The 72,089-nt window shown below is 41.3% G+C and overlaps 2 protein-coding genes and 1 pseudogene across 2 annotated transcripts; 1 reads left to right on the top strand and 2 right to left on the bottom strand.

The window, feature by feature from the left end:
- The first annotated feature begins 49,472 nt into the window (after positions 1 to 49,472).
- LOC121799934 (auxin-responsive protein SAUR50-like) lies at positions 49,473 to 50,075 on the top strand. The gene has a single exon (XM_042199454.1). It carries the CDS (start codon positions 49,576 to 49,578, stop codon positions 49,885 to 49,887), a length of 312 nt encoding a protein of 103 aa, XP_042055388.1. The 5' UTR covers positions 49,473 to 49,575; the 3' UTR covers positions 49,888 to 50,075.
- A 570-nt stretch (positions 50,076 to 50,645) lies between these two features.
- LOC121800785 lies at positions 50,646 to 58,094 on the bottom strand (annotated as a pseudogene).
- Positions 58,095 to 63,507: 5,413 nt separating this feature from the next.
- LOC121800426 (UDP-glycosyltransferase 86A1-like) lies at positions 63,508 to 66,243 on the bottom strand. The gene is made up of 2 exons (XM_042200000.1): positions 65,733 to 66,243; positions 63,508 to 64,448 (listed from the first exon to the last, which is right to left on the bottom strand). Exons 1-2 carry the CDS (start codon positions 66,241 to 66,243, stop codon positions 63,529 to 63,531), a joined length of 1,431 nt encoding a protein of 476 aa, XP_042055934.1. The 3' UTR covers positions 63,508 to 63,528.
- Between the last annotated feature and the right edge of the window lie 5,846 nt (positions 66,244 to 72,089).

Here is a 72,089-nt window from a genome sequence, read left to right as displayed (position 1 = left end):
CAAGGAAAAATACTTAAATCCTCAAATCAAATAGGAATAGGATTTAAATTAGGTAATTTCTTGTAGGAAAAGACTCCCACAAAATAGGTAACAAATAAATTAATCCCACAAGTAATTGAAAGGCATATGGGCAAAAATTATGAGGTTTTAGGGAAAGAAAGAATCAAATCCTAATTAGCATAGGATATGGAGAGATTTAGCAAGATATGATAAGATTTAATTGAACTTTAATTCAAGGAAAGAGATAAACAAGATACCAATTAAATCTAAAAAAATAATTCTCTCTCCTAATTAATAGGAGATTTTGAAAATCTCAAGGGATGGCCAAGGGGTCAAAAATCATGTAGCACATGGATAATTTGGTTTGGATTTAATTTGGATAAATATCCCAAAGCAATTAATTAAATCCAAGAAAGAAAGTATTATTTCCAATAAACCAAAACCAGAACCTCCTATATTATCGAAGTACGAAGGATATGTTCCAATTGCATAGTCATTTGGTTGTTCTTGTCGCTGAGCTCTTTTTTGTAAAATGCGTCTTCTCTCGGCTTGAAAATAAGCACGACTATCAGTTGCTAGACCTGAGTTCTCCAATCGAAGTTGCTAGACACGCACCACAACCAGAAGTTGAGATGACGACAAATAAAGATGTTCGATTTCAAGAGTATTTGACTCGGTATGCTGCAATAAGAAATAAAAATGTGTATCTAGAACTTCGAAATGCATTAGTTGATCACTAGTGGGAAAATTTCTCAAATACGCAATCTTGAATTTTATCTTCTTTTTATGTGTTGTCCTTATGTTTTATATAATTATGATGTCTTTGAATGTATTTTAAGTTATGTATAATCATGATGTCTTTGAATGTATTTTAGTTTATGCTTGAATGTTATTATAGTACGTTTGATGTATTATAATTTGAAGTTAGTGTATATTTTATTGAATGCATAATATATTTAATATATATATTAAAAATAATTATATCAAATTATTTAATTATATTTGGAAAATTATTGACAAAATGTTGTGGGGTGAATGTGTAATTTAAATAAATATGTAGTTAAAATTGAAAAAGTAAAAAAAGTAGGTGAATATGGAATATTCATTTGGATTTTGAGTTTGGTGTAAATGGTTGAAGTAGAATTACTGTTTGATGTGACAGAACTGGAAAAATGAGTTTGAGTTTGATGTAAATGGTTGGAGATGACCTAAGTCATTAAACATGACTAATATAATATTATTTTATACTCTTTCATAAAATGACGTGTTATTTTCCTTAAAAAGGCGTGCCGCTTTAAAATGAGCCTTGTTTGCACTTTGCAGTATTAAACTATTATTAGTAATACACATGCTCAATTTTCTTCGGTTTTCATTTTACTTCTAATTCAATAAAGTAAAATTTACTATTTTTAACAATTCATTATATTATAAAATTGAAAATATGCAAAAATATGCTATGCGCTCTGCATTGTTAAATTTTTGTTAAGATTTTGTGATACAAAGTAGTATTAACTAAATCGGTTCAGTTTACCTATATAATTTGAGTTTAAGATGAGTTTGAGTTGCTAGAATTGTATAAAATTTGATTTAAGTGCTATTCCGCTTCTAAAGTTAAATGTGAATTTTTTGCATTTGAGTACTATTATTTATATTTTTATCCTCTAAAAATAGGCTAATTTGAAATGGTATGCGTTTTAAATTTTAATGTGTAATTGGTAAAAATAAGAGATTCATAAAGAAAAAGTGATTAAAGCATTGTTATAGAGAATGAGACACATCCCATTAAAAAGAAAAAAAGTTTCGTTATTTAAAGATGATCTAATTTTAAAAACGACCAAAACAAGTTATTTTAAAGGACTGATGAAGTGAAATTTACATATAGCGTAGCACTTACTGAAAAATTTCTGCGTCCGCCCCTGGTGTGTGTTGCTGCTGTGTTGCTGCGTGTGTGTGTTTATGCTGCTCTGTGTGTTGCCGTGTGTGTGTTTTGTTGTGTGTTTGTGTGTGTGTGTTGCTATGTGTTTGTGTGTGTTGCTGTGTGTGTGGGGTAGGGGTGGGGGGTTGTGTGTGTGAAATAGAATGGAATGGAATGAGGAATGGAGGTAGGAATGTTATTCCATTCCACCCTACCAAGTAGTCCATAAAGTGAAGGGGCTGGCAGCGGAAGCGTGCGTTCAAAACGGATCACATGAATTTGATCTATTTAGCAGATTATTTAGACAAAATCTATTCGCGTAATTATCACATGTATCATGCTCATAACTTGAATTAAAACATGCTTTAGCACATAAAATCCCTAAAACATGCTTACTACGAAATTAGACAATTTACCTTGTTGATTCAATCAAGAATCGATGATGGCTTGCTCCGTCTCCACGTGAAGATCTTCAATATAAGACCTCGGATCTTCTGACTGGTGTCCCGGACTATACGCTGATATTTGTGTGGGAAAATCTCACCAACGTACTAGGACTCGAATAATGGAAGACAGAACTCAGCTCACGGAAGAGGCACAAATTTCGAGCTCTCTCTTTAGAGGGGGACAAAAATTTTGATAATAAATTGTTATGTTTTCTGTCTCTGAAACGATGGATTTCTCAGGGTGCTTAGGTGTCGTTCAAGCAAGGATATATCCTACTGGTCAGGATAGAGATCCTAACTAAGCCTAGACCCTGGTTTCAAAAATTCCTCAACCCACTTCTACTGATCAGTATAGTGGTGGTAAGGGTCGAATCCCACAGAGATGGTGCGTTAAAACTATTGTGGTGATATTCTGGATGGTTTGGTTAGCTACCACGCTTGGGTTGAGTCTCTACCTAGGCAAGAACTTAAAGGTAATTTCCTACTGACTAGAATGGGGAAAGGAGTGTAGGGGTGCAGCTGTGTACGTGGAAATAGGGAGACATTTTTGTAACAGGAAATATTTGGAAGGTACGGGATTCTATTTTGGGCTAGACAGAATATTCAGAGGGTAGTGGTAGTCAAGGTGACTGGGCTGACAGATCTGCAGGTTATAACGAAAAGCAAAGGACAAAAAGTAAAAAAAGCAAAAAGCATCTAAAAAGCAAGTGGTCCCCAACATTTGACAGGGACATCATCTTCTTCAGCAACACAAACTGAAATCAGAAAACAATTCCAGATTCAACACGGAAACACAGTTTATCAATTCGCCAACACAGATCCACAAATACGAACACCAAATCTTAAATCAAGCACAGAAAATGCAACTCCGCATACTGATCAGCAGGAAAATGAAAACGAACTCAAACAAGACTTCACATGCAGCGATTCACTCACGATCAACAGTTCCACACTTAACTAAATGAATTTTGATGGAAACAAAGAAAGGAAAGTTTCAGCACTTAAAAAACACAAAGGAATCTTAGATCTGAGCTAACTAGGCGGAATAGAAAGGAAAAGAAAATGACACAATATACGAAACGGAAATCAACTTCATAGCATAAACACGTTCGGATCTTCCACAAGTACTTCAAAACAGAAAATATCCAAAAGCAACAAAAGATCCAACGTAAAGAAAGCAAGCGAATTAAACTACGAAAGCGAGTAAAAGTGTTTTGCCACTCCGGGCGATGATATCTCTAACTACGGTTCTGCTGGCTGGAACGAACGATCTGGAATTCCGGGAACATCTAAATCTTCAAGTGACCATGGCAGTGGCGAGAAACGAGATTCTGGACTGGGCTGAAGGACTGAACTCCCAGAGAATTCTACCTAAGAGTGATGATGATGATTCGATTCCTCTTTCTCTCTCCAAGTGGTTTCCTTTTATAGGGAGGCTTACCCTTGATTTTTAGGGTAAGACCTTGCGGTGAGATGACTTCTTTGCCCTTAATTGTGATTGAGCAGTCCCAGCTATCCTCCTTCTCCATCTCGAGCCATATTTGCATGTATACTGGTCAGTACGTAATCGTCCTGACGCCCTTTTCACTTGAAGTGTCTGAAAGTCTGCCTACTGGCTAGAATGCTTACCCTGCACGCTTAAGCAACTAGTTTTTGCAGATATAATTCAATTACGTACATCATACTGACCAGTAACCTAGGCCTAGAATACGACTTATCAAACTGCTCACACTTACCACATGCTTGTCCTCAAGCGTGAAGAACAAACAAAAACGAATAAGTCGAATTCTAGCCTGGTTACTCCCCTGACCGAAGAAAAACACTTGGTCAAACACAGAAAAAAAAAACACACAAACACACAAACACAAATAAAACCAAAACACAAAGATTTGGGCTATATTTTCAACCATCCCTTACCTCGGGATCTGGTGCAATCCGGCCTTAGACAGCCTTGAACTCCTGCCACCCCCCATTCCTTCCTGGTCAGTACATCCGTTTGTCAAGATCGCCCAAACTCTCGGCCAAACACTAGATTCACTCGGTCTCTCATACCTCACCAGGAATGTTAGGACCGCATTCTCTCAATATGCTCAACCACACTTGCTTCGGACTTAGATCTCACGTGCAGCTACTGAAGGACTTAAAGGCTTGTAATGGGGCTATTGGGTTGCAGCGTTTTGGGGTAGATGTTCCTAAGGCTCTAAGTTTTCAAAATTTCTATTTTATTAATGCGGGAGAACTGTGTATTGTAGGCTTTTGATCAGTTGCTTTTTAGCTGGCGCTTCTGGCTTGGGTCTCCAACTGTTCAGTATCATCTTGTGGCTTTGCCACCCTTATTCCTTCTCTTTTTTTGTGGTCAAGTTTCTGACCATTTTTCTCCACATTCTTCTCTCTCTCTCTTTTTTTTTTTTTTTTTTTGTGGCTTCGCCACCCTTATTCCTTCTTCTTCTCCCTTTTATTTTTCTTTTTGTGGACCCGGTCGATTTTCTTCCGAACCTTCTTGCCCAGCTGGAGTCTGCTTCCTTGTACATCTTTCTGGCCAGTAGGCTTCATTCGCCTCACGCTTTGCACACACACAGTCCCAGTGGCTAGGGGTATTTATCTGGGTAAAAGAGTTAGGAAAAAAGGTTCTAAGGGTGGTTTTTTTTTTCAGTTGGGGGGTTTCCTACTGCCTTCAGTCTTTGCTACCCGTGGTCACTTCATCCTAGGCAATTTGTGGCAGCCTCTCTTTCTTTTCCATATATGTGGAAAGTGGTTCCACTTAAAGCTTATAACTCACATTTTAAGAGGGCTTTCGCGCTTGGCTCTAAGTATGGGCTTTTCTCTCATACTCACATCATCTATCCTGACTAGGAGGTACTATGGAGGGTGGTTTCGGTTTTCCAGCACGTCTTATCTCCCTCAGTTCCCTTCACCGTCAGCTCAAGACGGTTGAGTTTTAAGCCCAATCAACACACAAAATAAAAAAACTAAACCTAACAGGACACTAACACAAGCACGAACACAAAAACTACACATATACACATACTCATCATACTGGTCATTGCGTCCCCCCTCCCACTTCACAAGTGTCTGCCCTCAGATAGGGCTGTGAAGTGGAAAAGGTAATGGCCAGTATGATGGACACATAGACAAACAGACAAAAACAACAAATTAAAACTAAAACTTCTCACACTTAGACTATGGAATAGGCTAAGTGTGAGATTTTGAAAACCTAAACAGCAACCAACAAAACACATATATATACAAAACTCCTCACACTTAGGCCGTGCAACGGACTAAGTGTGCGTCAATCATGCTTACGAAAAACAGAAAACACAACACATGCGTCAAAAGACAAACCCTTAACTTCTCACACTTAGACTATAGAATAGGCTAAGTGTTATGAACGGGGTTTGCGCACAAACAGAAATTATACTACCTAGACACACAAAACACAATTAAAACAAACGAAGAGCTAAAAACGAGAAAATAAAAAGAAAAAAAAAAGAAAACTAACTGGTCAGATGGGGGTGGTCTTAGCGAAGTCTCCTGCTCCTCCGTGGGGCAGGTGGTGTAGGCTGCTTTTCCAGGGGTTCCTCTTCCGTTCCAGTGTGATCCTCACTCTCCTTCGCCGGTTCCTCGGCTGCTGCCGGCACCTCGGCGTTCTCTTCCTCGGGCTCGTCTATCATTGTCTCTGGTGGGTGGGTCTCATCGTCCTGGCCTCCATGGCCGCTTGTTCCTGTAGCTTGTTCTTTCTTCCGGCTGGTCACTTCTTCCAACAACACATCTATCACGGATGCCATCCGGCCCATCTCCGTGATCAATCGATGGTTTTCCTCTCCCAAAGTAGTCACTAACGTCTCCATAGCGTCTTGCTTTTGAGCCAATGTCTTCTGCTCTGCAGATCTCTCCAACATCCTTTCCATCACTGCCGCTAGCTTGACCATCTCTGCTTTCAATTGCTTATTCTCCTCTCTAACTTCATCCATTTCCTTCTCCATTCTGGCTTGACGCTGTTCCTGGTCCGATGCCAATCCGATCATTTCTGCCCTTATCTGTCTGCTTCCCTCCGCTATCTTCTCCACAGCTTTTTCCATCCCCTCTTGTCTCTGGTCGTGTGCCGGTGCTTCATGAGCTGCTGCCAACCGAGCAGTGGGTGTAGCTTCCTCTCCCATCGCGTAGAAGTGTGGCACGCCTTGCCTCATGTATACCGCATTCGTCCGGACGAATAGGGGGGTATCAAACAATCCTGGGGCGTCCACCATCGTCAAGGGGGTTAAGTCTTTGTCCTCTGAAACGGTGACGTTGTTTCTCACAAAGATTCCCAATATATGGCAGAGGGAAATATTCCGTGCTGGGTGGGGTAGCGATGAGGTGACATGTGTATGTAGTCCAGAACCCTAAGTGCAACTTCTTGCCTCTCTTGGCACACCACATAAGATACAATTCCGTCATCGATGTCCGGACTGCCGAATTCGACTGTCCTAAAAGGTTGTAACCCAAGAAGAGTTGAACCAGGCGTAGATTAGGATCGTTGAGATGGATAGATCGGGAGATAGTGGACTGAAACTGTCCTGCCCCGGGGTGAGTAAGCTCTTCCCAAGCTACCTGGGGCTCAAAGTCCACATGCCTGCGGGGAATCCCCCGCTCCCTATCTCTCCACTCGGGCCCTATGGCCTCCTCCAAACTGCATATCCCTAGCCGAACAGTCCATTCAATCAAATTCATCCTAATCTCTCCTCCAAATACTCTGAAACTGATGCACTCTACATCCAAATCCGTTGTGACCTTGAATCGAAAGGTCGTGAAAAATTCTTTGGCCAAATCGACCGGAACATTCAAATTCTCATTCCTTAACAGCCATTCAAAACCCAATTCGTGGAAAAGGGCGAGAAACGATTCTCGAACCTTCAATTCATCTAACGAGGGGAGATGAATTACCTTTCCACACTTAACCTTCTTGCCTTTTGCGTTCTTGGTGCGATAGATGGATTGGAGCTCCTTGGAGTCAAAAAATTGCATCCCCTCCACCACATCATCTGTGAGCTCCACCGTCCAACGCTTATATCGGAGTGGTTCTGCAGGTGGATGCAATAGTTCCCGATGATCGTTAGGGAGTTGCTGCTCCTTGTACTCCTCATCTTCCATGGTCGTATCGCTATCGGATTCAGATTCTTCACTGATCTCATATTCACTGTCACTCTGTGTTTGCCGGTTTGATGGGGTCCTCTGGTCAGCCTCAGTGATCACGATGCCTGTGTTCACGGTACGCGGTTTTTTGGTACTCGGCTTGTTCTTCACAACGGCTTTTCCTTTCCTTTTTCTTTCTATCTGGTACCTGGCTTCCTCCTCAGCTTTGTCGTTCTCTACTTCGGGTTCTTTCTCAGCTTGTGTTGAAAATGGGTACTGGGTAGTAGGACCGGTCTCCCTGTGGCCTACTGACCTGGATGCGAGGTCCAGACCCTCAGCCATCCCGTCAGCCTCTTCACCTTGGCCACTCAGTGTTGGAGAGACCGCTTCGGTTTCCATTGCAGTATCCTCTAGGTCAGTAACAGGTAAAGACTCCTCCCCAGGTTTTGTGGGAGTGGTCCTCTCCTCTTCACTCAAGATTTCCACGGGATCTGTCTCTGTGTTCGGCTTCGCCCTACTAGCTGCCCACTTTCCCAAGCATCTCTGCGAAATTCTCCGCGGTTTGGGTGAGTCTGCCTTGGGGTCTGCTTTCACCACCAGTTTCCGCTTTTTGGGCTTGGGCTTCACTACCGGAGGTGCCACCGGTTCTGGCTCATTGGTTTCTGCAGCTGTTTCCTCCTCTCCTACCTGCATTCTACCATCCCCTACTTCTACTCGGGGATCTACTTGCTCTTTTTCTTTACACGGTGCTTCTCCTTCCCCTCCTACCAATTGGAAAGGTCGGCCTTCCGGTATGTTTCCTGATGTGGCTTTCTCCCTGTTTCCTGCTGCCCCCAATGCGAGGTCTAGACCCTCAGCCATTGGTGCAGTGTCCTCTTCTCTCTGGTTGACCCTGTTCAGAATCGAGTCAAATTCTTCGTCTGTCATTAGGCCTTGTTTTCTGGCCGATTCATTCAAATCTATTTCCGGCCTTCTCACTTCTTGAACTACCGGCTCCGCTTCGGGCGTTTTTCTCTGTTCCTTCGCTCCCCTCCGGAGTTGTCTTGCCTTGACTCGACTTTTTCGTACGCTCCTCAGAGCCGGAGTCGTAATGTGCGGTGATAGCGTCGAGCTCTGCCGAATTCGGCACTGAATCTGCTGCATGACTGTCCGGCGCAGGCGGGAGTTCACTGGGTGTGGTTCCTACGCCCCCCATTTGATCAAAACCAGTCAATGCCGCCGTCCAGTCCCGAGTAGGGTCCTGTTGACGAAGAAATGCCATCATGGCATCCATGGAAATCATAGGTGGTGGCTGAGCGGTCGGTGCTGGTGGCGGTGGATTTTGCTGTGGTTGTGCCTCCTGGGTTTCTTGGCGGCGCGGTTTGATTTTCTGGGCGAAAGCTTTCTTCCCCATGAGTGGAAATCTGCGATTTAGTGGTGAAAAGGTAGGGTTGAGGGTTGAGAATGATGTTTCCCGCGAGAGAGATGGACAAGGATTTCTTGAAAGCGAATTGAAAATGAGGGTTTGTGAGGGAAAAGTGTTGGGACGGTAAGTTTAATTCGGGTGAGAGAGAGCAGTTGCAGGTGGTTGTAACCGGTTATCAGGGGTAGCCGGTCGCGACGTTTCAGACGGGAAGGGCGGTTGAAGTTGCTGGCCTCTGATTGGTCCGCGCGTCTTTTCCCTCTGCTCACGCGCCATTTCTCTTGCTGTCACCCTGCAAAAGCTGCACAAGCTTTAATTCAAATTTTCGTCCTTTCCATAATTCCTCCTCTACTTGCCTAAAAAAGGAGACTAATTTAAATGGGCACTTAAATAACATTTTGAAATAGCACCAGATAAGCAATCCTTTGGTCAATGCGCACTTCAAATTAAAATTAAGGCCCGAAAATATTTTTTGGATTTTTAGGAATTATCTAGCGTGCAAATATTAATTACGTATTTACAATATTTACAACTTTCTTAGGTAATTTGGAATTCAACTTGGCCAGTATATGCATACTATTCTCAAAGGGAAACTGGCCGCGCGGAATTCCAAATTCCTATCTTACTGATCAGTATGAAACCGATGTAAGTGGCTGTAGTGGAATTTCATCCACTACACCCACCTCGCTGTTATCCCTGAATATTTTCAACCTGTGCCCATTTACTATGAAAGGTTCAGAGTTAGAAAAACTCCCTGAAATTTCTACTGCCCCGTTGGACCGGAGTGCAGTTATGATGTAAGGTCCTGTCCATTTGGACTTGAGTTTCCCTGGCATAAGCTTCAATCTTGACTGGAAGAGTAGTACTTTCTGGCCAACATGGAGCACCTTAGTCCTCAGATTTAGTCCTCAGATTTCGATCATGCCATAATTTAGTTCGTTCTTTGTACCACATGGCGGAATCGAATGACTCCAATCTAAGTTCCTCAAGCTCCTGCAGTTGCAGCTTCCTTTCCTCTTCACAGGCTGTAGCATCCATATTCACTTTCTGTACTGCCCAGTATGCTCGATGCTCGATTCCAACTGGTAAATGGCACATCTTTCCAAAGACAATCCGGTAAGGGGACATGCCTATGGGAGTCTTGTAGGCTGTTCGATACGCCCAGAGAGCATCCTCTAACCTTACACTCCAATCCTTCCTAGAAGTGTTCACCGTTTTCTCCAAAATTTTCTTTATTTCGCGGTTAGAGATTTCTGCTTGACCATTTGCTTGCGGATGGTAAGGGCTGGATAGTCTATGGTGCACACCGTATTTCTTCATTAAAGCTTCAATTGTGCGATTACAGAAGTGTGTACCTTGATCGGATATGATCGCCCTGGGCACACCGAATCGGCTGAAGATATGACTCTTTAAGAATTTGGCCACTTCCTTGGCTTCACACGTGCCTGTGGCCTTGGCTTCCACCCATTTGGAGACGTAGTCTACAGCAACTAAGATATACAGATTCCCATATGATGAAGGGAAAGGCCCCATGAAATCCATTCCCCATATGTCGAATAACTCGCAAACTATTACGGGTACCTGTGGCATTTCATCCCGGGCAGATATTCCACCGGTCAGTTGGCAACGCTCACAACTTCTGCAAAACTCGTACGCATCTTTGTTGAGGGTTGGCCAATAAAAGCCGCTATCCAAAATCTTCCTAGCCGTCTTCTTGGACCCGAAATGTCCTCCGCATGCTAACGAATGGCAGTGGGTCAAAACATCCCGCTGATCCCAGTCAGGAATGCACCTCCTTATCACTTGATCGGACCCTATCCTCCACAAATAGGGGTCGTCCCAAAAGTAGTATTTCGCTTCACTCTTGATCTTCATTCTTTGGGCTTTGGTAACACTTGGCACTTCTGGAAGCTCTCCAGTTACCAGGTAGTTGGCCAGGTCCGCGTACCAAGGCTCTTGCCCTACCTTCTCTTTTCCTTTTGCTGTATCATTCTGACCAGTAAGCTTGAACACTTCTTCCCAATCAATTTTTCTGGGCACAAAAATCACCTCACACAAATGTTCCTCTGGAAATTTATCATGCACTTCGTCACCGTTTCCATCTTGCACTATTCTGCTCAAATGGTCCGCCACTTTATTCTCGACTCCTCGCTTATCTTCTACCTCCCAGTCAAATTCTTGTAGCAAGAGTACCCATCGGATCAAGCGTGGTTTGGATTCCTTCTTGGCAATCAGATACTTAATCGCCGCATGGTCAGTATACACTATGACCTTAGATCCCAACAAATATGGCCTGAACTTCTCGAAAGAATACACCACTGCCAGCATCTCCTTTTCAGTGGTATCGTAATTCCGCTGGGCTTGATTTAAAGTCTTGGACGCATAAAAAATTACGTACCTCTTCCCGTCGATCTTCTGACCCAGCACGGCTCCTACCGCAAAATCGCTGGCGTCGCACATTACTTCGAACGGATGGTTCCAGTCAGGAGCCCTTATGATAGGTGCGGATATCAACTTTTCCTTGAGAAGGTTGAAAGCAGCCTTGCATTGCTCATCAAAGATGAATTCCACGTCATTCTGAAGTAATCTAGTAAGGGGCTGGGCGATCTTGGAGAGATCCTTGATAAATCTTCGATAAAATCCGGCGTGCCCCAGAAAACCCCTTATTCCCTTCTGATCAGTAGGGAATGGTAATTTGGATATAACATCTACCTTGGCTCGATCCACTGGATACCTCTCTCTGAGACCACGTGTCCTAAAACTATCCCTTCGGCGACCATAAAATGGCACTTTTCGAAGTTCAAAACCAAACTCTTTGCTTGACATCTCTCCAAAACTATATCTAAATGGTGAAGGCAAGAGTCGAACGAGTCTCCGTAAACCGTAAAATCGTCCATGAATATCTTTATGCAATCCTCAATCAAATTAGAAAATATGCTCATCATACATCGTTGAAACGTACCTGGAGCGTTGCACAGGCCGAAGGGCATGCGACGGTATGCATAGGTTCCAAACGGGCAAGTGAAAGTGGTCTTGTCCTGGTCCTCAGGATCTACGTAAATTTGGAAATACCCCGCTGTACCCATCTAGAAAGCAGAAAAACTTCTTCCCAGCTAATCTCTCCAACATTTGGTCGATGAACGGCAGGGGAAAATGGTCCTTCCTGGTCGCATTGTTCAGCTTACGGTAATCGATGCACATTCGCCAACCCGTGACTAGCCTCGTTGGGATCAGTTCATTCCTCTCATTCTGAACTACTTGGATGCCCGACTTCTTTGGGACCATGTGGATCGGGCTGACCCACTCACTATCCGGTACTGAATAGATAATCCCTAGCGACAACAACTTCAAGATCTCCTTCAATATCTCTTCTCGCATGTTAAGGTTTACCTTCCTTTGAGCATCTCGATGTGCCTTCGCTCCTTCCTCCAACCTAATGTGGTGCATGCAGACGTCGGGGCTAATCCCCACTAAATCTGTAAGACTCCATCCAATTGCCTTCTTGTTCTTGCTCAGCACGGTCAGTAGCCTAGCCTCTTGTTCTTTCGTGAGGCTGCTACTGATGATCACTGGATAAGAGTTCTCCTCTCCAAGGAAGGCATACTTCAAATTTGGTGGCAACTTCTTCAGCTCAACTTGAGGTGGAAGTGTGTCTTCGGGTAGAGGGTTTTTCTCAATCTCTCTTTCTTTTTCTAAACCTCCCTTCGATGGTTCTTCTATACTGGCTGGTAGCTGAACCCCTGCGGCTCCAGTGAACTCCGATTTCTGACAGAATTCCTTGATTGCTACTTCTATTTCTTCATCAGTCAACCCTTGGCTACTGATCATTTCACACCATGCAGCGGCTTCGACGTCAGCCTGCTCATAAACATCTAATGCTTGGAGTTTCTCCTGCAATAGTTCGGTCTCAAGAAAATCTTGGACAAGGGGGTCAATCACGTCAACATAACACAAATTTTCAGAATCAAATCGGTTTCTTCATGGCTTCATTGATATCAAAAGTAAATTTCTCTCCATGGAAATCAATGCAAATTGTCCCCTCGGCCATGTCTACTATTGTCTTAGCCGTTCTAAAAAATGGCCTTCCTAACAGCACTCAACTAGATTCCCTAGCTTCATGCTCACTCATTTTGATCACATAAAAATCAGCAGGATAGGTAAAATCATGCACTCTTAGACAATCTATCAGGACTTATGCACGACCTATCAGCCAGTTGGATCAACACCCTAGTATTAGACAATCTAACTCCCTTCAATCGGTTATAGATAGACAATGGCATAACATTTATGGACGCCCCCAAATCACACATTGCATGTTTGACCTTCACATCTCCTATAGCTATAGGCAAAGTGAACATACCTGGATCGGCTCTCTTGGGTGGTAACTTCTCTTGCACTATTGCTGACGCTATTCCTTCCACCATAATCTTGCCATCCTTCTGGGCTCTCCCGGCTATGAAGTCCTTAATGAATTTCCCGAGAGGGGGTAGCTTCACGGCTTGGAGGAATGGTATGGTGACATCCAACTTCCCAAAAATCGACAAGTAGTCAACCGGGTTCTCTTTCTTCCTCTTTGTAACAAATCGGAATGGGAACGGTTTCTTCTTCTCCCCTTTTTTTTCCTCTACTGGTTCTTCAGCAACCTTCTTGGAGTTTTTCTTGGGTAGTTCCTGGGTCTGGGCCTTCATTCTGGGTTCTACCTCTTGAGGGGGTTTCTTCCTGGTCATTAGGGTGTCGGGTTCACCTCGTAAACTTGGTGTATCATCCAAGAAGAATGGATCCTTCATCCGAGGCATAGTTCTCCCTAATTCATCCACTGAAATGGTATCACCTCCTATCTTCGTTCCATTAGATCCTCCACCAGGTTGTTTCGGTTGAGGCGCGTCATAAGTGATTCCCGACCTCAACGTAACCTTACTCACATTTGCCTTGTCGGGCATTTGGACTGTAGATAGGAGTTTCCCTGCATTTCCCTTCAAATCACCCACCGAACTGGCCAGTTGAGCTAACTGCCTATTCATCATATCCATGTTCGCCTTATGTTCCTTCTGGGCGTTTTGCATCCCCTGCACGACCTCATTATGGGATTGCAATTCTCCTTTGATGCTCTGTTGTGATGCTAGCATTTCACCCATCATGTCTTCAACGGATCTCCTTGACCTGCTCGAGTTTTGGAAGTGACTTGGCCCTTGGTGTTGATAGTTCTGGGAGGTTTGCTGGCCTTGATTAGGCGGGTATTGGTTATACTGGGCAGGAGGGGTGTACTGATCTTGAGGATATTGATTCTGGTGCTGGCCTTGGAATTGATTTTGGTTCTGATGGTTTTGGGGTCCTGGGTTTGGCTGATTTTGGAAGTTTTGGAAGTTTCTCTGGTGGGGTGGCACATAGACAGGGTTCGGGTTCTGTGCGTTTTGGTTTTGGGAATGTTGGTTTCTTTCTGACCAGTTGGGCTGGTAGTCTGGGTTCGCTGGTCCACGGTTAGGGTTTTGGTTCGGATGGGGGTTATACTGGCTCTGACCTTGGTTCTGATTTTGGCTCCCGTCACCCCATCTGAAGTTTGGATGATCCCTCCATGGGTGCATCCCGTTGCCTACCTTGAATCCAATGCCCACTAGAGTTGAAGTACCCCGCAGCATTAACTTGCTCCATATTCCCGAAGTCATTAGGCTGATCCTAGTTCGGTCATTGATTTCCCTGCTCTGCACCCTTGTAATTCCCAGCTGGGGGAGGTGGTGGAGTGCTCTTCTCGATCGCACTCAGAAGTGACTTCTTCAGCTCATCCATTTTCAAATCCATTTTCTGCTCCAGTGTATTTTCCTGATCAGTAACCGAGGCAACAACAGCCCGCTCTCGGTTATATCCTTCCCTTGAATGGTCATAATCTTTCTTTGCATTCAGTAGCTTCCTTAGGACTCTCTTTGCTTCGCTAACCCGCAATTGCGTGAAGCTTCCTCCCGACGATGAATTTGCCAAGTCCTTGGTTACCCGCGTTCATAGCCTTCGTAGAAAGTATGATGTACTTCAATGTCCGCCATGCGATGGTTGGGACACGATTCCAAAAGACCCATGTATCTTGCCCAATAAATCACTCAAGGGCTCATCATACCCTTGCTTCACATTAGTTATTTCCCTCTTCAGCGCGCTTGTCTTGGGATGACGGAAAAAAGTCGCCCAGAATGCTGACTTGAAATCGGCCCAAGTCTCGATGGAGTTGGGGGGCAAGGCGCATGAACCAGGTGTTAGCTTCCCCTTTCAGCACAAATGGCAAAGCCTTCAGCCTATAATCATCCTCCGTCGCTCCTGCCGGTCTCCTCTGCGCCCTACAAATTTTGCAAAACTCATGAAGAAACTCATACGGCCCTTCATAGCTCTTCCCATAGTATGTAGGCAGGATTGCGATCACATGAGGCTTCACATCGCAGGCGGTTTGGCCTGGAGTAACGACTATGGCTTGCGGGGGCTCTCCTTCAGTATGCGCGTTCAGCGTCCCGATCTCCGGGTCCTCATCTCCCTGGTTGGCCATTTCCCTTGGGTTGCCTTCCAACAGTGGTATCTCTTCTGGTATCGGTCCCTCTATGGTGCCCTTCTCCTCGTCACTACTCGTCCCTAGGTCAGACAAGGTGGTCGACAAGCCAGAACGAGTGGTTACGAGTATAGACCCTCGCTGAAGTATCTTCGGTCTCCCCCTGGTCAGGAGCCGAACTGCTTCTCATAAACTGAAATGGAAAGAAAAGGAAAAGAAGATTATGCACAATATATACGCCAAAGTATCACACACAAAAGTAACTAGTAACGCCATCCATCCCCGGCAACAGCGCCATTTGAAACGATGGATTTCTCAGGGTGCTTAGGTGTCGTTCAAGCAAGGATATATCCTACTGGTCAGGATAGAGATCCTAACTAAGCCTAGACCCTGGTTTCAAAAATTCCTCAACCCACTTCTACTGATCAGTATAGTGGTGGTAAGGGTCGAATCCCACAGAGATGGTGCGTTAAAACTATTGTGGTGATATTCTGGATGGTTTGGTTAGCTACCACGCTCGGGTTGAGTCTCTACCTAGGCAAGAACTTAAAGGTAATTTCCTACTGACTAGAATGGGGAAAGGAGTGTAGGGGTGCAGCTGTGTACGTGGGAAATAGGGAGACATTTTTGTAACAGGAAATATTTGGAAGGTACGGGATTTCTATTTTTGGGCTAGACAGAATATTCAGAGGGTAGTGGTAGTCAAGGTGACTGGGCTGACAGATCTGCAGGTTATAACGAAAAGCAAAGGACAAAAGTAAAAAAAGCAAAAAAGCATCTAAAAAGCAAGTGGTCCCCAACATTTGACAGGGACATCATCTTCTTCAGCAACACAAACTGAAATCAGAAAACAATTCCAGATTCAACACGGAAACACAGTTTATCAATTCGCGAACACAGATCCACAAATACGAACACCAAATCTTAAATCAAGCACAGAAAATGCAACTCCGCCATACTGATAAGCAGGGAAAATGAAAACGAACTCAAACAAGACTTCACATGCAGCGATTCACTCACGATCAACAGTTCCACACTTAACTAAAGGAATTTTGATGGAAACAAAGAAAGGAAAGTTTCAGCACTTAAAAAACACAAAGGAATCTTAGATCTGAGCTAACTAGGCGGAATAGAAAGGAAAAGAAAATGACACAATATACGAAACGGAAATCAACTTCATAGCATAAACACGTTCGGATCTTCTACAAGTACTTCAAACAGAAATATCCAAAAGCAACAAAAGATCCAACGTAAAGAAAGCAAGCGAATTAAACTACGAAAGCGAGGTAAAAGTGTTTTTGGCCACTCCGGGCGATGATATCTCTAACTACGGTTCTGCTGGCTGGAACGAACGATCTGGAATTCCGGGAACATCTAAATCTTCAAGTGACCATGGCAGTGGCGAGAAACGAGATTCTGGACTGGGCTGAAGGACTGAACTCCCAGAGAATTCTACCTAAGAGTGATGATGATGATTCGATTCCTCTTTCTCTCTCCAAGTGGCTTCCTTTTATAGGGAGGCTTACCCTTGATTTTTAGGGTAAGACCTTGCGGTGAGATGACTTCTTTGCCCTTAATTGTGATTGAGCAGTCCCAGCTAGCCTCCCTTCTCCATCTCGAGCCATATTTGCATGTATACTGGTCAGTACGTAATCGTCCCGACGCCCTTTTCACTTGAAGTGTCTGAAACTCTGCCTACTGGCTAGAATGCTTACCCTGCACGCTTAAGCAACTAGTTTTTGCAGATATAATTCAATTACGCACATGATACTGACCAGTAACCTAGGCCATAGAATACGACTTATCAGTCTCCTTTATTCTCCTATTTATATAAGTCACATATTGGGCCCAGTCAGGGATCTAAGGAAGAATTTGGAACATGCCTCACCCAATTAGCTTTTTACTAATTAAATTGAACCCACAATTTAATATAAGCTTATATTGGAATATTACGAGCAGCCACTACAGAAGTAATATTGCACTGCCTTCCAAATTTGAAATTACAAGTATTCCGGGTTTCCTTTAATTGCATTTGATTCAATTTCCCGCGCCTAAGATGGAAACATCCATTAATCAATTAATGTCTGCTATAGACTTAATTAATTAACATATTTCGAATTCCAAGAGTGGACTTAGCAAGAACTCTTATTTATTATTCATAGAGTAATCAAACTCCAACTAGCTAGGTTCTGAATAATAAAACCTCGTTTCGAGCTCCTCTTGTGGATGTTATCAAACGAGACTCTCCTTGCGCACGTTTCAACATAATAGCAATCCTAGCACCTTTAGATAATGATCACCACTACCCAATATACATGGATCGTTGGGTTACAAAAAACCCGCACCTTTGGTAAGTCAAAGTAGTGGATCCTCAATATCGTATGCTCAATGCTAACGTACATTGATTAAGAAATTAATTTTCAAGACCTCGTCTTTCAGTAGATAGCATAAAGACTCATCTGCTGTTAGATCCATTCAGTGCTATACCACACGTCGTCTTATTTCAATAAGGTTTAGAAATAATCGGACTGACATTGCAACCTTTCGCGATAGGTATTCTAGGCCTATCTAGGTTGTGAAATTCTTATTTTCTTTGTTTAGAACTGACCGTGTTACCTTAAATTGGACGACGCCCACAACCGGTCTACTAAAACAAGACTTAGACTTTGTTACGTTTGCTCATACATTTAAATATGTAATAAACAACCATTAAATGTAAAACATAACAACATTACGACAAAAATAATCTGTTGCATTTATTGGAAAATAACAATTAGAGTTTTACAGTATCCAATCACTCGAAAGGTGATTTCTAGTATACAAAACCCTAACAATCTCCCACTTATACTCAAAAAGCTTTCGAGTATACAAAATAGTAGTGCACACGTCTAAATTTCTCCCACTTATACTGAAAGAGAGTTGAGTTCTTGAATGAGTCGAACTCCCATCCCTTCAACGTAGCACGCAACTTGACCACTTTATGTCTCCTCTCTGCACTATATCTCTAATGATATGATACTTCCGCTCTATGTGTTTGCTCGCTTTGTGAGCTCTTGGTTCTTTCGAGTTTGCCATAGCACCAGAATTGTCACAATAAATGGTGATGCTCTTGGGCAGATTCGAAACCAAACCTAAATCCATAAGGAAGTTCTTGAACCATATAACCTCTTTTTTGCAGCCTCCGAAGCGGCCACATACTCGGCTTCCATGGTCGAGTCCGTGATGCATTTCTGCTTCACACTCTTCTAAATTACGGCTCCACCTCCTAAGGTGAACACATATCCTGAAGTAGATTTTCTCGAGTCCTGATCAGCTTGAAAGTCTGAGTCAGTATATCCCAAAGGATATAGCTCTGCTGCATTGTAAATTAGAGCATAGTTCTTAGTCCGTTTAAGGTACTTAAGTATGTTCTTTACGGCAGTCCAATGTCCTTGGCCCGGATTCGACTGATATCTTGCCACCATGCCAACAGCAAAGCAAATATCTGGTCTAGTACAAGCATAGCATACATGAGACTTCCAACTGCCGAAGCATATGGAATCCTTCTCATTGCTTGTATCTCAGACGGCGTTTTAGGGCACTTCTCTTGAGATAAATGGATGCCATGTCTGAAAGGTAAGAAACCTTTCTTGGCGTCCTGCATGCTAAAACGACTAAGTACTGTTTCGATGTAAGATTCTTGAGATAAGCACAACATCTTCTTCTCTCGATTCCGAAGAACCTTGATCCCGAGGATGTGTCCCGCGTCTCCCATATCCTTAATCTCGAACTGGTTTGATAAGCATGTTCGAACTGATGACAACATCTTTTTATTGTTTCCAATTAGAAGAATGTCATCTACATATAAACTAAGAACACCACATTCCCCTTATCAACTTTCTTATACACGCAGCTTTCACTTGGGCACTTTTCGAATCCAAATTTGCAAACAGTTTGATCGAAACATGGTTTCCACGATCTTGATGCTTGGCTTGAGGCCATAACTTGCCTTCTTAAGCTTCCAAACCATGTGTTCTTTGCCCTTCTGGCATATACTTCGGGTTGTTCCATGTAGATGGTCTCCTCAAGACTGCCGTTTAAGAAAACGTCAGTCTTATAAACGTCCTCTGCCATACATCCCAGTCATATAAGCTGCAATCAAACAAACATATCCGGATCGATTGAGCATGGCCACGGAGAAGGTCTTCATCATAATCGATCCTTCCTTTGGGTATACCCTTGGCACTAGTCTTGCTTTGCAGACTTTTAACTCGTCATCGGGTCCACGTTCGTTTATAATATCCACCTTTCTCCAATGGCAGTAAACTTCGAGTAGGGCGGGACAATCGTAGATGTCTTGTCATCATATATTGTAGTTCCGAATCCATTGCTTTTATCCATTCGCAATACGTTTTTCTCAGGGTGCTTAGGTGTCGTTCAAGCAAGGATATATCCTACTGGTCAGGATAGAGATCCTAACTAAGCCTAGACCCTGGTTTCAAAAATTCCTCAACCCACTTCTACTGATCAGTATAGTGGTGGTAAGGGTCGAATCCCACAGAGATGGTGCGTTAAAACTATTGTGGTGATATTCTGGATGGTTTGGTTAGCTACCACGCTCGGGTTGAGTCTCTACCTAGGCAAGAACTTAAAGGTAATTTCCTACTGACTAGAATGGGGAAAGGAGTGTAGGGGTGCAGCTGTGTACGTGGAAATAGGGAGACATTTTTGTAACAGGAAATATTTGGAAGGTACGGGATTCTATTTTGGGCTAGACAGAATATTCAGAGGGTAGTGGTAGTCAAGGTGACTGGGCTGACAGATCTGCAGGTTATAACGAAAAGCAAAGGACAAAAAGTAAAAAAAAAGCAAAGCATCTAAAAAGCAAGTGGTCCCCAACATTTGACAGGGACATCATCTTCTTCAGCAACACAAACAACTGAAATCAGAAAACAATTCCAGATTCAACACGGAAACACAGTTTATCAATTCGCGAACACAGATCCACAAATACGAACACCAAATCTTAAATCAAGCACAGAAAATGCAACTCCGCATACTGATCAGCAGGAAAACGAAAACGAACTCAAACAAGACTTCACATGCAGCGATTCACTCACGATCAACAGTTCCACACTTAACTAAAGGAATTTTGATGGAAACAAAGAAAGGAAAGTTTCAGCACTTAAAAACACCAAGGAATCTTAGATCTGAGCTAACTAGGCGGAATAGAAAGGAAAATAAAATGACACAATATACGAAACGGAAATCAACTTCATAGCATAAACACGTTCGGATCTTCCACAAGTACTTCAAAACAGAAAATATCCAAAAGCAACAAAAGATCCAACGTAAAGAAAGCAAGCGAATTAAACTACGAAAGCGAGTAAAAGTGTTTTGCCACTCCGGGCGATGATATCTCTAACTACGGTTCTGCTGGCTGGAACGAACGATCTGGAATTCCGGGAACATCTAAATCTTCAAGTGACCATGGCAGTGGCGAGAAACGAGATTCTGGACTGGGCTGAAGGACTGAACTCCGAGAGAATTCTACCTAAGAGTGATGATGATGATTCGATTCCTCTTTCTCTCTCCAAGTGGCTTCCTTTTATAGGGAGGCTTACCCTTGATTTTTAGGGTAAGACCTTGCGGTGAGATGACTTCTTTGCCCTTAATTGTGATTGAGCAGTCCCAGCTATCCTCCTTCTCCATCTCGAGCCATATTTGCATGTATACTGGTCAGTACGTAATCGTCCTGACGCCCTTTTCACTTGAAGTGTCTGAAACTCTGCCTACTGGCTAGAATGCTTACCCTGCACGCTTAAGCAACTAGTTTTTGCAGATATAATTCAATTACGCACATCATACTGACCAGTAACCTAGGCCTAGAATACGACTTATCAAACTGCTCACACTTACCACATGCTTGTCCTCAAGCGTGAAGAACAAACAAAAACGAATAAGTCGAATTCTAGCCTGGTTACTCCCCTGACCGACTCTACTACTACCTAGACGACCAAAGAAAAACACTTGGTCAAACACAGAAAAAAAAACACAAACACACACAAACACAAATAAAACCAAACACAAAGATTTGGGCTATATTTTCAACCATCCCTTACCTCGGGATCTGGTGCAATCCGGCCTTAGACAGCCTTGAACTCCTGCCACCCCCCCATTCCTTCCTGGTCAGTACATCCGTTTGTCAAGATCGCCCAAACTCTCGGCCAAACACTAGATTCACTCGGTCTCTCATACCTCACCAGGAATGTTAGGACCGCATTCTCTCAATATGCTCAACCACACTTGCTTCGGACTTAGATCTCACGTGCAGCTACTGAAGGACTTAAAGGCTTGTAATGGGGCTATTGGGTTGCAGCGTTTTGGGGTAGATGTTCCTAAGGCTCTAAGTTTTCAAAATTTCTATTTTATTAATGCGGGAGAACTGTGTGCTGTAGGCTTTTGATCAGTTGCTTTTTAGCTGCTGGCGCTTCTGGCTTGGGTCTCCAACTGTTCAGTATCATCTTGTGGCTTTGCCACCCTTATTCCTTCTCTTTTTTTTGTGGTCAAGTTTCTGACCATTTTTCTCCACAATTCTTCTCTCTCTTTTTTTTTTTTTTTTTTTTTTGTGGCTTCGCCACCCTTATTCCTTCTTCTTCTCCCTTTTTTTTTTCTTTTTGTGGACCCGGTCGATTTTTTCTTCCGAACCTTCTTGCCCAGCTGGAGTCTGCTTCCTTGTACATCTTTCTGGCCAGTAGGCTTCATTCGCCTCACGCTTTGCACACACACAGTCCCAGTGGCTAGGGGTATTTATCTGGGTAAAAGAGTTAGGAAAAAAGGTTCTAAGGGTGGTTTTTTTTTTTTTCAGATGGGGGGTTTCCTACTGCCTTCAGTCTTTGCTACCCGTGGTCACTTCATCCTAGGCAATTTGTGGCAGCCTCTCTTTCTTTTCCATATATGTGGAAAGTGGTTCCACTTAAAGCTTATAACTCACATTTTAAGAGGGCTTTCGCGCTTGGCTCTAAGTATGGGCTTTTCTCTCATACTCACATCATCTCTATCCTGACTAGGAGGTACTAGGGAGGGTGGTTTCGGTTTTCCAGCACGTCTTATCTCCCTCAGTTCCCTTCACCGTCAGCTCAAGACGGTTGAGTTTTAAGCCCAATCAACACACAAATAAAAAAAACTAAACCTAACAGGACACTAACACAAGCACGAACACAAAACTACACATATACACATACTCATCATACTGGTCATTGCGTCCCCCCTCCCACTTCACAAGTGTCTGCCCTCAGATAGGGCTGTGAAGTGGAAAAGGTAATGGCCAGTATGATGGACACATAGACAAACAGACAAAACAAAAACAACAAATTAAAACTAAAACTTCTCACACTTAGACTATGGAATAGGCTAAGTGTGAGATTTTGAAAACCTAAACAGCAACCAACAAAACCATATATATACAAAACTCCTCACACTTAGGCCGTGCAACGGACTAAGTGTGCGTCAATCATGCTTACGAAAAACAGAAAACACAACACATGCGTCAAAAGACAAACCCTTAACTTCTCACACTTAGACTATAGAATAGGCTAAGTGTTATGAACGGGGTTTGCGCACAAACAGAAATTATACTACCTAGACACACAAACACAATTAAAACAAACGAAGAGCTAAAAAAAAGAAAAGAAAAAAAAAAGAAAAAACTAACTGGTCAGATGGGGGTGGTCTTAGCGAAGTCTCCTGCTCCTCCGTGGGGCAGGTGGTGTAGGCTGCTTTTCCAGGGGTTCCTCTTCCGTTCCAGTGTGATCCTCACTCTCCTTCGCCGGTTCCTCGGCTGCTGCCGGCACCTCGGCGTTCTCTTCCTCGGGCTCGTCTATCATTGTCTCTGGTGGGTGGGTCTCATCGTCCTGGCCTCCATGGCCGCTTGTTCCTGTAGCTTGTTCTTTCTTCCGGCTGGTCACTTCTTCCAACAACACATCTATCACGGATGCCATCCGGCCCATCTCCGTGATCAATCGATGGTTTTCCTCTCCCAAAGTAGTCACTAACGTCTCCATAGCGCGTCTTGCTTTTGAGCCAATGTCTTCTGCTCTGCAGATCTCTCCAACATCCTTTCCATCACTTGCCGCTAGCTTGACCATCTCTGCCTTTCAATTGCTTATTCTCCTCTCTAACTTCATCCATTTCCTTCTCCATTCGGCTTGACGCTGGTTCCTGGTCCGATGCCAATCCGATCATTCTCCATTGCCCTTATCTGTCTGCTTCCCTCCCGCTATCTCCTCCATCAGCGTTTTCCATCCCCTCTTGTCTCTGGTCGTGTGCCGGTTGCTTCATGAGCTGCTTGCCAACCGAGCAGTGGGTGTAGCTTCCTCTCCCATCGCGTAGAAGTGTGGCACGCCTTGCCTCATGTATACCGCATTCGTCCGGACGAATAGGGGGGGTATCAAACAATCCTGGGCGTCCACATCGTCAAGGGGGTTAAGTCTTTGTCCTCTGAAACGGTGACGTGTTTCTCACAAGATTCCAATATATGGCAGAGGGAAATATTCCGTGCTGGTGGTGGTAGCGATGAGGTGACATGTGTATGTAGTCCAGAACCCTAAGTGCAACTTCTTGCCTCTCTTGGCACACCACATAAGATACAATTCCGTCATCGATGTCCGGACTGCCGAATTCGACTGTCCTAAAAGGTTGTAACCCAAGAAGAGTTGGAACCAGGCGTAGATTAGGATCGTTGAGATGGATAGATCGGGAGATAGTGGACTGAAACTGTCCTGCCCCGGGGTGAGTAAGCTCTTCCCAAGCTACCTGGGGCTCAAAGTCCACATGCCTGCGGGGAATCCCCCGCTCCCTATCTCTCCACTCGGGCCCTATGGCCTCCTCCAAACTGCATATCCCTAGCCGAACAGTCCATTCAATCAAATTCATCCTAATCTCTCCTCCAAATACTCTGAAACTGATGCACTCTACATCCAAATCCGTTGTGACCTTGAATCGAAAGGTCGTGAAAAATTCTTTGGCCAAATCGACCGGAACATTCAAATTCTCATTCCTTAACAGCCATTCAAAACCCAATTCGTGGAAAAGGGGCGAGAAACGATTCTCGAACCTTCAATTCATCTAACGAGGGGAGATGAATTACCTTTCCACACTTAACCTTCTTGCCTTTTGCGTTCTTGGTGCGATAGATGGATTGGAGCTCCTTGGAGTCAAAAAATTGCATCCCCTCCACCACATCATCTGTGAGCTCCACCGTCCAACGCTTATATCGGAGTGGTTCTGCAGGTGGATGCAATAGTTCCCGATGATCGTTAGGGAGTTGGCTGCTCCTTGTACTCCTCATCTTCCATGGTCGTATCGCTATCGGATTCAGATTCTTCACTGATCTCATATTCACTGTCACTCTGTGTTTGCCGGTTTGATGGGGTCCTCTGGTCAGCCTCAGTGATCACGATGCCTGTGTTCACGGTACGCGGTTTTTTGGTACTCGGCTTGTTCTTCACAACGGCTTTTCCTTTCCTTTTTCTTTCTATCTGGTACCTGGCTTCCTCCTCAGCTTTGTCGTTCTCTACTTCGGGTTCTTTCTCAGCTTGTGTTGAAAATGGGTACTGGGTAGTAGGACCGGTCTCCCTGTGGCCTACTGACCTGGATGCGAGGGTCCAGACCCTCAGCCATTCCCGTCAGCCTCTTCACCTTGGCCACTCAGTGTTGGAGAGACCGCTTCGGTTTCCATTGCAGTATCCTCTAGGTCAGTAACAGGTAAAGACTCCTCCCCAGGTTTTGTGGGAGTGGTCCTCTCCTCTTCACTCAAGATTTCCACGGGATCTGTCTCTGTGTTCGGCTTCGCCCTACTAGCTGCCCACTTTCCCAAGCATCTCTGCGAAATTCTCCGCGGTTTGGGTGAGTCTGCCTTGGGGTCTGCTTTCCACCACCAGTTTCCGCTTTTTGGGCTTGGGCTTCACTACCGGAGGTGCCACCGGTTCTGGCTCATTGGTTTCTGCAGCTGTTTCCTCCTCTCCTACCTGCATTCTACCATCCCTACTTCTACTCGGGGATCTACTTGCTCTTTTTCCTTTACACGGTGCTTCTCCTTCCCCTCCTACCAATTGGAAAAGGTCGGCCTTCCGGTATGTTTCCTGATGTGGCTTTCTCCCTGTTTCCTGCTGCCCCCAATGCGAGGTCTAGACCCTCAGCCATTGGTGCAGTGTCCTCTTCTCTCTGGTTGACCCTGTTCAGAATCGAGTCAAATTCTTCGTCTGTCATTAGGCCTTGTTTTCTGGCCGATTCATTCAAATCTATTTCCGGCCTTCTCACTTCTTGACTACCGGCTCCGCTTCGGGCGTTTTCTCTGTTCCTTCGCTCCCCTCCGGAGTTGTCTTGCCTTGACTCGACTTTTTCGTACGCTCCTCAGAGCCGGAGTCGTAATGTGCGGTGATAGCGTCGAGCTCTGCCGAATTCGGCACTGAATCTATCTGCTGCATGACTGTCCGGCGCAGGCGGGAGTTCACTGGGTGTGGTTCCTACGCCCCCCATTTGATCAAAAACCAGTCAATGCCGCCGTCCAGTCCCGAGTAGGGTCCTGTTGACGAAGAAATGCCATCATGGCATCCATGGAAATCATAGGTGGTGGCTGAGCGGTCGGTGCTGGTGGCGGTGGATGGATTTTGCTGTGGTTGTGCCTCCTGGGTTTCTTGGCGGCGCGGTTTGATTTTCTGGGCGAAAGCTTTCTTCCCCATGAGTGGAAATCTGCGATTTAGTGGTGAAAAGGTAGGGTTGAGGGTTGAGAATGATGTTTCCGCGAGAGAGATGGACAAGGATTTCTTGAAAGCGAATTGAAAATGAGGGTTTGTGAGGGAAAAGTGTTGGGACGGTAAGTTTAATTCGGGTGAGAGAGAGCAGTTGCAGGTGGTTGTAACCGGTTATCAGGGGTAGCCGGGTCGCGACGTTTCAGACGGGAAGGGCGGTTGAAGTTGCTGGCCTCTGATTGGTCCGCGCGTCTTTTCCCTCTGCTCACGCGCCATTTCTCTTGCTGTCACCCTGCAAAAAGCTGCACAAGCTTTAATTCAAATTTTCGTCCTTTCCATAATTCCTCCTCTACTTGCCTAAAAAAAGGAGACTAATTTAAATGGGCACTTAAATAACATTTTGAAATAGCACCAGATAAGCAATCCTTTGGTCAATGCGCACTTCAAATTAAAATTAAGGCCCGAAAATATTTTTTTGGATTTTTAGGAATTATCTAGCGTGCAAATATTAATTACGTATTTACAATATTTACAACTTTCTTAGGTAATTTGGAATTCAACTTGGCCAGTATATGCATACTATTCTCAAAGGGAAACTGGCCGCGCGGAATTCCAAATTCCTATCTTACTGATCAGTATGAAACCGATGTAAGTGGCTGTAGTGGAATTTCATCCACTACACCCACCTCGCTGTTATCCCTGAATATTTTCAACCTGTGCCCATTTACTATGAAAGGTTCAGAGTTAGAAAAACTCCCTGAAATTTCTACTGCCCCGTTGGACCGGAGTGCAGTTATGATGTAAGGTCCTGTCCATTTGGACTTGAGTTTCCCTGGCATAAGCTTCAATCTTGACTGGAAGAGTAGTACTTTCTGGCCAACATGGAGCACCTTAGTCCTCAGATTTAGTCCTCAGATTTCGATCATGCCATAATTTAGTTCGTTCTTTGTACCACATGGCGGAATCGAATGACTCCAATCTAAGTTCCTCAAGCTCCTGCAGTTGCAGCTTCCTTTCCTCTTCACAGGCTGTAGCATCCATATTCACTTTCTGTACTGCCCAGTATGCTCGATGCTCGATTCCAACTGGTAAATGGCACATCTTTCCAAAGACAATCCGGTAAGGGGACATGCCTATGGGAGTCTTGTAGGCTGTTCGATACGCCCAGAGAGCATCCTCTAACCTTACACTCCAATCCTTCCTAGAAGTGTTCACCGTTTTCTCCAAAATTTTCTTTATTTCGCGGTTAGAGATTTCTGCTTGACCATTTGCTTGCGGATGGTAAGGGCTGGATAGTCTATGGTGCACACCGTATTTCTTCATTAAAGCTTCAATTGTGCGATTACAGAAGTGTGTACCTTGATCGGATATGATCGCCCTGGGCACACCGAATCGGCTGAAGATATGACTCTTTAAGAATTTGGCCACTTCCTTGGCTTCACACGTGCCTGTGGCCTTGGCTTCCACCCATTTGGAGACGTAGTCTACAGCAACTAAGATATACAGATTCCCATAGGATGAAGGGAAAGACCCCATGAAATCCATTCCCCATATGTCGAATAACTCGCAAACTATTACGGGTACCTGTGGCATTTCATCCCGGGCAGATATTCCACCGGTCAGTTGGCAACGCTCACAACTTCTGCAAAACTCGTACTCATCTTTGTTGAGGGTTGGCCAATAAAAGCCGGTATCCAAAATCTTCCTTGCCGTCTTCTTGGATCCGAAATGTCCTCCGCATGCTAACGAATGGCAGTGGGTCAAAACATCCCGCTGATCCCAGTCAGGAATGCACCTCCTTATCACTTGATCGGACCCTATCCTCCACAAATAGGGGTCGTCCCAAAAGTAGTATTTCGCTTCACTCTTGATCTTCATTCTTTGGGCTTTGGTAACACTTGGCACTTCTGGAAGCTCTCCAGTTACCAGGTAGTTGGCCAGGTCCGCGTACCAAGGCTCTTGCCCTACCTTCTCTTTTCCTTTTGCTGTATCATTCTGACCAGTAAGCTTGAACACTTCTTCCCAATCAATTTTTCTGGGCACAAAAATCACCTCACACAAATGTTCCTCTGGAAATTTATCATGCACTTCGTCACCGTTTCCATCTTGCACTATTCTGCTCAAATGGTCCGCCACTTTATTCTCGACTCCTCGCTTATCTTCTACCTCCCAGTCAAATTCTTGTAGCAAGAGTACCCATCGGATCAAGCGTGGTTTGGATTCCTTCTTGGCAATCAGATACTTAATCGCCGCATGGTCAGTATACACTATGACCTTAGATCCCAACAAATATGGCCTGAACTTCTCGAAAGAATACACCACTGCCAGCATCTCCTTTTCAGTGGTATCGTAATTCCGCTGGGCTTGATTTAAAGTCTTGGACGCATAAAAAATTACGTACCTCTTCCCGTCGATCTTCTGACCCAGCACGGCTCCTACCGCAAAATCGCTGGCGTCGCACATTACTTCGAACGGATGGTTCCAGTCAGGAGCCCTTATGATAGGTGCGGATATCAACTTTTCCTTGAGAAGGTTGAAAGCAGCCTTGCATTGCTCATCAAAGATGAATTCCACGTCATTCTGAAGTAATCTAGTAAGGGGCTGGGCGATCTTGGAGAGATCCTTGATAAATCTTCGATAAAATCCGGCGTGCCCCAGAAAACCCCTTATTCCCTTCTGATCAGTAGGGAATGGTAATTTGGATATAACATCTACCTTGGCTCGATCCACTTGGATACCTCTCTCTGAGACCACGTGTCCTAAAACTATCCCTTCGGCGACCATAAAATGGCACTTTTCGAAGTTCAAAACCAAACTCTTTGCTTGACATCTCTCCAAAACTATATCTAAATGGTGAAGGCAAGAGTCGAACGAGTCTCCGTAAACCGTAAAATCGTCCATGAATATCTTTATGCAATCCTCAATCAAATTAGAAAATATGCTCATCATACATCGTTGAAACGTACCTGGAGCGTTGCACAGGCCGAAGGGCATGCGACGGTATGCATAGGTTCCAAACGGGCAAGTGAAAGTGGTCTTGTCCTGGTCCTCAGGATCTACGTAAATTTGGAAATACCCGCTGTACCCATCTAGAAAGCAGAAAAACTTCTTCCCAGCTAATCTCTCCAACATTTGGTCGATGAACGGCAGGGGAAAATGGTCCTTCCTGGTCGCATTGTTCAGCTTACGGTAATCGATGCACATTCGCCAACCCGTGACTAGCCTCGTTGGGATCAGTTCATTCCTCTCATTCTGAACTACTTGGATGCCCGACTTCTTTGGGACCATGTGGATCGGGCTGACCCACTCACTATCCGGTACTGAATAGATAATCCCTAGCGACAACAACTTCAAGATCTCCTTCAATATCTCTTCTCGCATGTTAAGGTTTACCTTCCTTTGAGCATCTCGATGTGCCTTCGCTCCTTCCTCCAACCTAATGTGGTGCATGCAGACGTCGGGGCTAATCCCCACTAAATCTGTAAGACTCCATCCAATTGCCTTCTTGTTCTTGCTCAGCACGGTCAGTAGCCTAGCCTCTTGTTCTTTCGTGAGGCTGCTACTGATGATCACTGGATAAGAGTTCTCCTCTCCAAGGAAGGCATACTTCAAATTTGGTGGCAACTTCTTCAGCTCAACTTGAGGTGGAAGTGTGTCTTCGGGTAGAGGGTTTTTCTCAATCTCTCTTTCTTTTTCTAAACCTCCCTTCGATGGTTCTTCTATACTGGCTGGTAGCTGAACCCCTGCGGCTCCAGTGAACTCCGATTTCTGACAGAATTCCTTGATTGCTACTTCTATTTCTTCATCAGTCAACCCTTGGCTACTGATCATTTCACACCATGCAGCGGCTTCGACGTCAGCCTGCTCATAAACATCTAATGCTTGGAGTTTCTCCTGCAATAGTTCGGTCTCAAGAAAATCTTGGACAAGGGGGTCAATCACGTCAACATAACACAAATTTTCAGAATCAATCGGTTTCTTCATGGCTTCATTGATATCAAAAGTAAATTTCTCTCCATGGAAATCAATGCAAATTGTCCCCTCGGCCATGTCTACTATTGTCTTAGCCGTTCTAAAAAATGGCCTTCCTAACAGCACTCAACTAGATTCCCTAGCTTCATGCTCACTCATTTTGATCACATAAAAATCAGCAGGATAGGTAAAATCATGCACTCTTAGACAATCTATCAGGACTTATGCACGACCTATCAGCCAGTTGGATCAACACCCTAGTATTAGACAATCTAACTCCCTTCAATCGGTTATAGATAGACAATGGCATAACATTTATGGACGCCCCCAAATCACACATTGCATGTTTGACCTTCACATCTCCTATAGCTATAGGCAAAGTGAACATACCTGGATCGGCTCTCTTGGGTGGTAACTTCTCTTGCACTATTGCTGACGCTATTCCTTCCACCATAATCTTGCCATCCTTCTGGGCTCTCCCGGCTATGAAGTCCTTAATGAATTTCCCGAGAGGGGGTAGCTTCACGGCTTGGAGGAATGGTATGGTGACATCCAACTTCCCAAAAATCGACAAGTAGTCAACCGGGTTCTCTTTCTTCCTCTTTGTAACAAATCGGAATGGGAACGGTTTCTCCCCTTTTTTTTCCTCTACTGGTTCTTCAGCAACCTTCTTGGAGTTTTTCTTGGGTAGTTCCTGGGTCTGGGCCTTCATTCTGGGTTCTACCTCTTGAGGGGGTTTCTTCCTGGTCATTAGGGTGTCGGGTTCACCTCGTAAACTTGGTGTATCATCCAAGAAGAATGGATCCTTCATCCGAGGCATAGTTCTCCCTAATTCATCCACTGAAATGGTATCACCTCCTATCTTCGTTCCATTAGATCCTCCACCAGGTTGTTTCGGTTGAGGCGCGTCATAAGTGATTCCCGACCTCAACGTAACCTTACTCACATTTGCCTTGTCGGGCATTTGGACTGTAGATAGGAGTTTCCCTGCATTTCCCTTCAAATCACCCACCGAACTGGCCAGTTGAGCTAACTGCCTATTCATCATATCCATGTTCGCCTTATGTTCCTTCTGGGCGTTTTGCATCCCCTGCACGACCTCATTATGGGATTGCAATTCTCCTTTGATGCTCTGTTGTGATGCTAGCATTTCACCCATCATGTCTTCAACGGATCTCCTTGACCTGCTCGAGTTTTGGAAGTGACTTGGCCCTTGGTGTTGATAGTTCTGGGAGGTTTGCTGGCCTTGATTAGGCGGGTATTGGTTATACTGGGCAGGAGGGGTGTACTGATCTTGAGGATATTGATTCTGGTGCTGGCCTTGGAATTGATTTTGGTTCTGATGGTTTTGGGGTCCTGGGTTTGGCTGATTTTGGAAGTTTTGGAAGTTTCTCTGGTGGGGTGGCACATAGACAGGGTTCGGGTTCTGTGGGTTTTGGTTTTGGGAATGTTGGTTTCTTCCTGACCAGTTGGGCTGGTAGTCTGGGTTCGCTGGTCCACGGTTAGGGTTTTGGTTCGGATGGGGGTTATACTGGCTCTGACCTTGGTTCTGATTTTGGCTCCCGTCACCCCATCTGAAGTTTGGATGATCCCTCCATGGTGCATCCCGTTGCCTACCTTGAATCCAATGCCCACTAGAGTTGAAGTACCCCGCAGCATTAACTTGCTCCATATTCCCGAAGTCATTAGGCTGATCCTAGTTCGGTCATTGATTTCCCTGCTCTGCACCCTTGTAATTCCCAGCTGGGGGAGGTGGTGGAGTGCTCTTCTCGATCGCACTCAGAAGTGACTTCTTCAGCTCATCCATTTTCAAATCCATTTTCTGCTCCAGTGTATTTTCCTGATCAGTAACCGAGGCAACAACAGCCCGCTCTCGGTTATATCCTTCCCTTGAATGGTCATAATCTTTCTTTGCATTCAGTAGCTTCCTTAGGACTCTCTTTGCTTCGCTAACCCGCAATTGCGTGAAGCTTCCTCCCGACGATGAATTTGCCAAGTCCTTGGTTACCGCGTTCATGCCTTCGTAGAAAGTATGATGTACTTCAATGTCCGCCATGCGATGGTTGGGACACGATTCCAAAAGACCCATGTATCTTGCCCAATAATCACTCAAGGGCTCATCATACCCTTGCTTCACATTAGTTATTTCCCTCTTCAGCGCGCTTGTCTTGGATGACGGAAAAAAGTCGCCCAGAAATGCTGACTTGAAATCGGCCCAAGTCTCGATGGAGTTGGGGGGCAGGCGCATGAACCAGGTGTTAGCTTCCCCTTTCAGCACAAATGGCAAAGCCTTCAGCCTATAATCATCCTCCGTCGCTCCTGCCGGTCTCCTCTGCGCCCTACAAATTTTGCAAAACTCATGAAGAAACTCATACGGCCCTTCATAGCTCTTCCCATAGTATGTAGGCAGGATTGCGATCACATGAGGCTTCACATCGCAGGCGGTTTGGCCTGGAGTAACGACTATGGCTTGCGGGGGCTCTCCTTCAGTATGCGCGTTCAGCGTCCCGATCTCCGGGTCCTCATCTCCCTGGTTGGCCATTTCCCTTGGGTTGCCTTCCAACAGTGGTATCTCTTCTGGTATCGGTCCCTCTATGGTGCCCTTCTCCTCGTCACTACTCGTCCCTAGGTCAGACAAGGTGGTCGACAAGCCAGAACGAGTGGTTACGAGTATAGACCCTCGCTGAAGTATCTTCGGTCTCCCCTGGTCAGGAGCCGAACTGCTTCTCATAAACTGAAATGGAAAGAAAAGGAAAAGAAGATTATGCACAATATATACGCCAAAGTATCACACACAAAAGTAACTAGTAACGCCATCCATCCCCGGCAACAGCGCCATTTGAAACGATGGATTTCTCAGGGTGCTTAGGTGTCGTTCAAGCAAGGATATATCCTACTGGTCAGGATAGAGATCCTAACTAAGCCTAGACCCTGGTTTCAAAAATTCCTCAACCCACTTCTACTGATCAGTATAGTGGTGGTAAGGGTCGAATCCCACAGAGATGGTGCGTTAAAACTATTGTGGTGATATTCTGGATGGTTTGGTTAGCTACCACGCTCGGGTTGAGTCTCTACCTAGGCAAGAACTTAAAGGTAATTTCCTACTGACTAGAATGGGGAAAGGAGTGTAGGGGTGCAGCTGTGTACGTGGAAATAGGGAGACATTTTTGTAACAGGAAATATTTGGAAGGTACGGGATTCTATTTTGGGCTAGACAGAATATTCAGAGGGTAGTGGTAGTCAAGGTGACTGGGCTGACAGATCTGCAGGTTATAACGAAAAGCAAAGGACAAAAAGTAAAAAAAGCAAAAAGCATCTAAAAAGCAAGTGGTCCCCAACATTTGACAGGGACATCATCTTCTTCAGCAACACAAACTGAAATCAGAAAACAATTCCAGATTCAACACGGAAACACAGTTTATCAATTCGCGAACACAGATCCACAAATACGAACACCAAATCTTAAATCAAGCACAGAAAATGCAACTCCGCATACTGATAAGCAGGAAAATGAAAACGAACTCAAACAAGACTTCACATGCAGCGATTCACTCACGATCAACAGTTCCACACTTAACTAAAGGAATTTTGATGGAAACAAAGAAAGGAAAGTTTCAGCACTTAAAAAACACAAAGGAATCTTAGATCTGAGCTAACTAGGCGGAATAGAAAGGAAAAGAAAATGACACAATATACGAAACGGAAATCAACTTCATAGCATAAACACGTTCGGATCTTCTACAAGTACTTCAAAACAGAAAATATCCAAAAGCAACAAAAGATCCAACGTAAAGAAAGCAAGCGAATTAAACTACGAAAGCGAGTAAAAGTGTTTTGCCACTCCGGGCGATGATATCTCTAACTACGGTTCTGCTGGCTGGAACGAACGATCTGGAATTCCGGGAACATCTAAATCTTCAAGTGACCATGGCAGTGGCGAGAAACGAGATTCTGGACTGGGCTGAAGGACTGAACTCCCAGAGAATTCTACCTAAGAGTGATGATGATGATTCGATTCCTCTTTCTCTCTCCAAGTGGCTTCCTTTTATAGGGAGGCTTACCCTTGATTTTTAGGGTAAGACCTTGCGGTGAGATGACTTCTTTGCCCTTAATTGTGATTGAGCAGTCCCAGCTATCCTCCTTCTCCATCTCGAGCCATATTTGCATGTATACTGGTCAGTACGTAATCGTCCCGACGCCCTTTTCACTTGAAGTGTCTGAAACTCTGCCTACTGGCTAGAATGCTTACCCTGCACGCTTAAGCAACTAGTTTTTGCAGATATAATTCAATTACGCACATGATACTGACCAGTAACCTAGGCCTAGAATACGACTTATCAGTCTCCTTTATTCTCCTATTTATATAAGTCACATATTGGGCCCAGTCAGGGATCTAAGGAAGAATTTGGAACATGCCTCACCCAATTAGCTTTTTACTAATTAAATTGAACCCACAATTTAATATAAGCTTATATTGGAATATTACGAGCAGCCACTACAGAAGTAATATTGCACTGCCTTCCAAATTTGAAATTACAAGTATTCCGGGTTTCCTTTAATTGCATTTGATTCATTTCCCGCGCCTAAGATGGAAACATCCATTAATCAATTAATGTCTGCTATAGACTTAATTAATTAACATATTTCGAATTCCAAGAGTGGACTTAGCAAGAAACTCTTATTTATTATTCATAGAGTAATCAAACTCCAACTAGCTAGGTTCTGAATAATAAAACCTCGTTTCGAGCTCCTCTTGTGGATGTTATCAAACGAGACTCTCCTTGCGCACGTTTCAACATAATAGCAATCCTAGCACCTTTAGATAATGATCACCACTACCCAATATACATGGATCGTTGGGTTACAAAAAACCCGCACCTTTGGTAAGTCAAAGTAGTGGATCCTCAATATCGTATGCTCAATGCTAACGTACATTGATTAAGAAATTAATTTTCAAGACCTCGTCTTTCAGTAGATAGCATAAAGACTCATCTTGCTGTTAGATCCATTCAGTGCTATACCACACCGTCGTCTTATTTCAATAAGGTTTAGAAATAATCGGACTGACATTGCAACCTTTCGCGATAGGTATTCTAGGCCTATCTAGGTTGTGAAATTCTTATTTTTCTTTGTTTAGAACTGACCGTGTTACCTTAAATTGGACGACGCCCACAACCGGTCTACTAAAACAAAGACTTAGACTTTGTTACGTTTGCTCATACATTTAAATATGTAATAAACAACCATTAAATGTAAAACATAACAACATTACGACAAAAATAATCTGTTGCATTTATTGAAAAATAACCATTAGAGTTTTACAGTATCCAATCACTCGAAAGGTGATTTCTAGTATACAAAACCCTAACAATCTCCCACTTATACTCAAAACAGCTTTCGAGTATACAAAATAGTAGTGCACACGTCTAAATTTCTCCCACTTATACTGAAAGAGAGTTGAGTTCTTGAATGAGTCGAACTCCCATCCCTTCAACGTAGCACTCGAACGGTTTTACCGCCAAAGCCTTTGTAAAAGGATCTGCCAGGTTGTTCTCTGACGCAATCTTGACCACTTTTATGTCTCCTCTCTGCACTATATCTCTAATGATATGATACTTCCGCTCTATGTGTTTGCTCGCTTTGTGAGCTCTTGGTTCTTTCGAGTTTGCCATAGCACCAGAATTGTCACAATAAATGGTGATGCTCTTGGGCAGATTCGAAACCAAACCTAAATCCATAAGGAAGTTCTTGAACCATATAACCTCTTTTGCAGCCTCCGAAGCGGCCACATACTCGGCTTCCATGGTCGAGTCCGCGATGCATTTCTGCTTCACACTCTTCTAAATTACGGCTCCACCTCCTAAGGTGAACACATATCCTGAAGTAGATTTTCTCGAGTCCTGATCAGCTTGAAAGTCTGAGTCAGTATATCCCAAAGGATATAGCTCGGCTGCATTGTAAATTAGAGCATAGTTCTTAGTCCGTTTAAGGTACTTGAGTATGTTCTTTACGGCAGTCCAATGTCCTTGGCCCGGATTCGACTGATATCTTGCCACCATGCCAACAGCAAAGCAAATATCTGGTCTAGTACAAGCATAGCATACATGAGACTTCCAACTGCCGAAGCATATGGAATCCTTCTCATTGCTTGTATCTCAGACGGCGTTTTAGGGCACTTCTCTTGAGATAAATGGATGCCATGTCTGAAAGGTAAGAAACCTTTCTTGGCGTCCTGCATGCTAAAACGACTAAGTACTGTTTCGATGTAAGATTCTTGAGATAAGCACAACATCTTCTTCTCTCGATTCCGAAGAACCTTGATCCCGAGGATGTGTCCCGCGTCTCCCATATCCTTAATCTCGAACTGGTTTGATAAGCATGTTCGAACTGATGACAACATCTTTTTATTGTTTCCAATTAGAAGAATGTCATCTACATATAAAACTAAGAACACCACATTCCCCTTATCAACTTTCTTATACACGCAGCTTTCACTTGGGCACTTTTCGAATCCAAATTTGCAAACAGTTTGATCGAAACATTGGTTCCACGATCTGGATGCTTGCTTGAGGCCATAAATGGCCTTCTTAAGCTTCCAAACCATGTGTTCTTTGCCCTTTATGGCATATCCTTCGGGTTGTTCCATGTAGATGGTCTCCTCAAGACTGCCGTTTAGAAACGCAGTCTTAACGTCCATCTGCCATACATCCCAATTCATATAAGCTGCAATAAACAACAGTATCCGGATCGATTTGAGCATGGCCACTGGGGAGAAGGTCTCATCATAATCGATGCCTTCCTTTTGGGTATACCCCTTGGCCACTAGTCTTGCTTTGAAGACTTTAACTCGTCCATCGGGTCCACGTTTACGTTTATATATCCACTTGCTCCCAATGGCAGTACAACCTTCGAGTAGGGCGGACAAATCGTAGATGTCTTTGTCTATCATAGATTGTAGTTCCGAATCCATTGCTTTTAGCCATTCGCAATGATCGACATCTGCATGCGCCTCCGCAAAGTTCCAGGGATCTAATACATTGCTGCCCGAGGAGTGATCCATAGATTCTCCCAAACCAATGTATCTGTCGGGCTTATGTGAGACCCTCCCACTGCGGCGCGGCACTACAATATTTTAAGTAGAAGTTGAAGTTTCGGGAATTATTTGTACACTTGGTACTTGTTCTTGGTTAATGAAACTTGTGACAGAAGTTAGCTCATCAAGAGCCACTTCACTGCTGGGTTTATGATTCATTACATAGTCTTCATCTAAGAATGTCACGTGAGTGCTCACAATGACTTTCTCATCTCGGAGACTAAAGAATTCATAACTTTTCGTTCCTTTGGGGTATCCTATAAACAAGCATACCTCCGTCCTAGATCCTAGCTTAGTTGGATCCTTTTCCAATACATGAGCCGGGCAACCCCAAACCTTGAGATGTGCTAGATTGGGCTTACGCCCAGTCCACAACTCATATGGAGTTTAAGGTACGGATTTTGATGGTAAATTGTCTAAAATGTGACTTGCGGAAAGCAAGGCATGTCCCCAAAACGAAATAGGCAGACATGCATCACTCATTATCGATCGAACCATGTTTAATAAGGTCCTGTTCCTTCTTTCAGCCACGCCGTTCTGCTGGGGCGTGCCCGGCGCAGTCAGTTGGGATTGAATTCCCACTTCCGATAAGTAGTCCAAAAATTCGGGATCTGAGGTATTCGCCTCCACGATCAGATCGTAGGCATTTGATATTCTTCCCATGATACTTCTCCACAAGAGTCTTAAAGTCTTTAAACTTGTCAAAAGACTCTGACTTGTGACGCATCAAGTAGACATATCCAATTTTTGAGAAGTCATCAATAAATGTGATGAAGTATCGAAAACCACCTCTTGCCTCAGTTGACATTGGTCCACATACATCGGAATGAACGAGCTCAAGTACTTCCTTGGCCCTATTGCCCTTAGCCTTAAAAGGCCTCTTGGTCATCTTGCCTTCTAAGCATGACTCACACTTATGAAAAGGTTCCTCCTCTAGACCTTTGATAAGATCTTGTTGAACAAGAGAATGGATCCTCCTTTCATTGGCATGACCAAGTCTAAGATGCCACAAGTACGTTTCGTTCATTGAACTTGAAGGTTCCTTTCGTTTCTTTGAAATTTTCGGTGTTGTATTGAGTTCTGATTTGCGATTTTTTAAACTGTGTAGAAGTGATTGTGTACAGATTGTTTTCCATGATACCACGACAGATATAAGAACCATCTTTCTTAATAACACAGTTTTCATTAAAAGAAATCGAATATCCATCATAAACCAATTTAGAAACTGAAATTAAATTTCTTCTAAAAGAAGGTATCAACAAAACATTCTTCAAAATAAAAAATCTATCACTACTAAAACGCAAATAAATGTCTCCCACTGCAACGGCCGCCACTTTGGTAGCGTCGCCCAGCTGGACTTTGATCTCACGATCATGTAGCTGTCCTGTCACCTGCATTAAGTCAGGATCAAAACAAATATGATCAGTGGCTCCTGTGTCAATAACCCAAGTGCAAATTGATGTCGAAGTCAAACAAGACTCGACAACTAGAGCCTGGTGCATACCTGTAGCCTTGCCCCGTTTAGGACAGTCTGGCTTCCAATGCCCCTTCTCTCCACACTTGAAACACTTCCCCGTGGGCTTCTTGTTAGCCCTCTTCTTCTTCTTTCCCTTAGCTATCTTGGCCGGTCCTGAGTTCGGTGCCTGCCTTTTTCCTTTGCTAGGCTTTAAGCCAGAGGAACGAGGCGCCGAAATCATCATGGCCGCCTTAGCCTGGACCATAAGGTCCTCTGCCGACTGAAGTTCAGTCAACAGCTCTTCCAAGGTGTAATTCCTTTTGTTCATCTCGAAGTTGAGCTTGAACTGTTGGAAGCTAGGGGGAAGACTTTGAAGGATGATAGTCACCTGGGACTCGGGATCGATCGTCCCTCCCAAGACCTCAATTTGGTTGAGGTGGCCCATCATCTCGAGGACGTGGTCCCTCACAGAGGAGCCTTTCTTCATTGTCTTCGACATGATACTCCGAAAGGCTTGAGACTTAGCCGTTTGATTCTGAGTACCAAAAAGATTCTTGAGATTCTGCATAATCTCGGCGGCAGTTTCCATAGCAGAATGCTAATGCTTGAGTACTGATGACATAGATGCCAACATGTAGCACTTAGCCATCTCATTCGCCTTATGCCACCGTCTATGTGCATCTCTGACTCCTGCCGCAGCGTTAGCCGCCAGTACTGGAGGTCGCGGGGAGGTGAACACAAAGATGTACTCATCTGCTGTGAGAACGATGTCCAAATTTTGTTTCCATTCTATGTAATTTTGGCCCTCGAGTTTATTTTCTTTGAGAATTGCAGAAAGAGGATTGAACGACATATTGACGATTTGGATTGCACTGCAAAACAGAGTATTTTACTATTGTCATAAACTTATGTAAGAAGTTTGATTAGATTAACCATAAAACTTTTCAAAATCTTACAACTGTAAAATTAAAATTTTATACCCTCCAGAGGAAGACAATACTCATTAAAATCTTACAGTTGTACTGGTCACAACACCGACGAATAGTCCAGAGACCACAGAGTGGCATGGCCGCCAAATGTTGCCTAAGCAAGACCATCTCTTTAGCATTACAGAGTCTTGTTTCTACAACACACTCCCATAACAATGCTTATGTGCTGCTAACAAGATCAAGCTATCTCATAAATTCTGTGTGAACTTCTGAATCTCGTAGTTTCTTAGGATTATTGTCCCCACAGAGCAGGTGGCGATAATATTGGAAACCACATTCTACTTCATACTATTTATATTTGAGAAGTCCGCCCTCATGAACTTGCTATTTTCTTAGGATTATTGTCCCCACAGAGCAGGTGGCGATAATATTAGAAAAAGGCTTCATAAATTGCAGACCAATTGATGGAGACCATATACAAACGTTGAGTTCGTAATTATAGCTTAGATATTTCGGTTATGGTTTTTCTTTAATTATCCTTAGTCTTAGGGCAGAGAAAGACTTGGTTAAATTCTATTGGTATTTAATCTACTGGATAATTAAATCTTTTATTAATTGGTATCTTCCTTTTGGGAATAATTATTCTAGAATATAATTCTTATTCATGTCTACTATAAGATTTGACTAAAATAAATGAATTATTTAATTCTTAATAAGACATGAAAAATTAAATTCAAATTAATTCCATGTTCAAGATTAGGAAGAGATATTTCATTATTTAATGTATTCATACATATCTATCCTTTTTAGGATCTTAGATATATAAATATTATGAAACTATTAAATTATTCTTATCCATATCATCTAGGAATCAAAATATTATTATTTATTTCCATAGATATAGAAAATAATAAAAATATTCCTTAAATCTAGATAAATATTAGGAAACTATTAAATTATTCTCAACTATATTATCTAGGAATAAAATAATATTATTTATTTCTATAGATATAGATAATAATAAAAATATTCCTAAAATCTAGGTAAATCTTCCAAAAAGATTTTATTTCCATTAAATAATAATATTTTAATGATATCTTTGAATAAAATAATTAAATAATCATTAAAATAATCTTTCATCGTTATCTCATCGTACGAGGTTCGCACGAACGATGAACGATGAAAATCCGACGAGTTCTTCGTCGGACCACGACGCACGAAGCGTCTCGGCCACCAGCGCGTAGATGGCGCGCCAACGTCTCGACCAGCGGCTCGTCGGGTGTCGCCAGCGTCTCGGCCAGGAGCGTGCGCGGAGGCGCGGCTCCTCTCGGCCAGCGGCGAGCACCCGTCACGGCGTCTCGGCTCGTCGGGTGCCGACGCTTCTCGGCCAGGCGCGCACGCGGCGGCGTGCGCCTCTCGGCCAGCGTCTCGGCGCCCGTCTCGGACATCCGAGCCGTCGGGTGGCCCGAGCTCTCGGCCAGAGGCGCGTACGGTGGCGCGCCTGCTCTCGGCCAGCTCCAACCTTCCGCCTAGGGTTCGGCCTGGCGTCTCGGCACCTCGGCACGTTCTCGATTGAACTACCGTGCCACTCCATCAGCCGCGTCGACCTCGACCCGGGTTCCGTCTGGTGCGTGTGGTCTCGGCCGGCGGCGCGCACGAGCCCTACTCATCTGCGCGTCGCCCCGTGATCACGGCTTCCGGCTCCCACTGTCTCGACATCCCTACCTCGATCGCACGTGGTGCGTTCGAGCAATTCAAGTTCTTTGATTCAATAGTTCTTGAGTTCATCATGCATAAAATTAAACAAAAACACCAAGAACATGCTTCGCAATCAAATAACACATGCATACATGAATTTCGCGAAATTTAAATCCAAATAATCAGAGCCAAAGACTAGCTCTGATACCAACTGAAGGGGCTGGCAGCGGAAGCGTGCGTTCAAAACGGATCACATGAATTTGATCTATTTAGCAGATTATTTAGACAAAATCTATTCGCGTAATTATCACATGTATCATGCTCATAACTTGAATTAAAACATGCTTTAGCACATAAAATCCATAAAACATGCTTACTACGGAATTAGCCAATTTACCTTGTAGATTCAATCAAGAATCGATGATGGCTTGCTCCGTCTCCACGTGAAGATCTTCAATACAAGACCTCAGATCTTCTGACTGGTGTCCCGGACTATACGCTGATATTTGTTTGGGCAAATCTCACCAACGTACTAGGACTCGAATAATGGAAGACAGAACTCAGCTCACGGAGGAGGCACAAATTTCGAGCTCTCTCTTTAGAGGGGGACGAAAATTTTGATAATAAATTGTTATGTTTTCTGTCTCCTTTATTCTCCTATTTATATAAGTCACATATTGGGCCCAGTCAGGGATCTAAGGAAGAATTTGGAACAGGCCTCACCCAATTAGCTTTTTACTAATTAAATTGAACCCACAATTTAATATAAGCTTATGTTGGAATATTACGAGCAACCACTACAGAAGTAATATTGCACTGCCTTCCAAATCTGAAATTACAAGTATTCCGGGTTTCCTTTAATTGCATTTGATTCATTTCCTGCGCTTAAGATGGAAACATCCATTAATCAATTAATGTCTGCTATAGACTTAATTAATTAACATATTTCAAATTCCAAGAGTGGACTTAGCAAGAAACTCTTATTTATTATTCATAGAGTAATCAAACTCCAACTAGCTAGGTTCCGAATAATAAAACCTCGTTTCGAGCTCCTCTTGTGGATGTTATCAAACGAGACTCTCCTCGCGCACATTTCAACATAATAGCAATCCTAGCACCTCTAGATAATGATCACCACTACCCAATATACATGGATCGTTGGGTTACGAAAAACCTGCACCTTTGGTAAGTCAAAGTAGTGGATCCTCAATATCGTATGCTCAATGCTAACGTACATTGATTAAGAAATTAATTTTCAAGACCTCGTCTTTCAGTAGATAGCGTAAAGACTCGTCTTGCTGTTAGATCCATTCAGTGCTATACCACACCAACGTCATCTTATTTCAATAAGGTTTAGAAATAATCGGACTGACATTGCAACCTTTCGCGATAGGTAGTCTAGGCCTATCTAGGTTGTGAAATTCTTATTTTTCTTTGTTTAGAACTGACCGTGTTACCTTAAATTGGACGACGCCCACAACCGGTCTACTAAAACAAAGACTTAGACTTTGTTACGTTTGCTCATACATTTAAATATGTAATAAACAACCATTAAATGTAAAACATAACAACATTATGACAAAAATTATCTGTTGCATTTATTGAAAAATAACTATTAGAGTTTTACAGTATCCAATCACTCGAAAGGTGATTTTTAGTATACAAAACTCTAACATAAAGGACATTAGATATCTTAAACATGAGGAAATAGACAATAAATAGGTAGCCGAATTATTCATAATTTGACACTAAGCCGGGAGATCAATATTAACTAAGATAGTAGCATAGTTTAATATTCGTTTGAGCTAAAGATTAAATTGAGCTCAATGTAATAAGTATATTAGCTTGACGAATGAGCCCGAGTGTAGGCCTCTTTGGTCCATAACTTAGGCCAATTATTTTTTAGCTAAATGAAAAGAAAATAATATTTTACGACAAAAAGGTCGTGTGTAAATACACCATAGAAAGAAAATACTTGTCGAAAAGTCACTGTATGACACACTTATGAATCATGATTCGTTGTGCCGGCTATATGTAGGTACTAATCTAATTGGCCTAACGCTCCTCCATACACTATATATACCTAATTGTCTCCATGCATTTCTACAAATTCAACGCACTTCTACAACGACCAAAGCTCGTATCATCCAGCATAGTTGGAGTGTTGCTCGAATAATCACCGAGTCCCCGATATGTTGTTAGAAATCCGTAGGAACAGCGATCTACACATCTGGAAACGACACTAGAAAACAGATGTCCCTCTTTGTGGCTTGTCATTGAACGACTCGTAACTAGTTCTTTCACATTGTTACAGTGGAGATCTGTAACAATGTAAAAGAATTAGTTACGAGTCGTTCAATGACATCTTCATCCTCTTAATACACATACGTCATGTTTAGGAGAGGCCTCGATGACGCAGTTTCAGCTACGAATGTCAATTCTGCCAAACCTATCAGATTGTCGGGTTATTTGATTACGTTTCATTCCAGTTTTAATAATTTTTTTGGATAAATCATAAATCATCGTGTTTTGGGATAAACTATTGGGCCAATCACACCAAAATTTAATTTATTTTACTCACGAAACTTTTCAAAAATTTAATTTTCCCACAAACTTTAAATTTGATGTATAATATCACGAATCTAAGTAGTTGTTGAATTTTTCCACCGATGATCAGATGGAATCCGGCTAGTATCCCTTGGTAAAAAAATTGCGATGTTGATATTACTAACTGGTAGTACCCCTCTGTAATCCCTTAATAACACTGTTCTCCAACAGATAAATTGTTTTTATCATAGATTTTGCCATTGGTAATTTGCCGTGTTTTTAGTGTTAGTAAATTAAAATTGAATGTAATATTTTTGAATTTTAGTACTGACTTTATTTAATTTCTAGTTCCATCCCGGTCCTCCGGTGTGTATCGAAACTAAAATTTCTTCCTTTGGGATAAATAGACAATAGAGATAATTGAGGCATTAGAGAAAATTATAGATAAGTATATGTGATAACTTATATCAATATGGGTACAAATGTGTTTACGAGCACCCACAACCGTGCTCTTGCCAACGAGCACGGTTGTGGGCCCGGCGCCACTATTCCTGCCTGCTCTTAGGTAAATGCACAACACCCACAGCTGCTTCCGCAAGGACGAGCACAATTTATTTTAAATAAAAACATTTCCATAACATTAAAATTCATTAAAAAAATAAAATAATATTACAAATTACAAATAAAATAAAAAAGACATCATTAAAATCCTAAAAAATAAAAATTACATAATTAAAATCCTAAAAATTAAAAATTATATAATTAAAATACTAATAATTAAAAATTACATAATTAAAGCTAAAAATATCCCCGTGGAAGACTACTTATCTGGCGGCACTACCCCCAATTATTTTTGGAGGCCCAATATCATGGCCTCGTGCGATCGAAGTTGTGAGGGGGTCATAGTTGACCTATCGGCCATATTGTGTTGGGCCAAAAGGGTCCACAACGAGTTGGTGGGGGCGGAGGTGGCGCATAGGGAACAAGAAAGGGAGCGGGGTCGGGAGACTCGCCAGATGGAGTCGAGGCGCGACTGCGGTTGGCCGCCGCCTTCTTCCTTCCTTGCGGTCGGCGTTGGGAACCGCTCGGGCCGGCGTCGGGGCTACCCAAGTTTGCTCCGGCGAGTTGGCTAACCACGTCATCGGAGCCGGAGTAGGATAGGGATACCGATCTTGACCGTTTGGAGGAGCCGCTAGAGGAGGATGTTACGCCTCCCATATACTTCGGATGCGACGCGTCTCCTGCCAAATGTTGAGGTACTTGAACGCCTTGTAGTTCATGGATTGGTAGGTTGACATGGCGGAACTGATGATGTCGACCTCGCTTCGGCCGCTCCCCGCCGACCGCTCTTCCTGGAGGTAATACCCCTGGAACTTGTTAATTTCTTCGCTGGCTCGGTAGATGGTGTTGCGCACCATACTCTCGTTGCGCTCGATTGTTCCCTCCGGCCGGTTTTCATTGTACCGGCGACAGATGCGCCACCAAAAGTGATCGTCATATTGGTTCGTGCCAACCTCCGGATCTTCGGAGATTGACAAATACGCCTTGAAAAATTGCTCCATCTCCGCCGGCTAATATGGTGTGCGGACACCGCGAGTAGGAGGAGTCGGAGTTTGGGAGGGGGCGGTCGACCTCCCTCTAGGCTCGGGTGTCCACCCGTATCGCCCTTCGGGGGCATCTTGGTCGTCGATTGGGTATGGCCGGTAGCCACCCGGAACGCCCGAACTTTGGGTTTGAGGAGGGGCCGAATATTCTGTTTTCGGACTAGGAAACGGTTGTGAACCGAACCAATCGGGGTTCCAATCGTGGGAGGCCGGAGGGTGATCGCCTTGGCCGGACATTGTTATGTTGTATGTGTGGAAGAAATGGAGATGGGAGAATGTAGATGAGAATGGAAATGAGAGAATGTAGATGAGAATGGAAATGAGAGAATGTAGATGAGAATGGAAATGAGAGAATGTAGTGTGAATTTTTGGGTGTGAAAGTGGAGGTATTTATAGATGAAAATGTGTATTTTTTGGGGGAAAAAAAAGTGGTAGAAAACGGTAAAAAACGGATATATTTTTTTTGGAAGTGGAAACATATTTTTTTTAATTTTTAATCGGTTTTTAATTTTTTTAATTAAAAACCGATATAAAAAAAATTCAAAGGCAACGGCTATACCGTTGCCCAATCGCAGCACGCCACGTCACCTGCTCGTTGGCACGGACGTGCTCGATGCATCGAGCAGTGCCGTGCCAGCGGCGGGCGAGCTCTTCCGTGCTGCTGGCACGGACGGACGGACGCCTCCGTCCACTGTTGCAGATGCTCTAATTATATAAAAATAAAATCTGATAGTCAAAGTCATAACCGACCAACACCAAAATGGAAGAACTATTAAAATTAAATTAAATTTAAAAAAAGAAGAAGATATGAATTAGGGTATATGGCCGTCTCTGTTTGCTGTGGCATCGTACCAGCCGTGAACGAGGCGCCATTGCGGTGGTTCTTTTAAATTATGAATAAATTTTGGAAATATGAGCATGGTCCCTGCCTGACCCTGCCTCTCAGATTGTCGTTATTTGTGACCTAAAAATATGTCCTTTTGTGGCCCCACACTAGAAGCGTTTCAAACGTGTCGGTGTGTTTCCTTAGTCAAAATTTGTCTTAATAAGTGACACCATATTCTGATATTTTTTTGGATCAACTTGCAATTCTTGCACTGCTCTTCTCAATGCCATACATTCAAGATATTCGGCGTTCAGGCGCAGTTATATGAGAAAATTAAATACCTGACCAATTGGAGAAATCATTCATCATTTTTCATACAAACTACGATGTTAGTGTCGGTTCTCTCTCATCACAATAGGAGGAGTCGGGGTAAGACCAATCTCTATGTACGTTTACGTACCCCTCGATTCGCTTCTATCGCCTCCAATCTGCTTGTTTGCCCAGCTGTTGTTTATATATCGTTATCTTGTATTTGGGTAAAAAGTGATCTATGCTTGCGCTCTATGCTCTCTTCATGTGGCAGCCCACGAAAACAAAAGAAAGACAAAATTAAAATAAAACCATATAAAATATTACACTTCGAAGTAATATTATTGACCGGTTTACAATATTAGCTTAAATGCAACATTATTCCCGAGCAACATCACCAACAACTTGATGCATAATTTATTAACACTAAAACTAACTACAAGTATACAATGTAAGAAACTAAAAATAATATAACTAAAGGTAAGCCCAAGGTATCGAATCACATAGAATAAAATTCAAACTGTCTATTATGATCGAGCTTCTATACTATCAAGAGAAACGAGGATTTTTTGTTTGATTTTATAAAACTGAACTAGAAATAAGTAAATAAGTAACCGTGAGATAAATCAAGCGAAGAGAGGAATTTAAGAGTTATGATTTCACCACTTCAGTTTATCTATTACTCTCTCCGTCCCACAATAGGAGTCACTCTTGTTGTAGGCACGGGTTTTAAGAAGAGTAAAAAATAGTTGGTTGGAAAAGTTAATAGAATATGAGGCCCACTTTTTTATATTGATTTTGTAATAAAATGTGTGTGAAGTGAGTTAGTGAAATATGAGACCTACTTACTATTTATGGTAAAAAAAATGAGATGTGACTCTTATTGTGGGACAGACCGAAATGGAAAAATGTGACTCTTATTATGAGACGGATGGAGTAATTGATAAACTGAAGTAGTGAAATTATATCTCTTAAATTTCTCGCTTCGTCTGATTTATCTCAATAGTTACTTAATTTATTTACTTATTTCTATCTTAGTTTTATAAAATCAAACCAAAAATTCTTATTTCTCTTAGATAGTATAGAAGCTCGATTATTTCAATACTTTACAAATACGTCCAAATAAAATTGAACAAAATGTACAATATAAGATCATAATTATATGTTATATGTTCAAAAAGTGCCAATCTAAGCCTTAAATTCATGCAAATTTCATGTTTATCAACTCCGTAAACTTAGCTATTTGTTTTTTTACTAAACAAAGCACGAGAGAAACTAAGAAAAAAAAAATTAAATCCAAGGATTAGACTTACTATAGTTACCTCAAAAAATATATTCCCTCTATCCCAAGGAAGATGACCCCTTCCTTTGGCACAAGATTTTATGTAGTTTTATTTTGAGTATTAGATGGAAAGAATAAAGTAAGACACGAAATAAAGTAGAGATAAAGATGTTTCGGTTTTTAATAATGAGTCATTTTGGGTAAGACAAACTAAAAAGGAAAATGAATCATCTCCAGTGGGACGGAGGGAATAGTAGTACTACTAGATAAGAAATAAGCTTATCAAGACATAAATTAAATCAAATAAAGTTTTTAGTATGATTACGGTATACAGAGGCGGACCTACTTGGAGGCATGAACCCCCACCCATTTGGCTATTTACTATATTAGCTATATTTATACATTCCAAATCAATTATTTTGTTATTAGCTCAGTTGCCTAGCAAGGCTGTCATGTAACCACATGATCACAGGTTCGATTCTTCATTCTGGCATTTCTTTCTTGACTTCTTGTTTTCTAGTTCCGGTTCCTTGGTAAATTTTATCTTTTTTTAAATTTGTATTTCCCTAGTTCTCGTAACCAATTTAATTTATTAATTTTGTTTTTGGTTTTCTTCCATTAACTTATAATAATTAATTAATATTAGTATTTTTATTTTCTTAAAATATAAGTTTGTTTATTTTTCATTATTTGTGTAAATATTACTATTATAAGATCATAAATTAATAATCATTAATTTAATTTTTTTATAAAATATTTCAATGTCAACATTTCGTCGTATGTGTAATTAATTTATGGTGCTCACTCAAACTGTTTATCTCTCTCATTCATCTCTGTCACAGCTTCGTAATATGTCGGGTTGCTTCTCGAATTGTCAACACTAAAAATATGCAATTACCGTTAATAGTAATTTGGACCCCTCAGTATAAAAATCCTGCATCTGCCACTGTTTGTATATCACCTTAAAGCACATGCTCATAAGTGTTTGAATGTGTGTTTATCATTTACGCTCATTGTGTATATAAAAAAAGAACATATGCTCTCGAATCATGTAATATTCCAAATTTACTTTAAGTTGGCTTTAAGTTTAATCTCTTCTCATGTGATAAAAAAATAGAGAAAGTCTTTTTATTAGATTGTATTCTTTGGAAAAGTGAGAAAACATAGTTAAAAGTGACTAAACTACGGAATGTGATCAAAATTAGGAAAAGTCTATTTATTTGAATGTAATATAGAGCAGATTCTTTGATAAAGTGAAAAAACATTATTGAAAGTGACTAAATTTAACCATATATCTAGTTCAACTTGAAAATAACTTCTTACAGAATCCTTCAAGTTTAAGTGATCTAAGTAGCTAAAAATATGACAAATCTCTAAACATTTAAAAAAAAACTGAAACAATTACTAAAGCTGCCTATGTGGGAGATGCTAATCAACAGTAACTTGTTACAGTTAATCCAACAATATGCCATATCAAGAAAATGCATATTTGTGTCCATGTAAATTTAAGAATTAGTTTCCGTATAAGAGGCTCATTTAATGAGATGTACGTATTCCCGCGTTCAAAGGCCAACCAACACACTCCATAAATGCTGCAATCACATAATCCAATCCAGTCCACTCCACCATCTACGAAGCTTCATTCTTCATCCCTCCCTCTAAATCACGTATAAAATCCCATCACTTTCCCTCCACAACCAACTCTTCAAACACATCAACAAACAACAATTAATGGCACCACCTCACAGGAGAAGTGCCCTCAAATACTTGGTCAAAAAGCTGTCCAGAAGAGTAGACGCGTGCGAGGAAACGGTTCCACACGATGTCAAGGAAGGCCAGTTTGCTGTCGTTGCTAACAAGGGCAAGGAGAAGCCTACACGGTTCGTTCTCGAGCTGTCTGTTCTCAAACACCCGCCGTTCCTGAGGCTGCTTCAGCTGGCTGAAGATGAGTTCGGGTTTCAGCACGATGGCGCCCTCAACTTGCCTTGCCAGCCCGAGGAGCTGCACAGGATTCTGCAAGACAGGCTCTGCTCATTAGTTTGATATTGTTCACTTTGGCTGGAGTCAAATCCCGCGCGGATTCGTTTTTGGGTCACCCCAAAATGCCTCAAACTAATTATGGGTCGATAACACTTATATACCAATCCAATTTACCTCACTCATCTAAAGTGGGATGGATTTGTAACTTTTTTTTTTCTGAAAGGAAAATACACACTCCTCATTCAAGTCAATACTACTCATTTAAGTGGTATGTCAAGTTAAAATTTATCAACACTTTCAACCTATCTTGGTTTATGGTATGTCACTTGTTCGTGTCTCAAAATAGATAGTAAACTAAATTTTCTTCAACTTATAAACCAATCAAAGCTAAATGTCATCCAACATGATTTCCTTCAGCTAGTAAATAGACATGTATATATTTTCCTCTGTTATTTCTCCAACCTGATCTAGAAGCTTTTGATAAGAGTATGAAAGAAAAATTGTTATATGGTAAGGAAAAGCTTGCAGTTATGCAACATTCAGGATATATGGAAACTGAAGAATCAGGATGGCTTAAAGGAGGAGAATCCACTCGGAGTGCCATTTGACTCGGTTGCCATGACTAATTATCATGATAATCCATCTGTGAGATTATTTTAGTTAGAAGAGAAGGCTTTAACTAATTATCATATGATTATCCATCTCAGATTAAGTTGTGATATCTCATGAACCAAACATCATACGCTTAACTTTAAACAGAGCAAAAGTTTTCTATTAAAGATTGCTTCAATCTCATAGCTTTTTGAAACTATAGTGCAACATCACTCTGCATTGGCAGCTAATTTGGCTTCCAAATCCTTCACAAATTGCTCAAAATTAGCCTCAGATGATCCATCATTTTCCAATGCATCATGCAGTTTCTCCCTCACTTTCTTCATCTCTTTCCCCAGTCTCTCCGAAACACCTCCATTCATGCCCGTTCATCTTCTCGCAAACATCTCCCCTCTCAACACATCCACCCTCGCAAAGATTGATCCCGACCTTCCAGTCATCGACCACCAATTTCGTATTCATCGGTTGATCATAATCCAACGGGTAACAAATCATCGGAACACCGCACCACATGCTCTCCAGCACAGAGTTCCACCCACAGTGCGTCAAAAAAACCGCCAACAGCCGGATCCGAAAGAACCTTAATCTGATTGCACCACGCCACGACGAGACCCCTTCCCTCGATCTCGTCCGTGAAGCCACTTGGCAGGTCAGCATCCTCCCAAACCACCCAAACGAAACTCACCCGGCTCAGGAGAAGTCCATACGCGATTTCTCCTACAGCCTGTTTGCTGGCCTGAAGGGTGCTTCCTAACGAGACGTACATGTAATGAACTATGAAAAACCATGGGAAGAAAAATGTAAATGAACATAACTCAAAATAGATGGTGAAGAGCCTCGACTGCTATTTCATTGATTATCTAAAAAGCTCAAAAATGTCGTTACATATATGCGGCATAGGAAACATCTAGAACTCTACCATAAACCATCTAGTACAAGTTAAAGCAAGATTACAAAGTTAATCATAACAAACTCTGCTAATCTATTTTCTTCTTTAATCCCTTTAGCACCACGTCTCTCCAAGTACATTTATGGTCCCGCATCTTAGCTGTGAGTATGGGTACAGTCACGAGCTGAGCTCGTGAGGCGTTGGCTTGTGCGATGACAACTTGCTGGGAGCTGTCACTTGTCTTTTCTCGTGTACGACTTTCAAGCAACAAGGCTTGGTTGATCAAGCCATCTCCTTCAACACGCTTGATCAAGTCATCGGCCGATGGCTTGATCAAGCCAATCTTCTTCTCATGCATCGATGGCTTGATCGATGACTTGATCAAGCTAATCTCCTTCTCCTGCATCGATGGCTTGATCAAGCCAATCTTCTTCTCATGCATCGATGGCTTGATCGATGACTTGATGAAGCTAATCTCCTTCTCATGCATCGATGGCTTGATCAAGCCAATCTTCTCCTCATGCATCTCTTCGATCTTGAGACTTCTAACATCCCCCCTCAACCTGAGTGAGGCTAGAGAAACTATACCGAGCTTGTTTCTCGGCTTTAAGAAAGGTTGCTGTCCAAGTGGCTTAGTGAATATATCAGCCACTTGGTCTTGAGTGGGAACATGCCTCAGTTTAATATCTTTGTTTAGAACTTTGTCCCTGAAAAAATGAATATCAAGCTCAATATGTTTAGTACGGGCATGCAAGACATGATTTGAGGCTAGTGCAATGGCACTTAAGTTATCCACCCAGATCACAGGTTCTGACTTAGTTGAAATTTTCAACTCACCAAGAACAGAACTAAGCCAAGTGACCTCAGCTGCAGCATGAGCCAAGTTCCTATACTCAGCCTCAGTACTAGACCTAGCCACAACAGTTTGCTTCTTCACACACCAAGAAGTGGGGCTGCTTCCAAAGTAAGTGCAGAAACCAGTGGTTGATCTTCTATCATCCAAGTCTGCTGCCCAGTCAGAATCAGAAAAGGCAGACAAGAAACCATTGGACTAATGAATTTGAATTCCAAAATCTGAAGTGCCTGACAAGTATCTCAAGATACGTTTGACAGCTCTCCAATGAGTATCAAAAGGTGAGGCCATGTATTGACTCACCTTGTTAACAACATAGTTGATATTTGGCCGAGTGATGGCTGCATATTGAAGAGCTCTACAATGCTTCTGTACAATTTAGCATCAGAGACTGGTTCACCAACATTCTTGCTTAACTCACAACTAGAAACCATGGGTGTAGGACAACCTTTTGCACTAGTCATGTTGGCCTTCTTGAACAAATCTATGATGTATGCAGATTGACATAAGTGAAGTCCATGCTGAGTTTTAACAATTTCTACTCCAAGAAAGAGGTTGACATCACCAAGATTCTTAAGAGAGAAATGAGCATTTAACTGATCAATTACTTTCTCAATGGCTACAGGACAGTTTCCAGTAACTAGCATGTCATCAACATAGATTAGGAGATAGATAGAATCAGAACCTGATTTCCTGATGAACATTGAAGCATCAGCTTTGGACTGAATGAAGCCAGGTGTGATAAGTAATGAGTGAATGGTGAAGAACCAAGCTCTGGAAGCTTGTTTAAGGCCATAGATAGCTTTATTCAACTTGCAAACTAGATGAGAACCTCCCTGCTCAAAACCAAAAGGCTGCTTCATGTAGATGTCTTCTTTTAACTCACCATTGAGAAAGGCATTATTTACATCCAAATGTGTAATATTCCAACCAAAAGTCACAACAATTGTAAGAATTAGCCTGATAGTGGCCGGCTTGACCACTAGACTAAAAGTCTCAGTGAAAAAGTCTTGAGCTACAAGTCTGGCCTTGTGCCTAGCAATCTATCTAGAAAGGTGCAATTTTAGCTTGAATATCCATGTACATCCTACAAGGTTCTTCCCAGGAGGCAGAGCAGTTAAGATCCATGTTTTATTCTTGAGAAGAGCAGTGAACTCAGCATGCATGGTAGCCTTCCATGCAGGCAAGAGTAAGGCCTCTTGAGCTGATCTGGGAGTGTAATGTGGAGAAATGAGCAGAGTATATACTCTAGGCTTGAAGATCCCAGACTTGGACCTAGTAGTCATGTGATGTTTGGCAGGAACTGGATCAGCAATAGGATGATCACTCAAAACACCAGGAGAGTGTTGATTGCCCGAGACTGAGTGTGTGTCAGTGACTGAATGATGAGAGTCAGTATGATGAGAAGAATTTGAGAAATGATGAAGTGGAGATGACTGAGGTGAATCATCACTAGGTAGATTAGCATGAGGTGATGGAGGTGAAGTAGGAGAGGAGACAATTGGAGTATGGATATCAGCTGGCAGTGATGTGCTTACTGGTGGAGACAATGTGTAAGAATCTGAAACACCAGAAGAGAAGATTGAAGAATATGGGAATACTTTCTCATCAAAAACAATATCTCTAGAAATGATCACCCTTCCATCAGGGAGAAGAACCTCATAGCCTTTGTGAGAGCCACTGTATCCCAGAAATATAGAATTCATTGATCTGATGTTAAGCTTGTGCTTATTATAGGGCCTGAGAATAAGAAAACATAGACAACCAAATACTCTTAAAGCAGAATAGTCAGGCTCCTTTGAATGTAATTTCTGAAACGGAGAGACATTGCCAATGATCTTGGAAGGCATTCTATTTATCAGAAACACAACAGATATAAAAGCATCATCCCAGAATTTAATCGGAAGTGAAGACTGAGCCAAAAGAGTGAGACCAGTTTCTACAACATGTCTATGCTTCCTCTCAGCTAATCCATTTTGTTGAGGAGTATATGGGCAAGAAATCCTGTGAGATATTCCATTTTCCTTAAGAAATGAAGTTAAGCTTTGGAATTCTCCTCCCCAATTAGACTGAAAACTCTTGATTTTTGTTTGAAAAAGATTTTCCGTCAAAACCTTGAACAACTTGAACACATCAGAGACATCACTCTTATTTTTCAAAAGATAAATCCAGGTGAATCTTGAATAATGATCCACAAATGAGACATAATATTTATAACCATTTCTTGAAATTACTGGGGATGGACCCCTGAGATCACTATGGATGAGTTCAAGTGAGAAGAAGCTATTGATTCAGAAGAATTGTAAGGAAGTCTGTGTGCTTTAGAGATGCAACAAGAGTGACATAACTGGGTTTCATTAATTGAATCAAACGGGACATTACAACTTTTGAGAACACTTTTGACAATATCTAGAGTAGGGTGTTCTAGTCTATTGTGCCACAAAGCTAAAGCAGGGTCAACAACTTGATTTGAACTAGCACTATGTGCTGGTATGGTGGATCTGACACTGTGTATGGCTGGACTGCCTTGATTGAAAGGAGTGGACAGGGAAGTGGTGGAGCTAGAGTTTCTCTTGATTGGTGAATGGTCTACTCGAAAATGGTACAACCCCTTGTCAAAAGTTCCCTTGAGAACGATTTCCCGAGTTCCCAGATCCTTGATAAAACAAAAGTCAAGATGAAACTCAAAGAAGACAAAGTTATCCCTAGCAAATTTTGACACACTGAGAAGATTCTTGGTTATGCTAGGAACATGTAGGAGATTCTTTAAGGTAAGCTTTCTATTGAAACTAGAAGAGTGAGGTTTTAAAACAGATTTACCAATATTAGAGATAGCAACAGAAGATCCATTTCCAAGCAAGAGACCATTACCTCCTGTGTATTTTGCACTGGTGTTGAGGTTGCTTAAATCACCAAAGACATGGTGAGTGGCTCCAGAATCTGGGTACCAGCTAGTTGAAGCATTTGAATCATAGCCAAACTCAAATGGTGCTCCAGTGCTCAAAGATGGAAGAGGCCTAGCTGCAGCAGAATGCACCAGATGTGCTGATGGACTGATGAAGCCATGTTGCTGATTTTGCATTCCCTCTGAACTGAGGTTGCTGCGGCTGTGGAGGGGCATAATTTTGTTCAAATCTGTGCCAACATTTTGCTGCAGTATGCCCAGGCTTGTCACAAAGTTGACACACCACCTTGTTGTTTCCTCTGCCATAGCCTCTTCCACCTCTCTGATTTCTTGCTCCACCTCTGCCACTTCCAGAATCAAACCTAGTGTTGTATGGAGTGAAATCTTTCTTTTGATTTGATGGCTGCATTAGATTCAGAAGAGGTTGTGACCCTTCTATGCTGGAGGAATGTGATCTCATAGTCTTCATCCTTGACTCAAAAGTGAATAGAAAAGCAGTAGCATCACCTAAACTCCATGAGTCTGACCTTGAGCTGATTGCACACACAGCTGGGTCATATTCTTGTCCTAGGCCTCCAAGAATGTGCATCACTTGCTCATCTTCAGATACTCTGCAGCCTACTGATCCAAGAAGATCAAAACAGTTTCTCATCTTTCCAATGTACTCACTCATGGTCAGGGAGTCCTTCTTAAGATTCTGCATTTGCTGCCGGTATTGCATTATTTTAGCTGTAGATCTGCTTGCAAAATTGGTCTCAAGGGCACCCCAGATATCCCCTGCAGACCTCAGGCCAACCACCAAGCCTAGAGCTCCTTTTGAGAGTGAAGAGAGCAGCCATGCTGCAACTCTCCTATCTTGCCTCTACCATGAAATAAACTCATCATTAATGACAGATCCCCCTTCTCCCTCTGCAATAACAATTGTCTGGGGTGGAGATTTCTTTTCTCCATTCAGAAATCCTTCAAGCCCATATCCATAGGCAATGACATCAACTTGTTGTTGCCACATTAAGAAGTTTGCATCAGTCAGCTTCACTGATATGGGGGGCAGCTGTTGTGCATAGAGAGACTGATTGTTTTGACTTTGAGCAATGCCTCCAGATGTAGAGCTGGAGCTTGCTATTTGTGGAAAGAAAATAAAAACGTAGAGAAAGAGGGTATAGAGACAAGATCAAGAAGATGCTGCTCTCCATGTAAAGAACAATGCAAAACCATGCGAAGAAAAATGTAAATGAACATAACTCAAAATAGATGGTGAAGAGCCTCGGCTGCTATTTCATTGATTATCTAAAAAGCTCAAAAATGCTGTTACATATATGCGGCATAGGAAACATCTAGAACTCTACCATAAACCATCTAGTACAAGTTAAAGCAAGATTACAAAGTTAATCATAACAAACTCTGCTAATCTACTTCCTTCTTTATCCCTTTAGCACCACGTCTCTCCAAGTACATTTATGGTCCCGCATCTTAGCTGTGAGTATGGGTACAGTCACGAGCTGAGCTCGTGAGGCGTTGGCTTGTGCGATGAAAACTTGCTGGGAGCTGTCACTTGTCTTTTCTCGTGTACGACTTTCAAGCAACAAGGCTTGGTTGATCAAGCCATCTCCTCCAACACGCTTGATCAAGTCATCGGCCGATGGCTTGATCAAGCCAATCTTCTTCTCATGCAACAATGGCTTGATCGATGACTTGATCAAGCTAATCTCCTTCTCATGCATCGATGGCTTGATCAAGCCAATCTTCTTCTCATGCAGCGATGGCTTGATCGATGACTTGATCAAGCTAATCTCCTTCTCATGCATCTCTTCGATCTTGAGACTTCTAACAGTACAGAACCGAGCCAGGGGACTTGGACCAGAGCCAAACAGAGCAGCCTGACTCAGACCATAAGGTCCCAGTGGCAGAAGGAGGTAGATTTTTTGAGAAGCTTATTGGACCAACTGCGTAGTTCGGCTGGATTTTGTTAAGAGCAGATAATGTATCAGATTCCAGCTCATAAACTGTGTTGTGCAAGATGAAATCAGACTTCTTCACTTCATCAAACGCTTTCATCTGCACCCTGTGCACTAGGGTACTACTGCAGCATTCCTTGAGATACAACATCAAATCCTTCGTGTTCACTGACTTAATTCCGTCTACGTATTTTATCTCCTCCTCGACGTTGTCTGGTAATAAAAACAAAAATTAGTGTACAGAACTTAAAGACTTTGACTACAGTAAATGAAGAAAGGGTCCTATTAGGTTGGCAACTATCTTAAACTGGTAACTGACAACTATGTCAACAATTTACGTCATTTATGTCAATACTAAGATATTTGTATGTCAACCATACTATTGACATCTATATTTACATGTCAACAGAAGATATACATATGTCAACTATCTTTAGTTGACATACAAATATCTTCGTGTTGACATCTATAACGTTAGTTGTTAATATAGTTGTCAGTTATCAGTATAAGATAGTTATCAACTGATCATATCCTAAAGAAGAAATATATACCTTTGCACGGATAATGACCATTTTCTCGTAGAAGTCGAACATGGTAAGTTAAAGAAAACGCCAAAGCTGGCTCGGTCGAGAATGAGACCGTCAAGAGGTTGTGCTTTTTGGCTACTGCGGTTTGCCATGTAAACAAAGTGTCAGTAACGAGAAATGGGACCAAATCTGGATCCGACGACCGGATTAGCTTGCCAACGAATTCATCGACATGAATCCATAAATTTAGCAACATGAACTCCCATTACTTGTCGTCGTCTCGGTCGTGATCTAATGGAAAACCATCACTGATGGTTGTGTAACGGATATCGAGACCAGACTCCCGAGCCAGGGAGAAGGGATCGGGTTCGGAGAGAGATGATAGTAGTTTGTGATGTATGAATTCGAGGTGGACGAAGGTGACGAGGATGCCCTTTGAAGCGAGTTTCATGGCTAGATTCGTGTAAGGAGTTATGTGGCCTTGGAATGGAAATGCAACCATGATTGCATGACCCCTTCTTTGCCTCATGTTTGATCAATTTTTGAAGTGGTGAATGCAATAGTGATGTATGTGTGTATATATGTGTTTGGAAAATGATTCGTTGTCAATTTGGGGCCTATCACATTTTGATTTATTGAGAATTATTCACTAGATTAGTCAAGACTATTGGAATAATTGAGTGAACAATTACATAAAGCTCTCTATGATGATTAATCAAGAACGATGGAGAAGCAGCATAAACTGTAGAGCGGAAACGTACCTTGATCCATAACGAATTGAAAGGCGGAATTGCTTTGCAGCGACTATGGATCTTCCAAACGATCAGAGACATTCTTCGCAATAGTCTGCCCAGAGAATACAAAGATATTGAATGTTCTTCTGACGTCTGAGGACCATAACCCTAGCTTATATTTATATTAAATATAAGACCCTTTATTTTCTATTCGGTCCCTCATCAAATAGAAAAACACATATGATATCTACACTTATTTCCATAACAAATAAATGCACTTCAGCCTAAATTTTAATCTTTAATAGATCACTTTAATTGAGTAACTAAAAGATAGTCATACACATTAAATTAGTAACGTGGAAATGTGGAAGTCCAAAAATTCTAACAAGACAAGCTTGGCAGCCACGGAAAAAAATGTAGTATCAACATACTTTTCAAATTATTTTACTTTATTTAATTCCTCTATTGATTGCATTATATAATAATTTTAATCCCATGAAAAGGATACACAAATATGCATAATTCGTAAAGGTTGTTATTTTGAGGTGAATAAAAGTTGCATTTTGATTTGAATTCTCCCCCACGAATTGACTTCATATAGTGTTTCGATTTTCCAAGACTTGTCAATCAAACATGAATGGTTACCTGACTTTGTATATAAAAGTTAAAACTGACATAACATTTTGCGTCTCAAGCAGTTCTTATCCCCATTTATTTTCCATCACAACTTCTGGGATAGCGGTGCACTTTTTTGATTGGTTACTGAAACAAGTGAATACCAATTCAAAGATTTTATAGTACAATTTTTAGGGGTTAAAATGTGGCATGATTTAAATGAATATTGTATAATTTAAATATATTTTTATTTAAATTTCTACCTCTTTCATTATAAAAATAAGAACATTTTTAAATTATGAATGTCCCATAAAAATATTCATTTCTATTTTTGGTAACTTATTTTCCTCTAATAATGTGGTCCCATTCTCTAAGCATAATTATTTTTTCTTTCTATCTCTCCTACTTTACCAATTATGCATTAATTCTTTGACATCCTAAATGACCTATTTTTATGGGACAGAGGGAATGTTAAATAGTTATTTTATTGAATTTGCTTATTTATTAGACATGGGATCTTAGGATTTTTTATGGAATTATTCTTTTCTCGGAATAATTAAACAAAAGAAAGTAATTTGTGAAATAGATAACACAGTTAACTAAATACTTCTATTATTATTTCGATACATAATATATATACATATTTCGATATTTTGAGAATCAATAAAAACTATGAGTTTTAACAACACTATATTAGTATCTAATAGAATAAATCAAAGTCAATTCAATTCTATCTATATATTCCCTGTCCCATAAAAGATAAATAAATCAAAGTCAATTCAATTCTATCTAAAAACAAACTTTTATTTTTAGTTTGTTTTACATAAAATGTCACATTTCCTTTTTTTGATAAAAACTCTCTCTCATATTAATATAAATATACTATTTTATCTCTCCACCTAAGACACAAAATAACATCTCCTAAAATCTCATGACATTCCCTAAGAGCAACTCCAAGGGGAGAAGGTAAATGAAAAGGGTATATCATGTTTATACCTTCTCAAAAAGTGCAATATACCTTTCCAAAAAGCAAGCAACTCCAAGAATAAAAGGTATATGAAAAGGTAAATGATTATTTTTTTATTAGTTGCTAGACTACTGCTGCAACGGTAATATCTTAAGTTCTATCATACTCTATGCCTCAAAATTAACTAATATAAAGCAACGGTACAAATTTTAAAAGTATGGATATTTAAGCTTATATGTAAGCAACAAAATAAGTTACTGGACAATTCGTTTTCTGCCCAAATGAATCCTTTTCCAAATATTTTAGATTATATGAATAATGATTCGGATGATGAATTTGATGCCATTATAACGGCTGCACAAGAGGAAGAGATGAGTCGTCGGCGGACGAGGGGCAATCGCGGCTCCATTCCGGGACATCGAGTGCTTCATCGTGGTAGGCAAGAAGGCCATGAAAGACTCTATCGCGATTACTTCTGTGAGCATCCCGTGTATCCTGCAAACTTATTCTGTAGGAGATTCCGCATGAGTCGTCCTCTTTTTAGCCGAATTGTTGACGATGTGGTAGCTCACAATGCGTATTTTCACCAAAGATGTGATGCTACAGGTCTTCTTGGTTTGTCCTCTCTTCCGAAGGTCACGACAGCCATAAAGATGCTTGCCTATGGCCAACCAGCGGATTCTGTAGACGAATATGTTAGAATCGGAGAGAGTACTACATTGGTTTGTTTGAGAGAGTTTGTGAAAACAATTGTAGAGGTATATAGCCCACAATACTTGAGGGCTTTTCTCGGTCGATCTTTTCTTTTCGTTCAGCCTTTTCTCGGTTGATCTTTTCTTTTAGTTCGAAAAATTCCGGAGTAAGAATCGAACTTACGCTCCCAACAACACTTTTTCCTTCGTTTTTTAGCAATTCCTTCGCAGCTTTCCTTCCCATAGGCCTATCTTGATTAACGTCGTCTTCAGGATCCAAATTTGCTTCAGTGGTTGATTTTTGTCTCTTGTTTGGCAAAGTTGCTTGCCATTTGGGATCGAAAATCAAAATTTCCCAACAATGTTGACAAGTAAATGACTTTCCCACCTGCCTGTTGTATACCTTGTATGCATCTTGAAGCTAAAAACATATAAATGTTAGGCAAATACTTGGGTTAAATCTATACATAAAACTACATAATATTTACAACTTGTACAAAATTTACCCTTTCTTGTTCGTTTTGTCCACTTTGATTCAGCCGTTCGATTTGACTGTAAACTCTAACAAATTTGGAGCATTGTTTGTTAATATCTCTCCAACGCGTTTTGATTGTAGATAAACTACGTTGGGTGGAAAAACCTCCATTATCGTCAATATATTTTTCTATCCTTCCCCAGAATGTAGTAGCATTTTGTCCGTTTCCAGTAGCCGAATCTTTACTTGTATGAAGATACGCCGCAATCAAAAGTTGATCATCTTCACGGGAGAAACTTGAACTTCGTTGCCTTTTTCGTGTTGTAGGAGAAACAACATTTGAAGTGTCGGTTTCAAAACTTGTCCCAAAATCACCATAATCATCGGCTAAATCAACGGAGTGTTCTCTTGTCAATAAATTTGTGAGAGACTCAGAATCATTTTATGAAAAATCCATCTGCACAAATTAAAGAGATATATTTAAACCATAATCTAAACATAAAATATTAAATATTAAATAATATATCCATCAAATGATATAAAGTATTAAACAAATATATAAAACATAAAAAACTCCTAAACTATTAGATATAATGCGACGGTACTTGAACCCAATATATATACTCCATATTTAACAAAAAAATCACAGTCTGTTCTACAGAACGAAGGCGGCGCAACGTTCAAGCAAATAACCAAAGCACTTCCCAATCTCACAAATCTCGGCGCAATCGCTCAAGCAAATAACCAAAGCACTACCCCAATCTCACAGATCTCTTTCTCCTATATTATTTTCTATATTTACGCCTTTGATTTTTGTTTGCTTGATATTGAAAAGGAATTGCTTGGCTTCGGAAGTAGAAGTGAATGAGGTGAAAGTCTATTCATGGTGTCTTTTTATTTCGAAAATTAGGGTTTAGAATTTAATAGTATTCTGTTTCTTGTTGGTGGAATTAATTTCATAAAACTAACAACCAATTTCATAGAATTCAATATATGTTCAGTTTTATTGTAGTCGTTTTGCCGCAACTTTTATCTCCCGCCAATGTCAAAATCAGTATTTTCTATTTTACCTTCTCTTTGGTGGAGAGGTAAAGATACCTCCTCAAAATGGGAAAAGGTATAATACCTTCCCATTTACCTCTCTCCTTGGAGACTGTTTTTCTGTTATCATGATTTACCTTCTCATTTACCTCCTCCCTTGGAGTTATCATGATTTGACAGTTATCATGATTTACCTTCTCATTTACCTCCTCCCTTGGAGTTGCTCTAAGTATGCCATCTATTATAGGACGAAAGGAGTATAAATTTAATTAGTTAATAAAAAAAAATTAATTTTTAAAATATATATTCACAAATCCAATCAATAAGAAGTTCAAATTAAAACCTAGACTAAGACATAATAATAGAGCCCAACACCCAAACTAAAACTCTATTTAAATAGAAAAATAATAATTACGAAATTCTGTACTAGTATTATTTAAATCTAAATTCCTTTATCAAGTCCAACCCACTAAAACCCACTTCATACCTAAACTAAGCCCAAATAATATGTGTACATAAATTAATATTCGTACAAATCCTACAAAGTACCGCCTACCCTGCGGATATCATCTCAGCCCTTCTGTCTCGCCTGCGTAGCCTCGCCGCTTCCTCTCACCTCCGCCCACCACAAAACCACACTTCAAACCCAGCACCGCCGTCAGCAGATGGCCGATCATCTCTCCAGAGGCCCTCCCCATGGATCCCTGCCGTACATGCTCGCACCCTCAGTGGCAGATCCATAAATTTTGATTCGGGGTACTGACAAATAATTAAGAGTTTTGAATTTCCTTACATTTTAGTTGCGTTATGAATATTTTATATAGAACACAAACATAATGACTAACAAAAAATCATAGTGTAAAAATATATATTATGGAGTAACTTTTAATCGTTTGATAAAATAAAACATGGAAAAAGATAAACAAAATGTTTTAACAAAATAACAGAAACGGAATTGAATAAAAATATCTATTGTGGAGTAACTTTTAATTGTTTGATAAAACAAAACATGAAAAAAGTTAAACAAATTGTTTTAACAAAATAAAACAGAAAAAGAATTAAAATAATATACTAGAATTTTCAATTGTTAGAACTTCAAAAGGAACCAAGCATGTAGTCAATGAGTTGCGAACTCAAAACCTCCGTGTTAAAAATTGCACATAAAAACATCACGCCACTGATACTTCCCCTACTGCGCACACTTGATAATTCCTTATACATGTATATTTAGTTTATTCATTTATTACATGTATCAATTATCTATATTACTTAAATATAGTCTATACCGCTTGATAAATTAAACAACTGTAGTTTTATTAATCTTTAAACGAGAACAATACATTTAGTTGAAGATATTTGATCGACCATATGTATGATACCATATCTCTATAGTAGAGATCTTAATGCAGCCATTTAAAATTTGAATCCCTCCCTAGCAATCAAAATTTGGTACTCTTGGCCTCCATCTTGGCCTTCAAATCCTCCATAAATTGATCAAAAGTCCTATCCGACGACCCATCAATTTCCAACGCCTTCTCCATTGCAACTTTGAGTTTACTCGCCTCCTGCCTCAGACTTTCGGAATAAGCCCCATTCATAAAACCTTTAATTTTCTCAGCAATTTCCACCCTGTCAAGAGATTCCCCATCGCAGAGATTCACCCCAAACTTCCATTTCTCAATCACCAGTTTCCTGTTGGCAGTCTGATCATACGCTATGGGGTAACAGATCATAGGCACACCGCACCACATGCTCTCGAGAGTCGAATTCCATCCACAGTGCGACAGAAATCCCCCAACCGCAGGGTTAGAGAGAACACTCATTTGATTGCACCAAGGAACAATCAACCCTTTCCCCTCAATCATATATCCAAACCCCTCCGGAAGAACATCGGTGTCATCGCTGCTGAGCATACCAGGCCTGATCACCCAAACAAAGTCGACGCCGCTGAGGAGAAGGCCATGAGCCAACTCTTCAATCACTTTCTTGGTGGTGTGGACGAAGCTTCCAAAGGAGATGTAGAGAACTGAATTGGGCGGCTTGGAGTGGAGCCAGTCGGTGCAGTCGGCTTCAGACCTTAAGCTGTTGCTGACGGTGTAGGAGTGGAGACTCTTGGAGAAGTTGAGGGGACCAACGGCGTAATTAGGCTGGTGTTGGTTGAGAGCTGATAGGGTTTCTGGTTCAAGTTCAAGCATGGTGTTGTGGAGAATCAGATCTGCAGATTTCACGGCGTCCAGTGCGGCGGACATAGCTTCTGTCACTATGCTTACCAGTCCGGATTCCTTCAAGTATGACATCAGATCTTTTGCGTTTATTGGCTCCACCCCTGGAATATAGTCGATTGCTTCCTCCATCTCATCTACACCTCAACAATAAATTAATAATACTCCATCCCTCCTCAAAAATAGATGAACATGTAAATAACACGAATTTTAATGTGTAATTTATAAAATGAGAGAGAAAAGATAGTGGAAATAGTATTAGTGGATTGTGAGGTCCACATTATTAGTAATGTGCATTTAGTTAAAATTCTATATATTTAGACTTGGTCTAAGTTTGGGAGACAATCCAAAATGATAAAACTAGTATAATTTTTGAGGACGTATGGAGTAGTAAGTATTTGCGTTGTGTTCATATGTGAATTCTTCAGTTACAACTCTTATTTTCATTTTTTTTGGTCAGTTACAAGTTTTATAGCGCCTGCCACATGTTTTCATTTTAGTGGGAGATAGCAACAAAAATGATTAGTTGGAGATAGGTTACATTAGAACTACCTGCATTCAGCCAAGCATATATTAGGTGTGCATTAAATGTGTTAGTATTAGATATATTCGAAATACTGTTGTATAAAAAAATCAAATCAGTGAATATACGAGCAAATGCATATGCAGTTGTTTAAATTTTTATCTAAATAAAACGCAAAGTCGCCTGTGTAAAAATATACAATCTTAAGAGGAAGTGTACTTTTAGTCTTCTATGTTTTCTAACTTTTGTTAATAATTATGAAACTTAATTCACATTTCTTATGCATCTTACAATATTATAAGAGAATAAATCTATTTTTAGAGTTAAATACTCTCTCTAGTCCTATTAATTATTCCATCTCGTCAACTTCTTCTTATCCCTATTAATTATCTTATTTTGCTTTGTTTCACTACTAGAAAATTGGCTTGTATTGGCACTTAAAATTGTCACTAGAAAATTACTGTGCTGACACTTAATCTATAATGGCACTTGATGCAAGTGCAGCACCGGGTACCTGTAGTAAGAGGTAATGTGTAGATAGTACATCTATGATGGCACTTTTTATGTTGAAGTGCAGTAACAATATATTATAAAGTGCAGTGAAAAGCTAGTGTGTAGATAGTACATCTATGCTGGCACTTTTTATAAAGTGTGATAAAAAAAGTGTAGTGAGAAGCAAATTTTCTAGTAGTGTTTATTTTTAGCAGATGTATCTCATATTTCATTAAAAGTTCTTAACAATTCTTTAAACCTGCACCGGTCAAATATGAAAGAGGACGGGGTGAGTATAAATCATTTGAACCAATCATTTAGCAGCATGTATATGATTCAACTATAAGACGCATGCACAATCCTTAGCAATAGTTAGTAACAAAAATGTGAGGGGCAAAAAAAGCACCTTTGCATGGAAAATGGCCATTTTGCTTGAGAAGATGCCAATGGTAGAGAATTGCAAATGTCATCGTCGTCTGTGTCCAAAAGGAAACATTAACGAGGTTGTACTTGCGGGCGACGGCGGGCGGCCACGTATAATTCGTGTCGGTCATCAAGAAATAGTCGAAATCGGGCTCAGAACGCATCATTTCCCCCACAAAATCGTCGACGAGGGCGGGAAAATCGTGCATGATGGCCCCCCAGTGCTCCTCCAAGTGGAGATCGCGGTCGAACTCGAGAGGGAGGCCGTCGCTGATGGTGGTGTAGCGGATGTCGAGGCCGGACTGCCTCGCCTGGGAGAAGGGGTCGGCTTGGGGGCCGAGTTTAGAGAGGAGCTTGTGATGGACGGATTCGAGGTGGACGAAAGTGACGGTAATGCCCTTGGAGGCGAGCTTGAGGGCGAGACAGATGAATGGGTTGATGTGGCCTTGGTGTGGGACGGATATCATTATGGCGTGCGCCTTTGCCTTTCCCATTATTCGCATTCTTCTCTTTTTCTTTGCTATTGGGTTTGGATGATTGGATGTGTATGCTTTCATCCACCTTCACTTCTCCATTTATAGACTTTTGTATACCAGTGTTTGGTATCTATTGACTTTTTTTTCTCTCTCCTTTTTCCCAATAGTACTCATTTATATTAATATTCTCTTCGTTATCGTTTCAATTAAGATGACTCAAAACTTTTGAGCATGAATATTAAATATTACTTCATCCGTCCGTGATTAAATGTCTCATATTTGACCGGTACGGATTTTAAGAAATTGTTTGACTTTATGTAGTAAAGTGGGTTGAAAAGTTAATGGAATATGAGACATACTTTTATAAATTGGTTTTATAATAAAATGTGACTGGAATGAGTTAGTGGAATGTAGGGCCCACTTAACAAATATCGTAAAAGTGAAATGAAACATTTATTAGCGGACAGACGAAAAAGGAAAAATGAGACATTTAATGGCGGACGGAGAGAGTAAAATATTGTGTTAAAAACTTTTGAGCATGAATATTAAAATATTGTGTTAACAAGTTTGAAAGAGGAATAAAGTAGGTGATGAGATAAAATAAGAGAAATTGAATATTTTATTTTGTTGTCTAGAAAAGAATGCAACTCAACTTAGTTGGGAAATCCAAAAAATAATACGACTCAACTTAGTTGAGACGGCCGGACGGAGGGAGTAGTATTTTTCTTGAGATGCTTTTAGATTTAATTATAACGATATTCTTCTTTTACTTGAATAGTTAGCATATTAACTTAAATAATTTAGATTAAGATTTATAAAATTAGTATGACGAAAAATACATTCGTACGAATAAAATCCCATATTTTACATTTCTCTCCAAGTTAAAAGTAATCAGAAAATTATAGTATGCATAATAATGAGTACTGATTTAGTTTATTTAATGAAATTTGAATCAATCTCTATTTTATTAGTAATTGATTAGTCCTTCCAGTCCTCGTTATAAGTCTCATTTTATCATTTACATCCGGTCCGTGTTAGAAGGTCCATTTTATTTTTATTATTTTGACAAGTGAATCCTATATTTCTCTTCACTCACATTTTATTATAAAATTAATAAATATGATTCACATTCCACTTACTTTTTCTACCACTGTAATTTATAAAGTCAAACAGTTTATAAAGTCAAATAGTTTCTTAAAATAAATGATTTGAAATGAAAATATAATTTTATACCAAAAATTATTAATTTATGTTTATTAAGTAATGATTTCAAATTCAATTTCATAAAATTTTAATTTCAAACACAATATCCAGTTCATGATACCCAACAAACATGTAATTGGGGCATTTACTTCATTTCGTTTATTTAATTTAATTCGACACGAGATTTTATGTAGTGTTGTTTTGTGAATAAAGTAAAGAGATTAAAGTAAGAGGAAGAAAAAAAAACAAAAAAAAACTGATATTTCTATATTTAAAAATATGTTATTCAAAATAAGATATAAAAAAAATGTAACGAGTGGGACAGAAGTGGGACAGAAGGACTATGATAGAAAGAAAGTTGAATTTAATGTATCTACTAATTTGCACAGAAAGGAAAACTGAATTTAATGAATCTTACTCACTGTTCATTTAGGACAAAAAGGAAAAAATAATTTTAATAAATCTTATTATTGTACAGAAGGACTATGATAGAAAGAAAGTTGAATTTAATGTATCTACTAATTTGCACAGAAAGGAAAACTGAATTTAATGAATCTTACTCACTGTTCATTTCGTGTAATAATAGGACAAAAAGGAAAAAATAATTTTAATAAATCTTATTATTGTACAGTATCGGCAGTTACAACTTTCTATCAAGCCATCCACAAACAACATTACATTAATATCAATATCTCCCTTACTCATTCATAAGCTGTATATCAATTCAGGCCTCATCTCTTATCATAAAATAACACTCACAGCTCATCATTATTTCTTTCGATAATACTCACAACTCATTATTCATTTCTTTAATTATCCATGAGTCTCACAATTTTTCTTTTTCTTTTTTTTATATCATATTACTAAGGATATCAATCTAATCCAAAACTTGTGTACCAACTCGAATAGCCCGATAAAATTAACATATTAGGATTACTAATTTCACAACCTGAATATAAAATGAGCTAAACGTGTAGCCCACAATTTACATATCTTCTTTAATCTTCATTCCACATCTTTAGACTCTGTTCTACACTACCAACTTTCAAGTTCCACCCCGACACATTCATATATCGTCCCATCACCCACTACCACCGGTTTACCACCGCCAAAGTCAACCAAAATAAAATTGAGAATTATCCCATCAAAATCTCAATATATTTATCGTTTTAATATTGATTCATGCAAGATATGATTTCTTTGTGTTGGAATCTTGTTTTAAGATGTCCAGTCAATGAAGTTTGACCAATAATAAATGTGATGAGACATTTAATTTTGGAGAATTAAATGATATAGCGTCGATCTACGTTCCTGGCGGGACTTGGAAAGAGGCGAAAACGCGATTAGAATGCGGATCAAGTTATATGGAATGATAACCGAACCGGTCGGATCAGTTAGCAAATTATCGTTGCCACTTAATCACTGCAGTCTTGCTCTCGCTCTTTCTTCCTTGCCAAAGTAATTTATAAACTCCCAATTTTGCACAACTTTAACAGTAAAGCGGCAAGTTCAGGGTCGATCCCACAGAGAAGTTGGTGTGTCGAGTGTGTGAGTAGTGAACAGGGGAGTTGGCTGCAGCCACGCTTTAATTTGGGAGTTTTAACTATTGTCTTTACTCTAGGCAGAATTTAACTAGCTAGCTTGATCAATGGAACTTTAACTACTAGGCCAAGTGAATTGCAGTTAACAGCAGAAAAGTAAACGTGAGAATGTAAACGAAAATAACTTTGATTAAACTAAAAACTGAGTACAGCGTGAAATTTAAACTAAGCTAACATTTCGGAAGCTAAGAAAGCGGTAAAAACTGAGAAGAATCTCAGCGGGAAACTTAAGATAACGCTAACAGAAATGAGTATTCTGCAGCGCTCCCTTCGGTCGCCCTTTTAACTAAGCTATCTAAGCTAAGCTAGAAAACTGAACTAAACTAAACTAGAGAGCTGAACTACGCTAGATAAAACTAGACGGAAAGTAAAGTGTCGGATCCCCCTTCTTGTGGTGGCACATCATCTATTTATAAGCTCGATTCGACTCCCAGCTGGATAACGATCTTGACAGGGAATATTCGCTCATTCTAAGAGTGAGCGACTCATTGATTGCTACGTGCTGTTCTTCTAGAATGAAGATGCTTTTTGGTAACAGATTCGTATAACAGCGTCATCCTTGAGTTCTCATATTCTGGCACATGTCCCCTTCTAGAACGTCGTCCTTGATAACAGAATGGTGCGCCATATCCAGCTCATTTCCTCACGTGTTCTTCTTCTAGCAGCCATCGGTCCCCACCTAACTGCTTGATCGCTCCCCCTTGATCAACTCCCCCGATTCTTGGCCATTTTTCGCCTTTTGTACTTGCTTGATCAGTTCGGCCTTGCTGCCTTGGTCAAGTAGCATTTCTGCACATTTTAACACTTGTTTTGCGCGATAAACCGATCAAGTAGTATACATTTTACCCTTAAACCGATGCATGAAATGAGCCTTATCAAACTGCTCACACTTAAAACATACTTGTCCTCAAGTATAAAGAAAAAGAAAAGAAAAAGAAAAGACAAATTTCAGGCATGGTTTACTTATTTCACAAGTAAAAGAAAAAAAATGAAAAGAAAAAACAAGACCTCAAGATAAAAGCACGTATTCACATATATATGCATTAGACCGAATAATTTTCCAACAATCATACCCGAGGTCGAGGTCAATCCATTTGTCAGTAGCTTGTATTCCTTCTCTTTCGCCTTTGCTTGATCAATGTGTCAGCTTGTCAAGATTGCTCAATTTAAAAACCACTGTTGGATTCACTCAGTCATTCATTTCTCACAGAGATGTTAGGACTGTTCACTCGGTGTTGCCATAAATTTAATACCTTGAATCGGACTGCACAAGATAGTTCCTTAAGGTCTTTGTTTTGGGTTGTAACGGGGCTCAAGGGTAGTAACGTATTAGGGTAGGGTTTCTAAGTTCAAATATAAAATTTTAAAGAAAAATCACATGAGTCGAAAAGCCAAAGATTTGACTAAACTCGCTAGATCAGAATTGGGATATTTACTTCTTCCTCTTCTTGATGCTCCTTCTCGATCAAATTTTGACCTTTAGCCTTATAACTTTCGGCTTATTTGTTTACTTTTGATTTTCTGGGTCAGGTTACAACTATTTCCTGCCTTTTCTTTTTCTCAAACCTTTTCATCATTTTTTATATGATCAACCCGATTGTCTAACTTGATCAACCCGGCTACCCTTTATTTCGATCATTCTATTGTTATCCCCTTTTGTTTCCCTTGACAAACTTCATCACTTCGACGCTCTTTTCTCTTGTGATATGAAACTTGTACTTGGTCTTAAGACTTCAAAGAATGGGTAAGGGTGTTTGAGCTCAAAGTGGTTAACTAAGGGGTGCCTTGATTAATGAGGCGGGGTTGTGGTATCGAAGGAAGAAAACGGCTCAAAAGGCTAAGTCCTAGTGCCTTTAGTCCTTACTACTTGCGCAATTTTCATCTCAATATTAAAAGTGTTCTACTTTTGGCTTATAACTCACATATAGAGAGGCTTCACAATTGGTTTAGAATTGAGCGTTTCCATCATACTTGCGTCGTTCAAATTGATCAAGTTTTTGCAATCAAGTTTTACATGTGAGCGTACTGAATCCTTTTTCTAACTCTCCCAAAAATTAATCAAGTCTTCCATTTATCCAATTTCATGCATATTGCCTATCTTATTTCTATCTGGAATTTGTTATTTTTGAAAAATGTTAGCATGTATGATTCTACTGTAACTAACCCGTCCCCCCTCCCCACTGCATATGAACTCGTCCCCGAGGGACTAGATGCAGTGGAAAGAAGGGTTAGGCACAGGCGACGGCACAACAACAAACAAGGAAAACTTCTCACACTTAGACCAGACACTGAGCTAAGTGTGAGATAGTGCCACAATCACAACATGCTAACAAAATCCAAAAAGATACAGGCATGCAAAAACAAGCAATATGGCATGCATACTTCTCACACTTAGACCCAACGCAGGTCTAAGTGTGATGCGGAATAGAATGACAGTTTTACATACCAAAAATAAATTAAAACTAAAACTGTTTTGAAATTAACGTGAGCTGAGATGGGGAGAGGGGTACTTCAACTGTTTTTTCCGGTCCCTCATGGACCTGACTTCCGTGGTAACGACTTCGGGCGCTTGGAAATTGGAAGTGGGGGATCATCAGACATGGTCGTCTGTGCAGTTTTGGTAGGGGAGTGCTGCATGCTGCTGCTTGGAGGGGCCGCTGGGGAAGGAAAAACTGACTGAGTTCCTTGGGCAGTTGCTCCGGGTATCTTTGTAGGAGTGCTCAACTAGGTTTGAAACGTTTGTTGCTGGACGAACTTTACCATTTTCATCATCAGCAGCAGAGCCTCAGCCATCCTTTCGGCATTGATTCCTAGCGGTTCCTTAAAGCTGTGAATTGCAGAATGTAGGGACGCGATACCTGTTTGAATCTCCTGGATGTTGCTCCTTATAGCGGCCATTTCCTCTGCAATGTCGCCTCTTATGGTCACCAGTGCCTCCGTCACATTGGTCCCCATGGTCGCCGTCTTCTCTGTTATGGTGCTCCTTATGGTTGTCATTTCGTCCTTCAAGGTGCTTCCTAGTGCTGCCATGTCTTCTTTCCATTTTGGCGTTGCCGTTTC

This window comes from Salvia splendens, chromosome 4, assembly GCF_004379255.2.
Source record: "Salvia splendens isolate huo1 chromosome 4, SspV2, whole genome shotgun sequence".
NCBI classification, from domain to species: domain Eukaryota; kingdom Viridiplantae; phylum Streptophyta; class Magnoliopsida; order Lamiales; family Lamiaceae; genus Salvia; species Salvia splendens.
This window is presented reverse-complemented; position numbering and strand designations above follow the sequence as displayed.

Coding starts and splice junctions, on each gene's coding strand:
- LOC121800426 (XM_042200000.1), bottom strand. CDS start 66,243: ATGGGAAAGGCAAAGGCGCACGCCATAATGATATCCGTCCCACACCAA. Junction 64,449..65,732: donor TGGCCATTTTCCATGCAAAG/GTGCTTTTTTTG, acceptor GTTGAGGTGTAG/ATGAGATGGAGGAAGCAATC.
- LOC121799934 (XM_042199454.1), top strand. CDS start 49,576: ATGGCACCACCTCACAGGAGAAGTGCCCTCAAATACTTGGTCAAAAAG.